Source organism: Nerophis ophidion, linkage group LG24, assembly GCF_033978795.1.
Source record: "Nerophis ophidion isolate RoL-2023_Sa linkage group LG24, RoL_Noph_v1.0, whole genome shotgun sequence".
NCBI lineage: Eukaryota > Metazoa > Chordata > Actinopteri > Syngnathiformes > Syngnathidae > Nerophis > Nerophis ophidion.
Genome location: NC_084634.1, coordinates 39759078 through 39831166, shown reverse-complemented (window position 1 = coordinate 39831166; position 72089 = coordinate 39759078). Strand labels below are relative to the sequence as shown.

General features: G+C 41.5%; 3 protein-coding genes across 5 annotated transcripts in view; 2 read left to right on the top strand and 1 right to left on the bottom strand.

Annotated features, from left to right (window-relative positions):
* Positions 1 to 12996: 12996 nt before the first annotated feature.
* Positions 12997 to 35407, bottom strand: gjb9a (gap junction protein beta 9a). Of its 2 annotated transcripts, XM_061886366.1 has the most exons (5): positions 35245 to 35407; positions 25704 to 25852; positions 25383 to 25591; positions 21104 to 21405; positions 12997 to 21032 (listed from the first exon to the last, which is right to left on the bottom strand). In XM_061886366.1, the coding sequence occupies exons 3-5, from the start codon at positions 25551 to 25553 to the stop codon at positions 20693 to 20695; spliced, it is 813 nt and encodes a 270-aa protein (XP_061742350.1). In that variant the 5' UTR covers positions 25554 to 25591; positions 25704 to 25852; positions 35245 to 35407; the 3' UTR covers positions 12997 to 20692. The 2 variants fall into 2 exon arrangements, with proteins under 2 accessions (XP_061742350.1, XP_061742349.1); XM_061886365.1 differs by lacking the exon at positions 25704 to 25852 and having other exon boundaries at positions 35245 to 35404.
* A 149-nt stretch (positions 35408 to 35556) lies between these two features.
* Positions 35557 to 56166, top strand: ptp4a2a (protein tyrosine phosphatase 4A2a). 2 transcript variants are annotated; one of them, XM_061886368.1, is made up of 9 exons: positions 35557 to 38095; positions 38565 to 38707; positions 41137 to 41250; positions 44785 to 44906; positions 45009 to 45144; positions 45250 to 45342; positions 50738 to 50868; positions 50993 to 51067; positions 55558 to 56166. In XM_061886368.1, the coding sequence occupies exons 5-9, from the start codon at positions 45049 to 45051 to the stop codon at positions 55667 to 55669; spliced, it is 507 nt and encodes a 168-aa protein (XP_061742352.1). In that variant the 5' UTR covers positions 35557 to 38095; positions 38565 to 38707; positions 41137 to 41250; positions 44785 to 44906; positions 45009 to 45048; the 3' UTR covers positions 55670 to 56166. The 2 variants fall into 2 exon arrangements, with proteins under 2 accessions (XP_061742352.1, XP_061742351.1); XM_061886367.1 differs by having other exon boundaries at positions 35558 to 38095; positions 44785 to 45144.
* A 12384-nt stretch (positions 56167 to 68550) lies between these two features.
* ppp1r13ba (protein phosphatase 1, regulatory subunit 13Ba) overlaps positions 68551 to 72089 on the top strand; it is a 101596-nt gene continuing 98057 nt past the window's right edge. The window contains exon 1 of the mRNA XM_061886344.1: positions 68551 to 68918. Within this exon, the coding sequence (XP_061742328.1) occupies positions 68910 to 68918 (9 nt within the window). The 5' untranslated portion in view covers positions 68551 to 68909. The remainder of the gene's footprint in view (positions 68919 to 72089) is intronic.

Here is a 72089-nt window from a genome sequence, read left to right as displayed (position 1 = left end):
GCATAACAGTGAAAGCTAATACCGTATTTGCGTATGATGTCACCTAGCGGCAGCATGTAGATGCTGAAGAGTACAGGGCCAAGGACCGAACCCTGGGGAACTCCACACGTTACCTTAACATAGTCCGAGGTCACACTGTTATAGGAGACGCACTGCATCCTATCAGTAAGATAAGAGTTAAACCATGACAGGGCTGAGTCTGACATACCAATTCGTATTTTGATACGCTCTAATAAAATATTATGATCGACGGTATCGAAAGCAGCGCTAAGATCGAGGAGCAGCAACATAGATGACGCATCAGAGTCCATCGTTAGCAATAGATCATTAGTCATTAACATCTGGAAAACAGTAACCATCGACATCTCATTAACAGTAACCATCCAAATCTTTTTTACAGTAACCATCCACATCTGGTTAACAGTAACCATCAACATCTGGTTAACATTAACCATCAACATCTCTATTTTACTTTGGTAATAACATCTTTTAGATGCAGAAATGCATATTTTGTAGGTGTGCATATGTTGTTCTAGCAACCCTCTGAACGCCAGCATTTAAGACAGTGCTTCTTAACCTTGTTGGAGGTACCATACCCCACCAGTTTCATTTGCGCGGTCCCTGAACCCTCTTTTGGTGAAAATGTTTGTTTATTTTCAAATTCAAGACAAAGTTATATGTTTCTTACTGGTGCACAAAATGAAGCCTGCATGAACTTGACTTTGTTCAAAGAACAAAAGCAAGACAGTGCATGAACTCCCAACAAATGACACACCTGCAAGTCAGTGTGACTTCCTCTGAGAGACCAGTTCAGATGTGCCTGGCTTCACTTTGCCAAGTGCCACTCATGTCATTTTGGCAGCAAAGTCTGTTCTTTTTCTTTGTTTTCCCCCCAGACATACAATACTAGTACACAGCTCATGAAAAACAATATTTGTTGTTTTTGTCATCGTAAGTGGGCGGCCAAAACACTGATATTAGAGAAGGATCTCATCAAATGATGGCTGTCATTTGATTATAATAATAAAAGAGAGAAGCTCTGTCATCCGGGAGGAACTCAGAGTAAAGCCGCTGGTCCTCCACGTTGAGAGGAGCCAGATGAGGTGGTTCGACTGTTACCCCAGGTGGTCCTTGGCAAAGGCCTAGTACCTGACTGCACCCTAGCCAGGGATATGGTGAAGACCTCAACGGCGGAGCAGGTGGAAGACGGTAGATGTAAGAACTACCACAAAGGCTACGATGGCGGAAAAAGGCACCCCCACATTCATGTGGGCCCAGTTATGGGGAAATAACGACCCAAGACTTACAGGCGTCGAACACATTTCCAGTGAGGGTTGGACTCCACCAAGACTGTCCTTTGTCAACCATTCTGTGCAGAACTTTTATGGACAGAATTTCTAGGCGCAGTCAAGGCGTTGAGGGGTTCCGGTTTGGTGGCTGCAGGATTAGGTCTCTGCTTTTTGCAGATGATGTGGTCCTGATGGCTTCATCTGACCGGGATCTTCAGCTCTCACTGGATCGGTTCGCAGCCGAGTGTGAAGCGACCGGAATGAGAATCAGCACCTCCAAGTCTGAGTCCATGGTTCTCGCCCGGAAAAGGGTGGAATGCCATCTCCGGGTTGGGGAGGAGACCCTGCCCCAAGTGGAGGAGTTCAAGTACCTAGGAGTCTTGTTCACGAGTGGGGGAAGAGTGGATCGTGAGATCGACAGGCGGATCGGTGTGGCGTCTTCAGTAATGCGGACGTTGTACCGATCCGTTGTGGTGAAGAAGGAGCTGAGCCGGAAGGCAAAGCTCTCCATTTACCGGTCGATCTACGTTCCCATCCTCACCTATGGTCATGAGCTTTGGGTCATGACCAAAAGGATAAGATCACGGGTACAAGCGGCCGAAATGAGTTTCCTCCTCCGTGTGGCGGGTCTCTCCCTTAGAGATAGGGTGAGAAGCTCTGCCATCCGGGAGGAACTCAAAGTAAAGCCGCTGCTCCTCCACATGGAGAGGAGCCAGATGAGGTGGTTCAGGCATCTGGTCAGGATGCCACCTGAACGCCTCCCTAGGGAGGTGTTTAGGGCACGTCCGACCGGCATGAGGTCACGGGGAAGACCCAGGACACGTTGGGAAGACTATGTCTCCTGGCTGGCCTAGGAATGACTCGGGATCCTCCGGGAAGAGCTAGACGAAGTGGCTGGGGAGAGGGAAGTCTGGGCTTCTCTGCTTAGGCGGAAGAAAATGGATGGATAGGTGGACAGTTTGCGATTAATTTCTAAGATTGCCACATTCTCAACCCATGCCATCCATTGCGATGGCCTGCCTTTGGGCTCTTTGAATGGCTGCAAACGTCTTCCGAATTGGTTGACACACCAAAGCGATTCCTGGCCCAACCAGCAGATTCCCTGCGATCACAGTTCCAAATAAATAAATATCTTCCACCTCCTCGACGGAAAGTACTAAAAGGCACAGGATCAGCCATTTTCCCCAGCAGCAAACGTGCCGTCTGGACAGGCAGGTTCCCCCCGAACCTCTGCTCCTCGTCGAGAAGATTTTGTCAATTGAGTTTAGAGTCCAGTCCATCAAATCAATGTTTAGAGATTTATATTTTGGAGAACAGCGCAAAAAAGAGAGGCTTTTAAAGTGGCAAGGAGGCAGAAACGGAGAGGGTGGGGATGTGACCGCCTTTGCCTAGAACGAGAATGTTCTGTTAAACAACTAGTGATCACATAAGCTAGTCCGTGGTGTTCTTGGTATACCTTTCGGCTTGAAAAATGTAGCTTTTTAGTAAGTTGTTGAATTGATTGATCGATTGATTGAAACTTTTATTACTAGATTGTACAGTACAGTACATATTCCGTACAATTGACCAACATGTCATAGCTTGCACACACTGTTTAGTGGGGCGGCATAGCTCGGTTGGTAGAGCGGCCTGCCAGCAACTTGAGGGTTGCAGGTTCGATTCCCGCTTCTGTCATCCTAGTCACTGCCGGTGTGTCCTTGGGCAAGACACTTTACCCACCTGCTCCCAGTGCCACCCACACTGGTTTAAATGTAACTTAGATATTGGGTTTCACTATGTAAAGCGCTTTGAGTCACTAGAGAAAAGCGCTATATAAAATATAATTCACAGGATCCTGGTAGATTCAGGCCCTGAGTTTACAAGGATGGCTGTGACACTCTCAAATGGGCTAGGAAGCATCTTTTTGTCACCCCGTCAATAAGTCCTCAGGCATTTCTTTGTTCTCACACACACACACACGCACACACACACACACACACACACACACACACACACACACACACACACACACACACACGCGCACACACACACACACACACACGCCTGAGCCACATGGCCCGTGGCACCATCTGTGTTTGAGACGTAGTTGCACAAGGACTGGTGTCACAAATGTAGGTCTTCATCTATTTAAGGCTGGTTAATTAGAGCGTTTGAATAAGGCCAATGTGGGCGATCGAGAGAGAGAAAGAGAGAGAGAGAGAATAGTGAACTCATGTGCCAGTTCTGGGACAATCATGACTGTGAGGACTGATATTATTTTGCCGTGTCCGGAGATGTTCTGCAATCATCTTAACCACGCCCCCAACCACGCCCCCACCTTCAGAAATCGAATGTCTCAAGGTGGGCAAGTATGGAAAAGGGGGAAATCTGAGTCTCGGTCGTTGTGGCTTGTGCAGCCCTTTGAGACACTTTTGATTTAGGGCAGTATAAAAAAACATTGATTGATTGATTGATTGATTGATTGATTGATTTTACGCGTATTAAACAGGGGCCAAACTTGATAGGGCATGCATTGCCTGTATGGTAAACATTCCCCGCAACGGTACACGGACCAGTTCCACATACCTCAGTGCGATGAGAAAAAAAAAAAAAAAAAACCTTCATTTTGCAGCTTGCCATTAACCTTTCAGCAACAACCATTGCAACAACTCGGCTATTTGCGATTCAACCTTGATCTCGTTATTGCTCCCGTCCACATTAGCATAGAGCAAATATGAGCACTCCTCAGTGTTTCTCTCTGCTTTTTCGGCTGGCTGCCACTCTCCTTTTCACATTGTTGTTGTGTGTGTGTGTGTGTGTGTGTGTGCGTGTGTGTGTGAGTGTGTGTGTGTGTACGAGCCTGTGGGCGGCTGCTCGCTCCTGTGTGTGCACGGCATGTGTGAAAAGAAGAGGACGAATCTCTGCAGAATGTAACACACACACACACACACACACACGTATTTCATACCTTCTTGGGACCTCCGAGTAGTGCCTACCTTGTGAGGACCAGCCTTTCTAGATATATATAGATGTGTATTTACAACATGAATAATATATACATACTATGCAAATATTTAAAAAAACTTATTGGGAAAAATGAGTTGGAATTTCTCAAGAAAAAGGTCACAATTTCACAAAAAAAACCTCAGAATTTTGGCAGTATTATAGTAAAAGTCGTCATTTTACTGGAGGCAAGTCAACATTTTACAAGAAAAACTGAACATTTGTGCAATATCATAGATAGATAGATAGATAGATAGATAGATAGATAGATAGATAGATAGATAGATAGATAGATAGATAGATAGATAGATAGATAGATAGATAGATAGATAGATAGATAGATAGATAGATAGATAGATAGAACTTTATTGATTCTGTCAGGAAAATTTTAATTATGACAATAGATGCAATTTTCCCCCCCAAAAACTTACAATTTTGGCAATTTTATTAAAAGAGTCGTAATCTCACTCAACAAAATGTCCCAATTTTACAAGAAAACTTTTAACATTTTGGTAATATTATAATAATAATCAGAATTTTACAACAGTCATAAACTTACTCCAAAAATGTCACTATTTTGCCAATATTGTGATAAAAGTTCAAATTTGATATGACAAATGTCTCCATTTTGCATTAGAGAAATATAATTTTATGTTAAAAAATTACACTTTTACAAGAAAATATTACAATGTTACAAAAACACAAAAATATGAAAAATTATTCCCAATTTTATTTAAAAAAAAAGTCAACACATTGTGAAAAAAAGGACTGCTTTTAGTTTATTTTTTTTTGTAATTGGTTATTAATCTTCATTATTTACTTCAAGTTATTACAGTATGTCTCTATATATATGTATATATAAAAAATGTTTTGGGAATTTTGGCCAAAGGGGGCGCATTACAATTTCTTACAAACACTTGTTATTTCATATGTTGACAAGATGGGAAGCACTTTTAAAAGGGACACACAGTCAATGTGAAAAATCCCTCCTTTTTGGCAGCACCACGCACACGCGCACACACACACACACACACACACACACACACACACACACACACACACACACACACACACACACACACACACACACACACACACACACGTATTTCATACCTTCCGAGCAGTGCCTACCTTGTGAGGACCAGCCTTTGTAGATATATAAAGATGTGTATTTACAACATGAATAATATATACATACTATGCAAATATTAAAAAAACTTATTGGGAAAAATGAGTTGGAATTTCTCAAGAAAAAGGTCACAATTTCACAAAAAAAACTCAGAATTTTGTCAGTATTATAGTAAAAGTCGTCATTTTACTGGACGCGAGTCAACATTTTACCAAAAAAAACTGAACATTTGTGCAATATTATGATAAAAGTTGGAAATTTTACTCAATACCAGTCACAGTTTTACAGGAAAAGCTTAAAATTTTGGCAATTTTAGGAAAAGAGTCGTATATTTACAAGAAAACTTTACAATTTTGGCAGTATTAAAATAATCAATCAATCAATCAATCAATGTTTACTTTACTTAGCAAAATTATGACAAAAGTCTTTTTTTTTATTTTTTAAGTGGCACTATTTTACAAGAACAACAAAAAATTGGGCAATATTGTGATAAGTCAGAATTTTACAAGTGGTAGTAAAATGGATGGATGGAATTTTACATTAAAAAGTTATACTTTTACAAGAAAATATTGCAATATTACGGAAACAGAAAGCATATGAGAAGTTGTTCCAAATGTTATTTTATTTAAAAATGTCGGCACATTTTGAGAAAAGATTGCTTTTAGTTACTTTTTTGTTTGTTTGTTTGTTTGTAATTGGTTGCTATTCTTCATTGTTTACTTCAGGTTATTACAGTATGTCTCTATATACATATTTATTTTCCTTTTTTTTATAAATTTTGACCACAGGGGGTCGCATTTCAATTTCTTACACACACTTGTTATTTCATATGTTGACCAGAGGGGGTGCACTTTTAAAAGCGACACTGAGTCGATTTGAAAAATCTGTCCTTTTTGGGACTACCCTCAATTTGATAGATGTCACCAGCAGGGGTGCAAGTGAGACATTGTCTATTAGATGCAATGTTATTGGGACCCTGATTTATGTCATCACTTCTTCACACCTCCTCATATGGAAGATACTTTTCCTTCTTCATGTCTCAAGAAGGGTAGAAATACAAGAATACCTGAGAGTAATGCCTCCCTCTTTAGGACCACCCTTTCTACATGTAGATATATAAAGATGTGTATTCACAACATGAATAATATATACATACTATGCACATATAAGAAAGCTTGTTGTGAAAAATGAGTTAGAATTTCCAAAGAAAAAAGTCACAACTGCACAAGAAAAAAACTTTGAATTTTGGCAGTATTCTAATAAAAGTCATCATTTTAGAAGAAAAACTGAACATTTGTGCAATTTTATGATAAAAGTTAGAAATGTTACTTAATAATAGTTGCAATTTTATAAGAAAAACTTAAAAGTTGTAATTTTACTCGACAAAAAGTGACAATTTTACAAGAAAACTTAATAATGTTGGCAATATTATAATAATTGGAATTTTACTTGGCAAAAGTCATAGTTTTACTCAAAAAATGTCACTATGTTGAAAATCTTGTGATAAAAGTCTGAATTTTATATGACAAATGTCTCCATTTTGCATTAAAGAATTATAATTTTACATTAAAAGTTATACTTTTACAAGAAAATATTGCAATATTACAGAAACAGAAAAATATATGAGAAATTGTTCCCAATTTCATCTTTTTTAAAAAGTCAACACAATGTGAAAAAAGGACTGCTTTTAGTTATTTTTTTGTTTGTAATTTGTTATTAATCTTCATTATTTACTTAGAGTTATTACAGTATGTCTCTATATACATATATATATATATTATTTTTTTTAGAAATTTTGTTCAAAGGGGGTGCAAAATTCATAGTTTTACTAAAAAAAATATCACTATTTTACACGAACAACAAAAAAATTGGCAATATTGTGATAAGTCAGAATTTGATATGACAAATGTCACCATTTTGCAATAAAACTTAATAATTTTACAAAAAAATATTGCAATAATACAGAAACAGAAAAAATTTGAAATTATTCCCAATTTAAGAAAAAAAAAGTCGACACATTTTGAGAAAAAGACTGATTTTAGTTGTTTATTTATTTTTTGAATTTTTTGTTTGTAATTGTTTTTTAATCTTCATTATTTACTTCAAGTTATTACAGTATGTCTCTACATACATATGTATTTAATGTTTTAATTCATTTTGACCAAAAGGGGCGCATTTCAATTTCTTACACACACATGTTATTTCATATGTTGGCCAAAGGGGGAGCACTTCAATTGTTTACACACACTATTAAAACCAACACACTCAATTTGAAAAATCCATTCTTTTTGGGACCACCCTCATTTTGATAGATGTCACCAGCAAATGAGATCTCTATTTTTAGTTTTTTCTAATGTCCTTAAGGCCGATGACTTCTTTAGCTGTCGTCTTGTTTTATCATATATTTATGCCATTGCACCTGTCAATGTTTACTTCTGTATGCACATTCAATCAACAACAAATCCTGACTTTGGAGCAATGTTCACGCACTCTAGTATTTGGCTCTCCATAATATGCAGTTGTTTTCCGTATAGGGACCATGATTTATGTCATCACTTGTTCACCGGTCCTCACATGGACGGAACTTTTCCTTGTTGGTGTCTCAAGAAGGGTAGAAATACAAGCGCACACACACACACACACACACACACACACACACACACACACACACACACACACACACACACACACACACACACACAAATGAGACATTCTCTATTAGATGCAATGGTTTTCCGTATTGGGACCATGATTTATGTCATCACTTGTTCGCCGGTCCTCACATAAACGGAACTTTTCCTTGTTGATGTCTCAAAAAGGGTAGCAATACAAGCACACACAGACACACACACACACACACAAATGAGACATTCTCTATTAGATGCAATGGTTTTCCATATTGGGACCATGATTTATGTCATCACATAAACGGAACTTTTCCTTGTTGGTGTCTCAAAAAAGGGTAGACATACAAGCACACACACACACACACACACACACACACACACACAGACACACACACACACACATACACACACACAAATTAGACATTCTCTCTTAGATGCAATGGTTTTCCATATTGGGACCATGATTTATGTCCTAACTTGTTCACCGGTCCTCACATGGACGAAACTTTTCCTTGTTGATGTCTCAAGAAGGGTAGAAATACAAGAACACACACGCACACACACGCACACATACACACACACACACACACACACACACGATATTCAAGGTTGTTTTTTTTCTTTTGATACATACTGATGCTCGCTTGAGCTCTGGGTAAAAAAAAAATGTTGAATCATCATCAGTTATTATGTCAGTAGAATATTTACCAGCTTTTCACTTGGGCAAACCTAAAAACCCCCAAAATTGGGATGAAGAGCAGACTTTCTGTTCTTGTCCACATCATTTTGCAGAATCATGTAGGCACAATGAACATGATATCGCCCAATCCCGTAAGGAGAGCGGGGGGGAGAGGCACCAAAGACAGGGAGGATAGTGATGAAGAGTATGAGACTGTCCGTTATGTAAGACAATCACAAAATATCATACATGGTGAAGACCTGAGAGAGACTGCCGAGCTATTTTAGACCCGGGCTCCAGCTCCCAGAAAGAGGCAATGTGGGCTGCTTAACGCCGGCTCTGTGGATTTGTGTGTAAATGGTGCGTTCACCCACTCCCTGCAGGAACCTAGCATGGCAGACTGCTACTTTGAAGGCAGGTTACGTAACCATGACTGAGACAGCATCTGTGGGTATCCTGTTCAGAGCTCTCTACTCCCCCCAAAAATGGATGGTAAAGAATGATCTAACAGTATTTGCGTGTCATTTCAAATAGACGGGAGGAAAGAGGGTTGCAAATACAATAGAACATAACTTTCGAAGGTGCCTGAAGTCTATTTGTGGGTGATGGTTGGAAACAATGTCCCTTTCTTCGGTTATGCAAGGGTGGCCGATGCAAACCATCCTGACATAGGGCACTGGCCGTGAGTAAGGGGTTTTGGGGGGAGAATTGTGAACAAGGAATTGAGAATCAGAATCCATCCATCCATCTTCTTCCGCTTATCCGAGGTCGGGTCGCGGGGGAAGCAGCCTAAGCAGAGAAGCCCAGACCACTTCATCCAGCTCTTCCCGGGGGATCCCGAGGCGTTCCCAGTCCAGCCGGCAGACATAGTCTTCCCAACGTGATAAGATTCGCGTTGGGAATTCATGATAAGACTCATATAGGACTTTTAAATTCATTTTGATAGTAGGCTAATATCGCTAATATAGACACTTACATCATGTGTTGCCTTCGTCATCCATCCATTTTCTACCGCTTATTCCCTTTGGAGTTGCGGGAGACGCTGGTGCCTATCTCTGCTACAATCGGGCGGAAGGCGGTGTACACCCTGGACATCGCAGGGCCAACACAGATAGACAGACAACATTCACATACTAGGGACCATTTAGTGTTGCCAATCAACCTATCCCCAGGTGCATGTCTTTGGAGGTGGGAGGGGCCTATCTCCAGGTGCATGTCTTTGGAGGTGGGAGGGGCCTATCCCCAGATGCATGTCTTTAGAGGTGGGAGGGGCCTATCCCCAGGTGCATGTCTTTGGAGGTGGGAGGGGCCTATCCCCAGGTGCATGTCTTTAGAGGTGGGAGGGGCTTATCCCCAGGTGCATGTCTTTGGAGGTGGGAGGGGCCTATCCCCAGATGCATGTCTTTAGAGGTGGGAGGGGCCTATCCCCAGGTGCATGTCTTTAGAGGTGGGAGGGGCTTATCCCCAGGTGCATGTCTTTGGAGGTGGGAGGGGCCTTTCCCCAGGTGCATGTCTTTGGAGGTGGGAGGGGCTTATCCCCAGGTGCATATCTTTAGAGGTGGGAGGGGCCTATCCCCAGGTGCATGTCTTTAGAGGTGGGAGGGGCTTATCCCCAGGTGCATGTCTTTGGAGGTGGGAGGGGCCTTTCCCCAGGTGCATGTCTTTGGAGGTGGGAGGGGCTTATCCCCAGGTGCATATCTTTAGAGGTGGGAGGGGCCTATCCCCAGGTGCATGTCTTTGGAGGTGGGAGGAAACCGGAGTACCTGGAGGGAACCCACGCAGTCACGGGGAGGACATGCAAACTCCACACAGAAAGATCCCGAGCCCGGGATTGAACCCAGGACTACTCAGGACCTTCATATTGTGAGGCAGACGCACTAACCCCTCTTCCACCGGGCTGCCTACCTTCATCATAACACTTAAATATGTTTTTTCATTTTTTGCAGCTGCAGACAGAATTGGTCCAATATGGCTGTTTCAACATATTGGGCGGCCAACCCCCACACAAGGGAAATTGTTCCATTTATTTTTATTTTTAAAAACGTATACGTAACAATACCAACAAAGTCGGTACGTCGCATGACACGCTTGACTTTTCCCCGTCATTCTGTCATTATTTTCTGTGTGGTGCTCTTGGTTTGCTTTTCAGTCTATTTGTGGACACCATGAGAGAGACCGTTAATCAGGGGATGTTTTTAGACCGGCCATGTGGGCCACCTTCAGACGCCCCGCCTGCTCGGATCATTTCACAGATTGTCTCCCGGCTCGTCACCCGGGGTATGGCTGGCCGTGTCATGGTCAAGAATGCCATTTAGGACTCCATCGCCCTCCCCACTGGGCTGAAGTAGAGCTATGTTCTGGCCCTGACCCACTTTTCCCTCTACCTCGGGGCTATGATTCATAAGTTTCATGACACCGCCTGTGGCATCCATTTTTGCTGCCGAATAAATGGAGATCTTTTCCACATCTCCCTGCTTTTTAATCCTTACCCTGAGGGAAGGGGAGCAGTGAGCAGCAGCGGTGGCCACGCCCAGGAATCATTTTGGGGGATTTAACCCCCAATTCCAACCCTTGATGCTGAGTGCCAAGCAGGGAGGTAATGGCTCCCATTTTTATAGTCTTTCGTATGACTGGGCCAGGGTTTGAACTCACAACCTACCCATCTCAGGGTGTACACTCTAACCACTAGGCCACTGAGCAGGTACATATGTACAGACATAGGTCCCATTTACTCTCTGTAAAGCACCAGTTCCATTGTTAGCAAAACAGGCCCAGAGGATAATACTACCACCATCATGCTTGACGGTAGGTTTGGTGTTCCTGGGATTAAAGGCCTCACCTTTCCTCCTTCAAACATATTGCTGGGTATTGTGGCCAAACAGCTCCATTTTTGTTTCATCTGACTACAGAACTTTACTCCAGAAGGTCTTATCTTTGTCCATGTGATACTCAAACAACCATGCTTGACGGTAGACATGGTGTTCCTGGGATTAAAGGCCTCACCTTTCCTCCTTCAAACATATTGCAGGGTATTGTGGCCAAACAGCTCCATTTTTGTTTCATCTGAACACAGAACTATACCCAGCAATGTGTTTGGAGGAGAAAATGTGAGGCCTTTAATCCCAGGAACACCATCCCTACCGTCAAGCAGGGTGGTGGTAGTGTTAACGATACGATGCAAAGACTTCGGTCAATTCAACATCCTCATCCATTCGTTGCGCTTTCCCTGACACATGCAACGTGACAAATTGGAGGGCTACACTATCCACATTCGCCGCCAGATGGCAGTAGAGTATTGAATATCTTAACATGTGTTTGGTGGCAATTCCATCATGTAGGGTGGGCCTTTCCATCATTTTCAGCAGACTGCACTTGTCAGAATAATTGTATATGTTATCACACGACTTGTCTTCCCATGAGTTCAGGCTGCCCTGCGAGAAGACAAAAGCTGTCTTCGTTCTTATCAAGCAAAAGTAAACCTCCACTGTGCGCGATGGGATGCGACGTGGGTGTGTCGGCTTCTCTGATTTATTGGACAGCCACAGGAGGACATTGTCATGACCCGAAGTCCACAAATGAGAGAGGGGGGCAAACCTGACACCGCTCCAGGCACCTTTTCTTTGAACGGTTTATGAACCCCATACCCTTAGGAGCAGTCGCATAATGTAATGTTTTTTATGTTGATTAAATTAATGTTAAGTTCATTTAATATTTGTATGTACATTTTTATATGTATATTTTTATATTATTATTATTTTTATTATTATTATTTATTTATTTATTTATGATTTATTTATTTATTATTATTATATATTTATATGTATTTTTTTTATGTTTTTTATTTAAACATTAACTTAATTAACATCTATCTATGTAATGTCCTGTAATCAGAAAATACCCCAAATAAATGAAGAGCGCGTTGGGACTGCCTTCAGAACGTGGTGGGAGGCTGGAGCTGAGTGTGCAGCCCCAGACCTTTCTCCTCATGAGCTAAATTGAATCCTGTCTCTGTTCTATTCCTTTGCTTCTTGTCTCGTCTTTTTAAATGCCATCGGTGTTTGAACCTGACGCACTGCAAAATGGTTCCTCTCTGCCGAGATTTACCCAGAAATGGGGCCATAAGAACCCCTTCCCTGATGTACACAACCACATGTACATGTAGCGCATTGCATTCTGGGACTTTGATTATCAGCAGTGTAGATGATAAACTATCTTTTTGTCATATTTTACAATCCACATACAAATTTTACGATTTGTGTCAAAAGATAACAACTCACAAGCTAAACCGTCTTCTTGTTTTGGTATATCTTTAATTTGAAAAAATAGAAATTGTACTGTACATTTCAAAATCAATGATTAAAAAAAAAAAAACATGTTTACCGTGATGTATTGAAGAGACCTAAGTCATCACTTCACGGTTACTTAATCCTGGCTTGGATGTCGTGAAAAAACTAAAAAAATACTATTTACAGGTTGTGTCTATGTTTATAAATAAGTACAAGGAATGCAGCATTGTACAAACAACAACATCAGTGTGGACACACAGAAGCAAAGAACAAATAGTATCAAATGAAAGTTTGATGATCCAACCAAAATAATCAGAAGTGTTCATATCCGGTCGGGTTATGTCATCCAGTTAATCAAAACACAGTAAAAAAAAATTAAGTATACAAGTTTTTCACCCTCCCAAATATGATTTGTAACATAAATTTGTAGACATAATTGTGTGACTAATCTATAGACCGTCCTCGGTGGATTCAGACTCTAAAATGACCAAATTTCAATGTCAAATCAACATCAAAACAACAATGATTAAACATTGTCAAAAAGCATGTTGTTTCAACGTTGTATTTGTGTTGTGCAATATCGGTTGTGAAATGACCACATTTCAATATCAAATCAACGTCAGAACCAAATATCGATTAAACGTTGTATTTGTGTTGTAGATTCAGACTCTGTCAAGTAATAAAGTAAGTGGCTATCATTTTTCCCAGAAAATAAATAACTGACAAGTAGGTCAAAGTGGAGATCCCGGACTAATAAACATGTGATGCCTGTTATGTCTCCCTGGAATATAATTGGACTTAATTAAATGTCCAATCAAGTCTGTTTGATTGCTCCCAGGTCAGGTCGTAATCTAAAGTGGTCTGATACGTAGTCTGATATATGTCCTGAGCACTGGAACTGTACAACAACATCACAACACACACACATCTACACAATGTCAACCAGGGGTGTCCAAAGTCATATTGCCCCTCAATATGTTCCGAAAACCCAGTAGATTGAAATCAATTGAAGTCGGTCCTGTTCATGACTCACCAACTCATCAAGTCCTGGTCCACCATCCTCAAAAACCCATTTTGGCAGGCGGAAATGCGAGTAGAGAACAATTAATGACTTACAAAGGAAGTCAGGAACCAGAACAGCACACAAAGCATCAGACCAGGAAGCCCGGAAGGAGGGACCCAGGTAGAACTAAGTAGAACCCATCAAAGGAGGAACAGGTGTGCTGACAGGACATGGAACAAGAAGTAAAGGTGCTGCAAAACACTCAGACCAAACAGGAAACACCGACAAAACAAGAGCACCAGGACAGGAAGTGATTGTAAACACAGGAAAACCCAAACATAACCAAGTCTGACACAAAAAATATGTAATTTGTACAATTTTTACCGTATATTGGTAATTTTAAGCATTACCGGAACTTCTTTCCTTTCGCATTTATTTCCATTTCCATATCGACGCCCTTCCGACCCCCGGCAACAAAAGCGTGTTCCTGCCTCCGTAAACAAAAGCAAGCGTGTGTCCTAATTACGGCAGACTTGGGTAACGAACAACAAAGGCGACGATTTTTGGACAAATGAAAATTCACAACATAATCTTTTTGAAGCTGAATATACGGAGGATGAACTGCTGCTTCCAGAAGCTAGCATGAAGGAAGGGTGAAACAGAGGATTGTGAGCAATTGGCAAAATTCTGTACGTAAATGCGAGTAGAGAACAATTAATGACTTACAAAGGAAGTCAGGAACCACAAAGCATCAAAAGAGAAAACTCCGGAAGGAGGGACCCAGGTGGAACTAAGTAGAACTCATCAAAGGAGGTACAGGTGTGCTGACAGGACATGGAACAGGAAGTAAAGGTGCTGCAAAACACTCAGACCAAACAGGAAACACCGACAAAACAAGAGCACCAGGACAGGAAGTGATTGTAAACACAGGAAAACCCAAACATAACCAAGTCTGACAAAAAAAATATGTAATTTGTACAATTTTTACTGTATATTGGTACTTTTAAGCATTACCGGAACTTCTTTCCTTTCGCATTTATTTCCATTTCCATATCGACGCCCATCCGACCACCGGCAACAAATGCGTGTTCCTGCCTCCGTAAATAATAGCAAGCGTGTGTCCTAATCACGGGAGACTTTGTAACAAACAACAAAGGCGACGATTTTTGGACAAGTGAAGATTCACAACATTATCTTTTTGAAGCTGAATATACGGAGGATGAACTGCTGCTTCTAGAAGGCAGCACAAAGGAAGGGTGAAACGTTGGAGGATTGTGAGCAATTGGCAAAATTTCCCCCCCCCCAAAAAAGTGCATCTCCCTTTAAAATATTAGTGCAAAGGGACCTCAGGTGAAAAAGTATTGGACACCCCTAACATAAAGCACATTTCAGCAGCAAGGGATCGTTCCAGTTTTCGTGACATGACTATGGCGACTATTCCGTCCCTGAATTAGCACCTCTGCCTTATTCTGCGAGTCCTCGGCAAGAAGTGCGAGCTGACACCACACACGTCCACATGACGCCTTCTCCGCCTGCTGAGGCGGCATTTCAAGGGTTCACCTTGGAAGGAAGGACAGTGACACAACACACCCTTGACTTCAGCACACAAACACACATCCGTAGAAATCATCTGCATAGCATAGCTGTGTCAGCTTCATTTTCCCGGGTGGTTGACACGAGCCGGGGCCGTCTTTGGGAGAAGTCTAGCGCCCTCTGGTGGATGCATCTACACAACAGGCCAAATGTAAGAAGTACCTTTAACCAGAAGCGAATTGAGCTACACAGAATCACCTATTCTATGTACAGTACTCTAAAGATAGGTACAGAAGTGGAATCCGGACAGTGACACCATTTTTAGGATTTTGCCTTTACACACCACAATGGATTTGAAATAAAACAATCTATGTGTGATTATTTGTAGACTTCGAGCTTTAATTACAGTATTTCCCCCTCTATTACCGGTACCGGTACCAAAATGTATTTTGATCTTGGGTTCCATTAACCATATGTTTGTTATTGCAATTTAATCCTTAAATGAAATAAAACCGGTACTTTTTAGATGTGGTATTGTACCGAATATGATTCATTAGTATCAAGGTACTATACCAGTACCGGTATACCGTACAAGCCCAATACGTACATATCCATCTTCCATCCGAGTCACTTGTATAAAAGTCAATCCATGTGTAGGTCGGCCAGATTGGGAGCCAGACTTTGGGTCAGTCTACCACAGACTAGTTCCAGATGTTGTTTAATGAATGAGGAAATGACTAACAAGTTCTCAGTGTTTCATGCTGAGAGTCACTAGAAAAACGTTTTTAAATGACTCCTATCCATTATTAATATCATGATTGGGTTTTTCCTTGAGCCGTGGAACTGTGGACCAGCTCTATACTCTCTGCAGGGTCCTTGAGGGTGCATGGGACTTGGTCCGACCAGTCTACATGTGCTTTGGGGACTTGGAGAATGCATTTGATCGTGTGGGGAGTGCTCAGAAAGTCTGGGGTATAGGACTGTCTGATTGTGGCGGTCCACTCCCTGTATGATCAGTGTCAGAACTCGGCAGTAAGTCAGACCTGTTTCCAGAGAGAGTTGGACTCCGCCAAGGCTGCCCTTTGTCACCCATTCTGTTCATGACTTTTATGGACAGAATTTTCGAGGCGCAGTCAGGGCATTGAGGGGATCCGGTTTGGTGGCTGCAGGATTAGGTCTCTGCTTTTTGCCGATGACATGGTCCTGATGGCTTCATCTGGCCAGGATCTTCAGCTCTCACTGGATCGGTTCGCAGCCGAGTGGGAAGCGACTGGGATGGGAATAAGCACCTCCAAGTCCGAGTCCATGGTTCTCGCCCGGAAAAGGGTGGAGTGCCATCTGCCCCAAGTGGAGGAGTTCAAGTACCTCGGAGTCTTGTTCACTAGTGAGGGAAGAGTGGATGGTGAGATCGACAAGCGGATTGGTGCGGCGTCTTCAGTAATGCAAACGCTGTATCGATCCGTTGTGGTAAAGAAGGAGCTGAGCCGGAAGGCAAAGCTCTCGATTAACCGGTCGATCTACGTTCCCATCCTCACCTATGGTCATGAGCTTTGGGTCATGACCGAAAGGACAAGATCACAGGTACAAGCGGCCCAAAATTAGTTTCCCCCGCCGGGTGTTGGGTCTCTCCCTTAGAGATAGGGTGAGAAGCTCTGTCATCCGGGAGGAACTCAAAGTAAAGCCGCTGCTCCTCCACATGGAGAGGAGCCAGATGAGGTGGTTCGGGCATCTGGTCAGGATGCCACCCGAACGCTTCCCTAGGGAGGTGTTTCGGGCACGTCCGTTTGGTAGGAGGCCACAGAGAAGACCCAGGACACGTTGGGAAGACTATTTCTCCCGGATGGCCTGGGAATGCTTCGGGATCCCCCGGCAAGAGCTGGACCAAGTGGCTGGGGCGAGGAAAGTATGGCCTAAGCAGCCCGACCTTGTATAAGCGGAAGAAGATGGATGGATGGATGGATGGTTTTTCCTTGAGGGGTTCGACTCAGACTTAGAAAAACTCTTATTGAGCCACAAGGGAAATTGTTTAAAGTTTGTTTAGGTTTATAATTGGGGCAGCATAGCTCGGTTGGTAGAGTGGCCGTGCCAGCAACTTGAAGGTTGCCGGTTTGATTCCCGCTTCCGCCATCCTAGTCAGTGCTGTTGTGTCCTTGACCCAGCTGCTCCCAGTGCCACCCCCTTGCTTTAAATGGAACTTAGATATTGGCTTTCACTATGTAAAGCGCTTTGAGTCACCAGAGAAAAAGCGCTATATAAATATAAATCACTTCACTTCACTTATAATTAGTATGATCAATTCTAAGACAAAAACAACATTACCGATAGTATAGATCATGGGTGTCAAACTCTGGCCCGCGGGCCAAATTTGGCCCGTAGTGTGATTTCATTTGGCTCTTGAGGCAATATCAAATTAAGATTCGAGCTGGCCCGCCGGTGTTATACAGCAACGATGTCTCTGTAACACTGCATTCACCGCTGATACTCGTACTTGCCACCCTCACGATTTTCCCGGGAGACTCCCAAAGTTCAGTGCCCCTCCCGAAATCTCCCGGGGCAACCATTCTTCCGAATTTCTCCCGATTTCCACCCTTTAGCGTCCTCTACAGCCTGTCGTCACGTCGGCTTTTCCGCCATACAAACAACGTGCCGGTCCAGTCACAAAATATATGCTGCTTTAACACACACAAGTGAATGCACGGCATACTTGATCAACAGCCATACAGGTCACACTGAGGGTGGCCGTATAAACAACTTTAACACTTTTACAAATATGCGCCACACTGTGAAGCCACACCAAACAAGAAGGACAAACACATTTCGGGAGAACATCCACACCGTAGCACAACATAAACTCAACAGAAGAAATACCCAGAACCCGATGCAGCACTAACTCTTCCGGGACGCTACAATATACACCCCCGCTACCACCAAACCCCACTCCGCCAATTTTTATTTACATTTTATTTGATATGCCATTGATATTTTTTACTCATTATTATAATTTGAAACTCGATTTTGTATGTGACTATAAAGTTATATCAGCCTTGCTTGTTTAATATTCAATGCAAAACTTGTTTGGGTCCCTATTAAAATGTTAATTTGTTCAACGTTGGGCCCGCGGCTTTGTTCAGTTTTAAATTTTGGCCCACTCTGTATTTGAGTTTGACACCCCCTGGTCTGAATGTTTGGAAATACATCCTTCCATTGTAGTGGTGTGTAAACGTAAAACTGGAATATGAATTGCTGCACTGTGTTAGCCTTCAAATGTGAACAAAATCATAAAAGTGTTCATGAAGTTGAAACTCCTCCATCGAAAGGCTTTTTTTAAAATGACAAACACGATTGTTGAGTGGCTTCAGATGAACCTGTTCAGTCCGGCATCACTCGGATTGTCTGACTTGCATCAACGTAAGCGGTTGTTGACTTATCAGCCATTGCTTCGGCATTTCCTTGGGCCTTTCACCAGAGACATAAGGAACATGGGCGATTTTAAAACCGTTTTTGAACCTGCCGCGGATTGTTGACATTTGTGCATCATTTAAATCTTCACTGATTATGACAAGACTGCTTTTTCCGGAACACATAAATTGACTGGTTCACTATAAAAGTGGGTGACATTGTTATCACCAGGAAGGATGAGATCACCTACCTAGGTTCCATTCTAGAGGATAATCTTTCCTGTGATAAAATGGCAACCAAGGTGATCAAAAAGGTCAACCAAAGAACGAGATTCCTCTACAGAATCTCCTCTCTGGTCAACAAAAGCACCTTGAGGATTCTAGCGGGAACTCTCATTCAACCCTTCTTCGATTACGCTTGCACCTCCTGGTACCCCAGCACCTCCAAAACCCTCAAATCTAGACTCCAAACATCCCAGAATAAGCTAGTCCGGTTACTTTTAGACCTCCACCCCAGATCACACCTCAATCCAACCCACTTCTCCAAAGTGGGCTGGCTCAGGATGGAGGACAGAGTCAAACAACTTGCACTGAGCCTAGTCTATTAAATCCGCGACACCTCCCTGATACAGAAGTACATGTCAAACTACTTCCTTAACGTAAATGACCGCCATAACCACAACACCAGGGGGAGCTCCACAAACCACATCAAACCCAGATTCCGATCTAACAAAGGTCTTAACTCATTCTCTTTCTAAGCCACATCAATGTGGAATGCACTCCCAACAGGTATAAAAGTAAGTGCATCTCTATATTCCTTCAAAACCGCTCTAAAACAACACCTCCAGGCAACTTCAACACTTTACTAATACCCTCCTCCATTCACATCCCATCTCCCCGGATTATAAACAACTCAAATGCACTTCTAATGTATATACTTGTTCTTATGCTATGTGAACTCACTATGTTCTCTGCTGGCTGTACATATCCTACTAAATAAGACCTACACTGTTTCAATGTCCACATTTCTCTGTTGATGCAATTGTTGATGACTGAAGTTCTGATATCAACCAAAGCTCCCCACCCACCCCCCAGATTGTAAATAATGTAAATAATTCAATGTACATACTATGATGATTAACTTGTGTGATGGCTCTATTATGTTGATAGTATATATTTGTAACATGAATTGATTAACGTGGACCCCGACTTAAACAAGTTGAAAAACTTATTGGGGTGTTTCCATTTAGTGGTCAATTGTACGGAATATGTACTGTACTGTGCAATCTACTAATAAAAGTATCAATCAATCAATCAATCAATGGTTTTCTATTGAAATGATGTCATGTTTAATGCCAACAAAAGCGGTTGACAACTATTTCTACGTCGACTTAAACGGGCACACGGTGAACCTGGACTCGATGACTATGGACTTAGAGGGCAGGTCGCCGCAAATGAGGTGGACTTAAACAGGCTCCAGTGTGTATGATATGTTCTCAATCATTCATTCGGTTAGGGGATTGTCGTTCTTATGTCAGCCACACAAGCACCAGTAACAGAACCATAGAGGTCCTGCATCCGTTCAGCCAAAGTGCCATGTTTGATTTGTCAAAGGAATAACGCTGAGTGCTGGTGTGCAAATAGTTCCAACAGTCCTCGTTGTTGGGACTATCAAAGTCCTCTGCTGGATGGCTTTCTTTGAAAGAGAAACAAAACAAAGCAAAGGCTATTCCTCTTCTTGTTCTTTGTCAGTCAACTTTGTCGGTCTACAACGTGGTCGTCGCTCCGACTTCTTTGGCTTTCTCTCTCTTGTTCAAACTGAGTCGGCTGTCGCGTGTCGGATCCCTCTTCCTGTACTGCGACCGGGGCGGGGCCATGTTGGTCAGCTCGTGCTGGTCGGCGAAAAGCACTCTTTGGTTCTCGTGGCGTACCTTGAGATGTTTGGCGATGCGCTTGCCGATGAGGTAAACCATCTCGCAAATGCACATGCAGATGCACAGGGCGCTGGAGACCACCATGAACACCATGAAGATCTTCTTCTCGGTTGGCCGGCTAATGAAGCAGTCCACGGTGTTGGGGCACGGGGCCAGTGAACACTTGGATAGTCTGAGAACAAAGAGAGATGGGGTTGAACCAAAACAAATCATTGAAACAAGTATCTTTCAAACTGAATTTACTTTGGCAGGTCATATCCGTGGTAGATCCGATACAGGATGTAGAGGAATGATACGTCGAAGCCGGCTTTGAAGACCAAACTAGCCAGGTAGGTCCACCACAGCCCTCCTCTCTTCTTGCCCGGGTTGGCGTACAAGTGGGAACCATGGTGCAGCTCCACGTATTTCTTATCCTTTCCCTCTCGGAATTTGACGTGGGCCATCACCATCAGCGAAGGGCAGGTGACAAAAATCAGCTGCAGCGCCCACAGGCGGATGTGGGAGATGGGAAAGATGTGGTCGTAGCAGACGTTGGTGCAGCCCGGCTGGAGGAAAACCGAGAACAAAACGGGAAGATGACTCAATAAATCAGCCAAGTGAGTCAAGACAAATTCAACAAAGGGAATGGACAAAGAAGTCATCAATAGAAGACAATGTGGCCATTTACCATTTTAGTCACATTTTACTTGGGGATGGTCCAAATATCTTTACTAGACTAGTATCAGTATCGGATTGATGCTACTGTCTTTAGATCAATTATCAATATATAGATATATACTGGCTCACCTGCACTGGCTTCCTGTGCACTTAAGATGTGACTTTCAGGTTCTACTACTTACGTGTAAAATACTACACGGTCTAGCTCCATCCTATCTTGCCGAATATATTTTACCATATGTCCCGGCAAGAAATCTGCGTTCAAAGAACTCCGGCTTATTAGTGATTCCCAAAGCCCCCCCAAAAAAGTCTGCGGCTATAGAGCGTTTTCTATTGTACATTCCAGTACTCTGGAATGTTCTACAGGTAACAGTTAGAGATGCTACCTCAGTAGAAGCATTTAAGTCCCATCTTAAAACTCATTTGTATACTCTAGCCTTTAAGTAGACCCCCTTTTAGACCAGTTGATCTGCCGTTTATTTTCTCTTCTGCTCTGCCCCCCTCTCCCTAGTGGAAGGGGGCGAAGGGCACAAGTCCAGTGGCCATGGATGAAGTGCTGGCTGTCCAGAGTTGGGACCCGGGGTGGACCGCTTTCCTGTGCATCGATTGGGGACATCTCTGCGCTGCTGACCTGGCTTCGCTCGGGATGGTCTCCTGCAGGCCCCACTATGGACTGGAATCTCACTATTATGTTAGATCCACTATGGACTGTACTGTCACTACTATGTTAGATCCACTATAAACAGGACTCTCACACTATTACGTTAGATCCACTATGGACTGGACTCTGACGATATTATGTTAGATCCACTATGGACTGTACTGTCACTACTATGTTAGATCCACTATAAACAGGACTCTCACACTATTACGTTAGATCCACTATGGACTGGACTCTGACGATATTATGTTAGATCCACTATGGACTGTACTGTCACTACTATGTTAGATCCACTATAAACAGGACTCTCACACTATTACGTTAGATCCACTATGGACTGGACTCTGACGATATTATGTTAGATCCACTATGGACTTGACTCACACTACTATGTTAGATCCACTATGGACTGGACTCACACTATTATGTTAGATCCACTATGGACTGGACTCTCACACTATTATGTTAGATCCACTATGGACTGGACTCTCACACTATTATGTTCGATCCACTATGGACTGGACTCTCTCTATTATGTTAGATCCACTATGGACTGTACTGTCACTACTATGTTAGATCCACTATAAACAGGACTCTCACACTATTACGTTAGATCCACTATGGACTGGACTCTGACGATATTATGTTAGATCCACTATGGACTGTACTGTCACTACTATGTTAGATCCACTATAAACAGGACTCTCACACTATTACGTTAGATCCACTATGGACTGGACTCTGACGATATTATGTTAGATCCACTATGGACTGTACTGTCACTACTATGTTAGATCCACTATAAACAGGACTCTCACACTATTACGTTAGATCCACTATGGACTGGACTCTGACGATATTATGTTAGATCCACTATGGACTTGACTCACACTACTATGTTAGATCCACTATGGACTGGACTCACACTATTATGTTAGATCCACTATGGACTGGACTCTCACTATTATGTTAGATCCACAATGGACTGGACTCTCACACTATTATGTTAGATCCACTATGGACTGGACTCTCACTATTATGTTAGATCCACTATGGACTGGACTCTTTCAATATTATGTTAACGTGGACCCCGACTTAAACAAGTTGAAAAACTTATTGGGGTGTTACCATTTAGTGGTCAATTATACGGAATATGTACTGTACTGTGCAATCTACTAATAAAAGTATCAATCAATCAATCAATCCACTATGGACTGGACTCTCACACTATTATGTTAGATCCACTATGGACTGGACTCTCACTATTATGTTAGATCCACTATGGACTGGACTATCACTATTATTTTAGATCCACTATGGACTGGACTCTCACACTATTATGTTAGATCCACTATGGACTGGACTCTCACTATTATGTTAGATCCACTATGGACTGGACTATCACTATTATTTTAGATCCACTATGGACTGGACTCTCACACTATTATGTTAGATCCACTATGGACTGGACTCTCACTATTATGTTAGATCAACTATGGACTGGACTCTCACACTATTATGTTAGATCCACTATGGACTGGACTCTCACACTATCATGTTAGGGGGGCGGTTTAGCTCGGTTGGTAGAGTGGCCGTGCCAGCAACTTGAGGGTTGCAGGTTCGAATCCCGCTTTCTCCATCCTAGTCACTGCCGTTGTGTCCTTGGGCAAGACACTTTACCCACCTGCTCCCAGTGCCACCCACACTGGTTTATATGTAAAAAAAAATTTAAATATTGGGGTTCACTATGTAAAGCGCTTTGAGTCACTAGAGAAAAAGCGCTATATAAATATAATTCACTTCACTTCAGATCCACTATGGACTGGACTCTCACACTATTATGTTAGATCCACTATGGACTGGCCTCTTACTATTATGTTAGATCCACTATGGACTGGACTCTCACTATTATGTCAGATCCACTATGGACTGGACCCTTACTATTATGTCAGATCCACTATGGACTGGACCCTTACTATTATGTAAGATCCACTATGGACTGGACTCTCACACTATTATGTTAGATCCACTATGGACTGGACTCTCACACTATTATGTTAGATCCACTATGGACTGGACTCTCACTATTATGTTAGATCCACTATGGACTGGACTCTCACACTATTATGTTAGATCCACTATGGACTGGACTCTCACTATTATGTTAGATCCACTATGGACTGGACTCTCACACTATTATGTTAGATCCACTATGGACTGGACTTTCACTATTATGTTAGATCCACTATGGACTGGGCTGTTACTATTATGTTAGATCCACTATGGTCTGGACTCTCACTATTATGTCAGATCCACTATGGACTGGACTCTTACTATTATGTTAGATCCACTATGGAATGGACTCTCACACTATTATGTTAGATCCACTATGGACTGGACTCTCACACTATTATGTTAGATCCACTATGGACTGGACTCTCACTATTATATTAGATCCACTATGGACTGGACTCTCACTATTATGTTAGATCCACTTTGGACTGGACTCTCACTATTATGTTAGATCCAATATGGACCGGACTCTCACACTATTATGTTAGATCCACTATGGACTGGACTTTCACTATTATGTTAGATCCACTATGGACTGGAGTCACAATATTATGTTAGATCCACTATGGACTGGGCTGTTACTATTATGTTAGATCCACTATGGACTGGAGTCACACTATTATGTTAGATCCACTATGGACTGGACTCTTACTATTATGTTAGATCCACTATGGACTGGACTCTCACACTATTATGTTAGATCCACTATGGACTGGACTTTTACAATATCATGCTAGACCCACTTGACGTCCACAGTTTCCGGTCTCCCCTCGAGGGGTTGGGTCACCCACATCTGCGGTCCTCTCCAAGGTTTCTCATAGTCATTCTCATTGACATCCCACTAGGTTGTCAGTTTTTCCTTGCCCTTATGTGGCTGCTGAAACGCGGATGTCGTTGTGGCTTGTGCAGCCCTTTGAGACACTTGTGATTTAGGGCTATATAAATAAAGATGGATTGATTGACTTAAGTGGGTCAAGTATCTTGAATATAAGTTGAAAAGGATTTGCAAATCATTGTATTGTGTTTTTATTCACCATTTCCACGACTGACAACCTCACTGCTTTAGACTTTTGTGTTCTAAACAAGTGTGTTTGTAAGTCCGATCCCCAGTACAGACTTGGGTTTTCTCACCTGCCGTGTGTTGCACACAAAGTCTTTGTTCTCATCGCCCCAAACTCTCTGGGCCGCCACCACAAACACCAGCACCCGGAAGACAAAGACCATGGACAGCCAGATCCTCCCAAAGGCCGTGGAGTACTTGTTGACTCCACTCAGCAGACTCTCAAATCCAGACCAGTTCATCCCTGCGCTGCACTCACCTGGTGACTAAAGGTGCAGCCCTGGAGGAGAGAGGGAGGAACATGTTTGAATCAGAAAGGGAGTCTGGTTGAATCCCGGGCAGGTCAGGACATGGTGACCCTGATGTGAGATGCCAGTGGGGATTAGTCACACCATTCTAAGACCAGCAGGAAGCAGACAAGTCCTGCATGCTCGCACTTGTACTGAGTGATATCCTTCACAGCAACTCCAAAACAAATCATGGAACACTCACACACAACACAACTCTAACCCAGTGCTGTGCAAACTTTTTGATGCATTGCCTGTAAAATACATACAAACATACAGACATGTGAACTGAATTATATTTATATAGCGCTTTTTCTCTAGTGACTCAAAGCGCTTTACGTAGTGAAACCCAATATCTAAGTTACATTTAAAGCAGTGTGGGTGGCACTGGGAGCAGGTGGGTAAAGTGTCTTGCTCAAGGACATAACGGCAGTGACTAGGATGGCAGAAGCAGGGATCGACCCTGGAACCCTCGAGTTTCTGGCACAGCCACTCTACCCACCGAGCTATACCGCCCGATGTATATATATATATATATATATATATATATATATATATATATATATATATATATATATATATATATATATACATTTATATACTTTACTTTTATGCTTACACTTTACTTTACTAATATTATTATATATACTCTATTATATATATATATATATATATATATATATATATATATATATATATATATATATATATATATACATACATATACATACATATACATATGTGTATATATATATATACTGTATATACTTATATTTAATTTATATGAACACTATATGTATTTACATATATACACACTTTATATATATGTATATAAATATATAAACATTGCCAATGTTATATATATGTACAGTGTACTTTTTGTAAAAATATATGTGTGTATGTTTACACTTTACTGTACTATGTGTACTGTATATATGTGTATATATGTATATATACACTTTACTTTACAATACTAATATACTTAAGTTTACTTGTATATATATACACTTTATTTATAGGCAATGATTATACATAAATATATGTATGTATGTATGTGTATATGTATATATATATATATATATATATAAACATTGCCAATGATATATATATATATATATATATATATATATATATATATATATATATATATATATGTATATATATATATATATATGTATATATATATATATATATATATATATATATACATATATATATATATATATATATATATATATATATATATATATATATATATATTGCGATGAGGTGGGTACTTGTCCAGGGTGTACTCCGCCTTCCGCCCGACTGTAGCTGAGATAGCCACCAGCGACCCCTTCGATCCCGAAGGGAATAAGCGGTAGAAAAATGGATGGATACAGTCAGATGTTTAGAATTAAATTGAACTCTTGCTGTTTGGCAGCTCAATATTGTGTATCAAAGAACCCAGACCTATTTCCATAATAATGATGGAGTGAGACATACATTTTAAATATTGCTAATTAATGATGAAAATGATGTTATCTGTCATTCCAACGGGCGCAATAAAAGTGTGTTTTTTTAAGGTTGAGTACCGCAAATGTACTTTGGATTTTATTCAAACTCTGACTTTTATAAAGTGTTTTTTTTTGTGCTATGTTTGAAGCTAAACCCCTGATAATGATACTTATTTACTTACCACCAACAGAATTGTTCTCATTGCCTACAAATCGACACATTTTATGGAACTCTCACAGGACCGCACTGTTACCAAAATAAAAGCACAGCACGGAGTCGCCCGTGTTCTGAGGCGTTCGAGGTGAACGTGCACCGACGTGCGCACTCCTTTGTCTTCGCCCCCGTTTTCCATTGCGTCACATGACCGCCGCACGCCATCCACTTGCAACACCGCCTCTCTCACAGGACTCAAGTCCTGAATGTATTCCTCTGACTGGTGAATTCACTTTTTTTCCTTTCTTTTTCGATCATTCCCAAATTACGTGGGCACTTTTGATAACCTCAGGGGAACCATTGATAGTATAGCACCACGAAAGTTAAAAAGGGGCCCCTAAGAGACGTACCCTGTGGTTTACCCAAGAAACTCCAGCTCTTAAATGATCATGTTCAGTACAGTATCGTCGCTAACCCAAGTTATGCGTTCCAGGCGGGCGGGCAAAAGCTGTCTCGATCTTACAACTCAAAAGGCTTGTAAAACTCCACTGTGTAGGATGGGAAGCAACATGAAGGTGGCGGTTTCTTTGATGTATTGTAATCCACAGGAAGACTTTGTCTTGACCCGTGATCTACAAAGCGGAGAGGAGGCAGGGCCTGACCTGCCATGAATTGATGAACGTGGACCCCGACTTAAACGAGTTGAAAAACTTACTCGGGTGGTCAATTGTACGGAATATGTATTGTACTGTGCAATCTACTAATAAAAGTTTCAATCAATCAATCGATCAATCGATCAATCAATCAAAACTCCCCTCCAGGCACCTTTTCTTTGAACTGTTTTGTGACCAAAGGCAGCGGCTGTTTACGACCCCCTTCCTTTAGAACAGGGGTAGGGAACCTACGGTTCTAGAGCCAGATGTGGCTCTTTTGATGACTGCATCTGGCTCTCAGATAAATCTTAGCTGACGTTGCTTAACAAGATAAGTAATGAATAATTCCGCTGTTAATCACGATGTTAAAAATAACGTTTAAAATATAAAACATTCTCATGCATTTTAATCCATCCATCTGTTTTTTACAGCACCTGTTCAAGAAATAACAATGTTAGAGTATAATTGGAGAAGGCATTGGACCGTGTCCCTCGGGAAGTCCTGTGGGGAGTGCTCAGAGAGTATGGGGTATCGGACTGTCTTATTGTGGCGGTCCACTCCCTGTATGATCAGTGTCAGAGCTTGGTCCGCATTGCCGGCAGTAAGTCGAACACATTTCCAGTGAGGGTTGGACTCCACCAAGGCTGTCCTTTGTCACCCATTCTGTTCATAACTTTTATGGACAGAATTTCTAGGCGCAGTCAAGGCGTTGAGGGGTTCCGGTTTGGTGACCGCAGGATTAGGTCTCTGCTTTTTGCAGATGATGTGGTCCTGATGGCTTCATCTGGCCGGGATCGTCAGCTCTCACTGGATCGGTTCGCAGCCGAGTGTGAAGCGACCGGAATGAGAATCAGCACCTCCAAGTCCGAGTCCATGGTTCTCGCCCGGAAAAGGGTGGAATGCCATCTCCGGGGTGGGGAGGAGACCCTGCCCCAAGTGGAGGAGTTCAAGTACCTCGGAGTCTTGTTCACGAGTGAGGGAAGAGTGGATCGTGAGATCGACAGGCGGATCGGTGCGGCGTCTTCAGTAATGCGGACGTTGTACCGATCTGTTGTGGTGAAGAAGGAGCTGAGCCGGAAGGCAAAGCTCTCAATTTACCGGTCGATCTACGTTCCCATCCTCACCTATGGTCATGAGCTTTGGGTCATGACCGAAAGGATAAGATCACGGGTACAAGCGGCCCAAAAGAGTTTCCTCCGCCGGGTGGTGGGTCTCTCCCTTAGAGATAGGGTGAGAAGCTCCGCCATCCGGGAGGAACTCAAAGTAAAGCCGCTGCTCCTCCACATGGAGAGGAGCCAGATGAGGTGGTTCGGGCATCTGGTCAGGATGCCACCCGAACGCCTCCCTACGGATGTGTTTAGGGCACGTCCAACCGGTAGGAGGCCATGGGGAAGACCCAGGACACGTTGGGAAGACTATGTCTCCCGGCTGGCCTGGGAACGCCTCGGGATCCCCCGGGAAGAGCTGGACGAAGTGGCTGGGGAGAGGGAAGTCTGGGTTTCCCTGCTTAGGTTGTTGCCCCCGCGACCCGACCTCGGATAAGCGGAAGATGATGGATGGATGGATGGATGGAGTATAATTATTATTATACTCTAAATATGTTGGTTTACTTTAAAAATGCAGGCATTTAGTTGTATTCAGTGTTTAAAAAATATGATATGGCTCTCATGGAAATACATTTTAAAATATTTGGCTTTCATGGCTCTCTCAGCCAAAAAGGTTCCCGACCCCGGCTTTAGGAACAGCTGTTGCCATGTAATTGGGGGAAAGTCCAAATAAAAGAAGAGGCGTACAATCTTTCGGGAGTCTGCACAAAAGTACAGCCCAGATGTTTCTCCTCAATTGAGCTAAATTCAATTTTGTCCCTGTTTGATTCCTTGCTTCTTTGTCTGTTTAATAGATGTCATCAGTGTTCGAACCTGACACATTAGAAAGGAGATTAAATTGGGTTTTATTAACACGGATATGAATGTACATACGACGGATATTGCCCTCCAAAATAATCTCTCTCTTTTTAATGAAATAACATTAGAGGAACTCCTACGGCAGGGGTAGGGAACCTATGGCTCGCGAGCCAGATGTGGCTCTTTTGATGGCTGCATCTGGCTCTCAGATACATCTGAGCTGACATTGCTTAACAGATAAGTAATGAATAATTCCACTTGTAATCACATTAATAAAAGTAACGTTCATTATATAAAACATTCTCATGCTTTTTTATGTGTAAGAAGTTGCGTTAATGGTAAGAAGTTATTTATTTATTTATTATTGGTTAGTTTGGGCCTTGCCCTCCTGGGGGTTCTTCAGACCACCAAGCACTGACATGAGAGCCTGTTTCAGGGTTACGATATTGTTTTATTTTTCAATAAGTCTCTCAGTTGCTTTCAAGCAATTGTATTTTTCTCTCTTGTTCTCGCTCGTGCTCTGGCTCCAACCCCAACCCTGTCTCTCCTCCTGGCTGCTGCTTGCAGTATAACAGAGCGACATGTGATTAGATAACAAGGCCCAGGTAGGCCATCTACACACCTGTGGCTGATTTCGAGGCCAGTCCTGGCAACACCCCGCTTCGCTGCAGGCCTGCAGGCCACGACCCCTCCACAGTTAGCTTCATAATAATGTTAATACAAAGAATAAGAGACTTATTATACTCTAGAAATGTTGGTCTTACTTAAAAATGCACGCGTTTAGTTGTGTTCAGTGTTAAAAAAATATTATATGGCTCTCACAGAAATACATTTAAAATATCAGCCAAAAAGGTTCCCGACCTCTGTGCTACGGCGTGTAAATGGGATAAAACAAACATGTTTACTTGGCCCACTTCCTGGGAAACTTATCAAGGAACTGTTTGTAATACCAGGACCATCAGTGCTAAATATTATAAACTTTAAATTTAGGGCTGTTTAAGTAAGCATTGATTGATTGATTGATGATATCACTTGGAAGACATGGAAGGCGTACGGTGCTAGCACGTTAGCGCGCTAAAATCCACTGACTAGACCAGGGATTCTTAACCTGGGTTCGATCGAACCCTAGGGGTTTGGTGAGTCGGCCTCAGGGGTTCGGCGGAGGTCAAAACACACCTCACTCATCGTGTAAATACAAACTTCTCCCTATTGGCATGATACGGATGCGGCAACAGCTGACTGATTTTCAGGTGTGTCATTTATTGTAAGTTTATGCCCTGTGTACTCTCACCAGGTGTTGAGGACTGCAGCATGAGAGGTTTATTGGCGACGCTTGATGACCTCATCAAACGGCCGCGAGCACAGAAAAATAACAAGAGTGTGTTGTTGCCGGTGCTGGAGCCGTGGCTAACAAGCCAGCTCGCTCGGTGACTGACTATCAACACCATGTCTATTAAGGGTGTGGGGGAAAAAATCGATTCGAATAGGAATCGAATATGTTGTGCGATTCAGAATTATTTTTTTAATCAATGCAACAAACCACTACACAGCAATACCATAACAATGCAATCCAATTCCAAAACCAAACCTGACCCAGCAACACTCAGTGTTGATTTTGTTGTTCGAACAAGGTGATGTTCATGCACGCTTCATTTTGTACACCAGTAAAAAAAAACATGTTAACACTTTAGTATGGGGAACATATTCACCATGAATTAGTTGCTTATTAACATGCAAATTAGTAACATATTGGCTTTTAACTAGTCATTAAGTACTTATTGATGCCTTATTCGGCATGGCCTTGTTGTAACTCTAACCCTAACCAAGTAACTCTAGAACACGTTCCCCTAGTGTCCAAATAACTGTCATTTAAGTCCGTGTTACTTAGAATATGTTCCCCATACTAAAATGTTACCAAAAACGTATAACTTTGTCTTGAATTTGAAGAAGAAAAAAAACAACATTCTATTTTTCACTAAAAAAGGGTTTGGTACCTCCAAAAAGGTTAAGAACTAGACTAGACTAGACTAGACTAGACCTTCCCAGCAAGCACAGGTGGATAAAGTGAAGTGCGAGCGTGAAATGGTTTGTGACTCATAAGTTCAATAGAAACGATATTTGACATATCATTATGTTATTATGATTAATATTATGGACCTGCACAGTGAATGTGTTTACACCTACAAATACTGCATTTATTTATCCACTCACATGCTAGCTTGCTAACGTTAGCATGCTCGTTTGGAATTTTTAAACCCCAAAATCATGATTTGGGAGATTTGAGGCCATCTTGGAAGTATGCTAACGCCGCTGGTATTCGCATGCTAGCTTTTAAACTAATTGTGTATGTTTGAAGTTAAAAATAATTAATTTTGATTGATAGTTGGCGCCATCTTGGAAGTATGCTAACGCCGCTTGTATTCGCATGCTAGCTTTTAAACTAATTGTGTATGTTTGAAGTTAAAAATAATTAATTTTGATTGATAGTTGGCGCCATCTTGGAAGTATGCTAACGCCGCTTGTATTCGCATGCTAGCTTTTTAACTAAATTTGTATGTTTGAAGTTAAAAATAATTAATTTTGATTGATAGTTGGCGCTATCTTGGAAGTATGCTAACGCCGCTTGTATTCGCATGCTAGCTTTTAAACTAAATTTGTATGTTTGAAGTTAAAAATAATTAATTTTGATTGATAGTTGGCGCCATCTTGGAAGTATGCTAACACCACTTGTACTCGCATGCTAGCTTTTTAACTAATTGTGTATGTTTGAAGCTGAAAATAATTATTTTTGATAGTTGGCGCCATCTTGGAAGTATGCTAACGCCGCTTGTATTCGCATGCTAGCTTTTTAACTAAATTTGTATGTTTGAAGCTAAAAATCATTAATTTTGATTGATAGTTGGCGCCATCTTGGAAGTATGCTAACACCACTAGTACTCGCATGCTAGCTTTTTAACTAATTGTGTATGTTTGAAGTTAAAAATCATTAATTTTGATAGTTGGCGTCATCTTGGAAGTATGCTAACGCCGCTGGTATTCGCATGCTAGCTTTTTAACTAAATTTGTATGTTTGAAGCTAAAAATCATTCATTATGATTCTTGGCGCCATCTTGGAAGTATGCTAACGCCGCTTGTATTCGCATGCTAGGATTTTACTAATTGTGTATGTTTGAAGCTAAAACTAATACATTTTGATAGTTGGCGCCATCTTGGAAGTATGCTAACGCCGCTTGTATTCGCATGTTAGCTTTTTAAGTAATTGTGTATGTTTGAAGCTAAAAATAAAAAAAAATGATTATTGGCGCTTTCTTGGAAGTAATTTAACATCTCTTACATTAGCATGCTGACGTTTTATGCTAGCTTTTAAGTAATTTTGTATGTTTCAACATAAAAATCATGATTTTGTATATGTATAAAAAAAGCAAAAAAAATGTATGTAATAAGGAAAAACTTCTAACTCATCATTAATTAAAACTAACATAATCACCTATAATATAAAGCTGACACATTATCACTTTTTAGTATTTTTCTAAATAAAAATATACACAATGGACTGGACTCACACTATTATGTTAGATCCACTATGGACTGGACTCACACTATTATGTTAGATCCACTATGGACTGGACTCTCACTATTATGTTAGATCCACTATAGACTGGACTCTCACTATTATGTTAGATCCACTATGGACTGGACTCACACTATTATGTTAGATCCACTATGGACTGGACTCTCACTATTATGTTAGATCCACTATGGACTGGACTCTCACACTATTATGTTAGATCCACTATGGACTGGACTCTCACACTATTATGTTAGATCCACTATGGACTGGACTCACACTATTATGTTAGACCCACTCTGGACTGGACTCTCACTATTATGTTAGATCCACTATGGACTGGACTCTCACACTATTATGTTAGATCCACTATGGACTGGACTCTCACTATTATGTTAGATCCACTATGGAATGGACTCTCACTATTATGTTAGATCCACTATGGACTGGACTCTCACTATTATGTTAGATCCACTATGGACTGGACTCACACTATTATGTTAGACCCACTCTGGACTGGACTCTCACTATTATGTTAGATCCACTATGGACTGGACTCTCACACTATTATGTTAGATCCACTATGGACTGGACTCTCACTATTATGTTAGATCCACTATGGACTGGACGCTCACTATTATGTTAGATCCACTATGGACTGACTCTCACTATTATGTTAGATCCACTATGGACTGGACTCTCACTATTATGTTGGATCCACTATGGACTGACTTTCACTATTATGTTAGATCCACTATGGACTGGACTCTCACTATTATGTTAGATCCACCATGGACTGACTTTCACTATTATGTTGGATCCACTATGGACTGGACTCTCACTATTATGTTGGATCCACTATGGACTGGACTCTCACTATTATGTTAGATCCACTATGGACTGGACTCTCACTATTATGTTAGATCCACTATGGACTGGACGCTCACTATTATGTTAGATCCACTATGGACTGACTCTCACTATTATGTTAGATCCACTATGGACTGGACTCTCACTATTATGTTGGATCCACTATGGACTGACTTTCACTATTATGTTAGATCCACTATGGACTGGACGCTCACTATTATGTTAGATCCACTATGGACTGACTCTCACTATTATGTTAGATCCACTATGGACTGGACTCTCACTATTATGTTGGATCCACTATGGACTGACTTTCACTATTATGTTAGATCCACTATGGACTGGACTGTCACTATTATGTTAGATCCACCATGGACTGACTTTCACTATTATGTTAGATCCACTATGGACTGGACTCTCACTATTATGTTGGATCCACTATGGACTGGACTCTCACTATTATGTTTGATCCACTATGGACTGGACTCTCACTATTATGTTAGATCCACTATGGACTGGACTCTCACTATTATGTTAGATCCACTATGGACTGGACTCTCACTATTATGCTAGATCCACTCGACGTCCATAGCACAGGTCACCCGAGGGTTGGTCCCCACAACTGTCGTTCCCTACAAGTTTTCTCATTGTCCCATTGGGTTGAGTTTTTCCTTGCCCTGCTGTGGCACAGATGTCCAGTACATGTATTCATCATTTAAACACACACAAACATTGGCCCCCCAGTCACTTTTTTCCTCTCAATGTGGCCCCCGAGTCCAAACATTTTCCCAGCTCTGCCTCAGACCACGCTTGTTGGGACATCCAGCACCAGGTACCTTCACCAGGTGAGGAACCCGTTGACAAAACAACAACAAAATAGTTATAGTAGTCATCACCAAGAACTAGAGAGTATCACAGATGGCTTTAATAGCATCCTAAAAGTGAAATGTAATGTTTACCCCGCCGGCTCCGTACTTAAGGTGAGTATAAAACACCCTTACCTGCTGCTCCAACCGTCCTAAGACCGCCGGACTTCCAAGAACCGGCACAGGAAGGATCAGTTTCCGAGGTCTTGAAGAACAACTCAGAACATCGGCTGGTGAACTAACTCGCTCTTTTCCGCCTTCCAGGATTTGTCTCTGCTCACTCAGACTTTCCTTGGGGATCCTGCCAAACCAGATTCCTACGTCATCACACACACACACGCCCACACACACACACACACACACACACACACACACACACACACACACACACATACACACTTCAGAGGGCCACACCCTTTTTGTCCCACACAGTAAGTAAACTTACTCATTGGAATGTGAGAGGTTTTTGTGCAATTTATCTTACCGAGTGCTGTTTTGTTGACATGAACTTTATTTCTATGATACGGTACGGCGTGGTATGGTATGGTGTTCTATGGTATTGGTAGGGTATGTTATGGTGTGGTAGGGTAAGGTAGGGTAGGGTATGGTGTGGTATGGTATGCTATGGTGTTCTATGGTGTGGTATGATATGGTATGGTAGGGTAGGGTGTGATATGGTATGGTATGATAGGTATAGAGTAGGGCAGGGTGTGAAATAGTTTTGTTGACATGAACTTTATTTCTATGGTATGGTATAGTATAGTATGGTGTTCTATGGTATGGTGTGGCAGGGTAGGGTATGGTCGGGTATGGTATGGTGTGGTATGGTATGCTACGGTGTGGTATGATATGGTATGGTAGGGTATGGTGTTCTATGGTGTGGTATGGTATGGTAGGCTAGGGTGTGATATGGTATGGTATGGTAGGTATAGGGTAGGTATAGGGTAGGGTAGGGTAGGGTGTGGAAGGGTTTTGTTGACATTAACTTTATTTCTATGGTATGGTACAGTGTGGTATGGTGTGGTAGGGTATGGTATGCTATGGTGTTCTGTGGTGTGGTATGATATGGTATGGTAGGGTAGGGTATGGTTTTCTATGGTGTGGTATGGTATGGTATGGTATGGTATGGTATGGTATGGTATGGTATGGTATGGTATGCTATGGTATGGTATGGTATGGTATGGTGTGATACGGTATGGTATGTTAGGTATAGGGTAGGGTAGGGTCTGAAAGAGTTTTGTTGACATGAACTTTATTTCTATGGTATGGTACAGTATAGTATGGTGTTCTATGGTATGGTGTGGTAGGGTAGGGTATGGTATGGTGTGGTATGGTATGCTATGGTGTTCTATGGTGTGGTATGATATGGTATGGTAGGGTATGGTGTTCTATGGTGTGGTATGGTATGGTAGGCTAGGGTGTGATATGGTATGGTATGGTAGGTATAAGGTAGGGTAGGGTAGGGTGTGGAAGGGTTTTGTTGACATGAACTTTATTTCTATGGTATGGTACAGTGTGGTATGGTGTGGTAGGGTACGGTAGGGTAGGGTAGGGTATGGTGTGGTATGGTATGGTATGCTATGGTGTTCTATGGTGTGGTATGATATGGTATGGTAGGGTAGGGTATGGTTTTCTATGGTGTGGTATGGTATGGTATGGTATGGTATGGTATGGTATGCTATGGTATGGTATGGTATGGTGTGATACGGTATGGTATGTTAGGTATAGGGTAGGGTAGGGTCTGAAAGAGTTTTGTTGACATGAACTTTATTTCTATGGTATGGTACAGTATAGTATGGTGTTCTATGGTATGGTGTGGTAGAGTAGGGTATGGTAGGGTATGGTATGGTGTGGTATGGTATGCTGTGGTGTTTTATGGTGTGGTATGATATGGTATGGTAGGGTATGGTGTTTTATGGTGTGGTATGGTATGGTAGGCTAGGGTGTGATATGGTATGGTATGGTAGGTATAGGGGTGGGTAGGGTAAGGTGTTGAAGGGTTTTGTTGACATTAACTTTATTTTTATGGTATGGTACAGTGTTGTATGGTGTGGTAGTGTAGGGTATGATGTGGTATGATAGGGTAGGGTGTGGTATGGTGTGGCATGGTATGCTATGGTTTTCTATGGTGTGGTATGATACGATATGTTAGGGTATGGTATGGTGTTCTATGGTGTGGTATGGTATGGTAGGCTAGGGTAGGATATGGTGTAATATTGTAGGCTAGGGTATGATGTGGTATAGAATGGTAGGGTAGGGTGTGGAAGGGTTTTGTTGACATGAACTTTATTTCTATGGTATGGTACAGTGTGGTATGGTGTGGTAGGGGTAGGGTATGGTGTGGTATGATAGGGTAGGGTATGGTCTGGTATGCTATGGTTTTCTATGCTGTGGTATGATATGGTATGTTCGGGTATGGTATGGTGTTCTACGGTGTGGTATAGTATGGTAGGCTAGGGTGTGATACGGTATGGTATGTTAGGTATAGGGTAGGGTAGGGTGTTGAAGGGTTTTGTTGACATGAACGTTATTTTAATGGTATGAAACAGTACAGTATGGTGTTCTATGGTGTTCTATGGTATGGTAGGGTATGATTATTCAGTGTGTGGCCCTCATTGGAAAACGTTTGGACTTAAAGTCACATCCAACAATTGCGACAACGACTTCTTACTGTCAATATCGGCTACTGAGTTTCAGTTTTTAATATTTTCCGCTGGTGGTGTGCCTCTGGGTTTTTTAAATGAAAAAAAAAATTGCCTTGTTTCCAAAAACACGTTGAAAAACATTGCTTTAAAGCAGTTTTCCAGCTTGAGTCACACGCCACAACACTAGGTGGCGGTAGTGCGCGTTACAAGGTTGCTCACCAACCGCCATTGAACCAAAGAAGATGAAAACAAAGGAAGAAGAAGCAGGTTACGTCATCATGTCTCCTCACGCCGAATAAAGTGTTTTATCACAGCCACTGCGATATTTGACAACTAGCACGGTGCGTATGTTTTATATCTTTTATCTACATCTATGTGACGTCCAACTACTGTGTCGTATTGTACACCTTTTATCAGCAGCTGTCTGGTTAGGAATATATCTTCAATAACATGTCCGGGACAAACGGTAGGAAATGGATGGCTGGAACATGTACGGCGAACGACTAACTGCAACATAATTACATATATATATATACATATATACATTTATATATATATATATGCACGCCATTGGTTAACCTGTCCACCACACGGGTTGCATTCAATGTCACGCTCGTCGTCGGAATTCAGAAAGAATCTGTTTGACCCCCCAATAAATATATCGATCGTCACTCTTCACCGATTCGAAGCGATGACGTCATTTTGGTGTGCCGGTGATATCCCCCTGAAACGGTGGTTTGCATGTCGCGTCACGATGTAAGCAGGATGTAAGTAAGATACAAGTAGTGTTTGTTTGTTTGTGCACCGCAGCTCAGCGTCCAGCTCGCGGGCCTTGTCAGAGCCGAGAGCCGAACCAGGATCAGCGGCGACGTCATCAATGGTGTGTCCACCTCCAGGAGAGGTCACCTTGTCCTGCGTGTGCTCCATGATCCATCACCTCAGCCCACGTCACGGTGAGTACAGACACAGCTGACGTGATCTTGGTTTGGTTCTATTATTCATTTGGTTCTATTATTGGACCGCACGGTGCACACCTTTCATGGTGCGTTCAGGTGTGTCATCCGCTTCAAACAGGGGTCGGCGACCCAAAATGTTGACAGTCATATTGGGCCAAAAATATAAAAAACTAATCTGTATGGAATCGCAAAAAATGAAAAACCGTATATAATGTTATAATGAAGACAACAGTAAGTGTTTATATTGGTTATATTAGTCAACTATCAAAATGATTTCAAAAGTGTTATAATGAAGGCAAGACATGACGTCCATCCATCCATTTTCTACCGCTTAATCCCTTTTTGTGGTCGCGGGGGGCGCTGGCGCCTATCTCCGCTACAATCGGGCGGAAGGCAGGGTACACCCTGGACAAGTCGCCACCTCATCGCAGGGCCAACACAGATAGACAGACAACATTCACACTCACATTCACACACTAGGGCCAATTTAGTGTTGCCAATCAACCTATCCCCAGGTGCATGTCTTTGGAAGTGGGAGGAAGCCGGAGTACCTGGAGGGAACCCACGCATTCACGGGGAGAACATGCAAACTCCACATAGAAAGATCCCGAGCCTGGATTTGAACCCAGGACTGCAGGAACTTCATATTGTGAGGCAGACGCACTAACCCCTCTGCCACCGTGAAGCCCGAGAGACATGACGTAAGTGTCTATATTAGCTGTATTAGCCTACTATCAAAATTACTTTAAAAGTCTTATATAAGTGTTATAAGGAAGACAACACATGATGTAAGTGTCTATATTAGCCTACTATCAAAATGACTTTAAAAGTCTTATATAAGTGTTATAATGAAGGCAACACATGATATAAGTATCTATATTAACTTACTATCAAAATGACTTTAAACGTCTTGTATAAGTGTTATAATGAAGACAACACATGATGAAAGTGTCTATATTAGCCTACTATCAAAACGACTTTAAAAATCTTATATAAGTGTTATAATGAAGGCAACACATGATGTAAGTGTCTATATTAGCCTACTATCAAAATGACTTTAAAAGTTGTATATAAGTCTTATAATGAAGACAACACATGATGTAAGTGTCTATATTAGCCTACTATCAAAATGACTTTAAAAGTCTTAAATAAGTGTTATAATTAAGGCAACACATGATATAAGTATCTATATTAACTTACTATCAAAATGACTTTAAACGTCTTATATAAGTGTTATAATGAAGGCAACACATGATGAAAGTGTCTATATTAGCCTACTATCAAAACGATTTTAAAAGTCTTATATAAGTGTTATAATGAAGGCAACACATGATGTAAGTGTCTTTATTAGCTATATTAGCCTACTATCAAAATGACTTTAAAAGTTGTACATAAGTGTTTAAACTTGTGTTTAAATCACTCACAATTTTTCCCTTCATCTACTTCTTTCTATTGCTGCTTTTGTACTATAAATATGTTACATGAGACTAAAAAAAATAAACGGAAAGGTGAAATCCGGCGATCTGATTGGCTGTCAACCGTGGTTTAAATATTGAGCACGGCTACTATTCTAAAGCCTCATCACAGCGCAGGCTATCACTCCGCCTCAGGCACACATGACTGGTATGAATGGAAGTTGTTGTCATGTATCCATGACAACGGACTGTTGCAGTCCGTAGAAAGAGACAGCTGATGTTTTTACGATGTTAAAAAACGGACTAAAGTAGTTGAATTCACATGTTTAAGGTTAACTTTCACCTCCGGGGAGGGTTAACAATGGTAGAGGGGACTGAGCATTGACTTTCACCTGAGGAAAAGACGAGATGCAGTGCTAATTTGGAGCTAACGTCTGTATAGGTGGGACTGTTTTTTCCACAGTGAGGAGTGACAGCGGGGAGAGCCAATCACACGTAAGTTGGCATGAACGCGGCAACCAATCATGGAGCGATATTTAGGTTAGAGGCGGGACTTCTGGCGGAGACCGACATTTAACCCTTTCTGTGCCATAATCATTGACTAAACATTACGGGCAGTGCTTGTATTGATAGTGACTACACAGTAGCGGCTGGATATTGGAAGGGACGTGTCCCTAGCGTCCCTACCCAATTCTACGCCCTTGCAAACCACACACACACACGGGCCCAAACACTCCGTGACCATACACCTCTCTCCCATCGCTCTGTGCTGAAGGCATCACTCTCTTTCCTCCTCGTACTTCTTCAGTACTTTATTTTTTAAACAGTGTTTTAAATTGAATCTTGCTAGAACACGTTTTTAACTCGTCCCCTAAGTTCCACAAACTGACTCCTATGATCTGTTAACATGGACATGATGGCATACATACAAAGTCCGGCATGCAGTTGGGTGTGTGGAGGGATCAATAAATGGTCGTCATCATGGACAATGACCTATTTCTCTCCTCGCAGGCTGCACATGTATGGCGTTTGCAAGGCGTGAAGGGGAGTTCTGTCCGGCCCAGCACCTGCTGCTTATTGTGGACAAGTGAAGCAGATACTTGAGAGGCAACTACACCCACACAGGTGTGTCCACACACATGAGATAATGCAGTAACAGTACAACCTTGATGTATTTTACCGACTGGCTGCCAGCATGTTCACATTTCAAAACTAACTTTAACCACCATTGATGATTAATAAGTAATCATATAACCTGGAGTAACTGGACAGCCATCTTATTGGACACAAGCACAGACAGGAAGTGCACTTGGGGAAATGTATGGAGTCTACCGCCTGAATAGCAAATATCAAACCCTGAAGTCAATAGAATCATTGGTAGACCTCAGCTTTAGTGTTGCCCTGTGGAGACTCCACAACTTTCCACTAGGACAGTGGTAGGTATGGGGGTACTTGAAGGTATGCCAAGGGGTACGTGAGATTTTTCAAAGCTGTGTTGGATCCGCTTTGGACTGGACTCTTGCGACTGTGTTGGATCCATTATGGATTGAACTTTCACAGTATCATGTTAGACCCGCTCGACATCCATTGCTTTCCTCCTCTCTAAGGTTCTCATAGTCATCATTGTCACCGACGTCCCACTGGGTGTGAGTTTTCTTTGCCCGTATGTGGGCCTACCGAGGATGTGGTAGTGGTTTGTGCAGCCCTTTGAGACACTAGTGATTTAGGGCTATATAAGTAAACATTGATTGATTGATTGATCCATCCATTGGGGTGGCGGGGGGGCGCTGGCGCCTATCTCAGCTACAATCGGGCGGAAGGCGGGGTACACCCTGGACAAGTCGCCACCTCATCGCAGGGCCAACACAGATAGACAGACAACATTCACCCTCACATTCACACACTAGGGACCATTTAGTGTTGCCAATCAACCTATCCCCAGGTGCATGTCTTTGGAGGTGGGAGGGGCCTATCCCCAGGTGCATGTCTTTGGAGGTGGAAGGGGCCTATCCCCAGGTGCATGTCTTTGGAGGTGGGAGGGGCCTATCCCCAGGTGCATGTCTTTGGAAGTGGGAAGAAGCCTGAGTACCCACGCATTGCAAACTCCACAAGGAAAGATCCCGATCCTGGATTTGAACCCAGGACTGCAGGACCTTCGTATTGTGAGGCAGATGCACTAACCCCTCTTCCACCGTGAAGCCCTGAGATTTTTCACAAATATTCTAAAAATAGCAACAATACAAAAATCCTTTATAAATATATTCAAAATATGAATGTAAGTTCATAAACTGTGAAAAGAAATGCAACAATGCAATATTCAGTGTTGACAGCTAGATTTTTTTGTGGACATGTTCCATAAATATTGATGTTAAAGATTTATTTTTTTGTGAAGAAATGTTTAGAATGAAGTTGATGAATCCAGATGGATCTCTATTACAATCCCCGAAGAGGGCACTTTAAGTTGATGATTACTTCTATGTGTAGAAATCTTTATTTATAATTGAATCACTTCTTTATTTTTCAACAAGTTTTTAGTTATTTTTATATCTTTTTTTCCAAATAGTTGAAGAAAGACCACTACAAATGAGCAATATTTTGCACTGTTATACAATTTAATAAATCGGAAAGTGATGACATAGTGCTGTATTTTACTTCTTTATCTCTTTTTTTCAACCAAAAATGCTTTGCTCTGATTAGGGCAGGGGTCGGGAACCTTTTTGGCTGAGAGAGCCATGAAAGCCAAATATTTAAAAATGTATTTCCGTAAGAGACATATCATATTTTTTGACACTGAATACAACTAAATGCGTGCATTTTTAAGTAAGACCAACATTTTTAGAGTATAATAAGTCTCTTATTCTTTTTCATAACATTGTTATTCTGAAGCTAACCAATAATAAATCACATGTCATGTCTGTTGATCATGTTTTTGTTTGGCCATGTGCTGTTTGTCTTTTGGACTCTTTATAAGTTCCTGTTTTTTTCCATTCCCTTGTCTGGTTTCGTTGGTTACTCATTTTGTCCACCTGTCTCTGGTGGACAAAATGCCCGCTCACCTGCTTCCCGAGCACTAACCAGAGGCAGTATTTAAGCTTGTCTTTGCCAGTCAGTCGCCCTGGCGTCAGTGTGATCTTTTCTTGCTCTGTGCTGACTTGTTTCATGCCTTGCCATAGTTTCGTGCTTCATGCCATGCAAAGTAAGTTTTGTTTGATTTATGTTCATAGTCTCTTTATGCGTTAGCTTTCTTCCTTAGCCCAAGTTGTGCCTCCGCTGTGAGCGATTTTTGTTTGTATCTTTTTTAAGTTTAAATTAAGTCATGTTTTTACCTAAATGCCATGTCCCGAGTTGTCTGTCTGCCTTCCTGGGAGAACGACCCCGCAGCAAGCTGCGACCCCCCCCATCGTGACATAAAATACTTCTTACCATTAACGCGACTTCTTTAACAGGTGCGGTAGGAAACGGACGGATAGATTTAAATGCTTGAGAATGTTTTGTATTTTGAACGTTATTTTTAGCACTGTGAATGTCAGCGGAATTATTCATAATTATCGTGTTAAGCAATGTCAGCTAAGATTTATCTGAGAGCCAGATGCAGTCATCAAAAGAGCCACATCTGGCTCTAGAGCCATAGCTTCCCTACTCCTGGATTAGGGGGTACTTGAATTTAATGTTCACAGGGGGTACATCACTGAAAAAAATTTGAGAACCACTGTTGTAGACCACAAGGAAGTCTTTCACATTTAGAAAAATATCATAATATGACTCCTTTAATGAGCCTTATAATCCGGTGCGCCCTATGGTCCAAAATATGGTACATGTTTAGGAAGTTCTGTGAGGATGCAAAATGTTTCATCGCAAATCAATATTACCTGGAAATTAGATTAGATTAGATAGTACTTTATTTATTCCGTCAGGAGGGTTCCTTCAGGAAAATTTTAATTTTCAGCACAATCCCATTCAAGATCAGACAAACATTTCCGGGAGACAGAACAGAATCGCTGACGGGTCTGCCGGCTTCCAGCGCCCCTTACAAAAAAGATGAGATACAGGGGGGGGGGATACAAGATTAAAATAAAATAAAAAATCGGTCTTAGCCTGGGCCCTGGAGAGGGGGTGCAGACTGAGGCCAAGGGAAAAAAAACAAGTCATAGCCAAAGAACATATCCCTCTTACATGTGTGTAAGAGGGAAACATCAAAGAACACAGAGGACATTAAAGACATTAAAGCAGCAGATACAACTAGACACTTCTAAATACATTTATGAATAAAAAGTAAATGAAACATATCCACTGTGGTGGCCTCTGCGGTGTTCCACGCCATCGTCCGCTGGGGTGGAGGGAGCATGGCCAGAGACAGGAGCAGACCCAACAAAGCAACCTAGACAGCCGACTCCACTCTCGGCCAGTGTCCAGTCCGCATGGATGAGCGAGGATACGTCCAAGGTGACTGAGGTGTCCGACACCTGCTCACCCAGCCTAGACACCGCGAAGCCTCTCCGTCCCAGCGCTCAGTGCTAGCTCCGCAGCCCTGTCCCCTCATTCGCATCTCCTCCAGTCCCTCCAAACCGACTCTGGTGTGGCAGAGACCCAAATGTCAGTCTTGAAAATGATGTCTTCCCCTTATTTACGTAGTACATCTCTGACTCTCTGCCTTTGCAGGCTTTCACTGCCATCCTGTCACACCCATATGAAGAAAGGACAACTTGCAACCTGGCACCCGTTTGGGGGAGCAGAGGAGGCTTTGCTTTTTATTTGCAGAGTCTGCTTCCTCATTTCTGCATGTATCCTCTCTTCTTTCCACTCAAAAGTCCCCTCCTCTAATTGACTTCATTGAATAGACTCATCTTTTTTTATTTATTTTTTTATTTTGTAAAAAAAAACAGTACCTTTTTGTAAAAGCAACACGCTGCCGCGGTCGTCACTATGAATCGACCGGCTGCTGTGGAAATTTCCTACGACTGTTTAAGGTTCCTAATCACCCACAACCCCACCGATGCACAACTTGGAAGGTTCATCGAGGTACGGCACTTCTTTCATTGGACTTTTCTCTTTCCAAGCCCGTCCATGATTGTACCTGTTTGGTTGCTTTGAAGTCAGAGTGATTGATTATGTGTTGATGTGAAGGAGCTGAAGGCATATGGAGCCAACACTCTTGTGAGAGTATGCGCTGCTACGTATGACAAGGCACCAGTGGAACAAGAGGGCATTCAAGTCCTGGTGAGTATTTTTTTTATTTTTTTACAAAAATTATGAATGCAAAATTCTACTGAGAAGTCTGCTTGATGATTGATTTTTTTTTTGAGGGTAAGGGGGATAACAACTGGGCACATGCCCCCGAGACCGGCCAGTGTATATATCGTATTTCCTTGAATTGCCGCCGGGTATATAGTATGCGCCTGCCTAGAATTACTGCCGGGTCAAACTCGTTTTGCAAAATAATTAGCGCATAGTTAGCATTTCCGCCGGCTCAGGATTAACGCCAGGTCAAACACGTTTCGCAAAATATTATTTTTATTAGCGCATGTCTAGAATTTCCGCCGGGTCAAACTCGTCACGTCACGAGTGACACTTCACCTGTCATCATTTTTTAAAATGGAGGAGGCTGATTTCAATCATTTGAAATTGCATAAAGGGAAGAAGATTAAGAGCTATTCAGTAGGATTTAAGGTCCAAGCTATTGAATATGCTAAAAAGAACAGTAAGCAGCTATGTTTTATCAATATACCGTAGCTGCGTGTGTCAAATATGAGTCATTAAATGACTCCCGCCTCCTGGTGGTAGAGGGCGCTAGTGATCCTTCTTGCGACAACTCGGCTGCAGAAGAAGTGACAACAAGCAGCAAGAGTGAGCAGCGATCGTTTATGTTTTCCTCTCGCTTGCACTTTTAACATGGAGGATTACATCCATCCATTCATTTGCTACCGCTTATTCCCTTTTGGGGTCGCGGGGGGTGCTGGCGTCTATCTCAGCTACAATCGGGCAGAAGGCGGGGTACACCCTGGACAAGTCGCCATCTCATCGCAGGGCCAACACAGACAGACAACATTCACACACTAGGGCCAATTTAGTGTTGCCAATCAACCTAATTAGTGCGTCTGGAGGATTACATATCTAAAATAAATCAGTTTTCTAAACTGGACTTTCAATCGAAGCAGGAGGTAATAAAGGAACATGTCCAGAGAGACTTTTAAAACTGAAGAAAGATAAGGAAGACTTCTAGAAACAAGTTATCGATGCTTTTGATCAGAAGGAGCTGCGCATGGACTTCATTTATATCATTTTACTATTTTGCTGTAAAAAGAGTCAGTAAATGAATGTATATATTTGGGGGTGCTCTGGCGTGGAAAAGGGGTAGGTTTAAATAAGATTTGCTTCTTCCTACTCCTTTTTGGACATGATGTGAGGTGATATGAAATTGTCTGATGTATTGTGTTGTAAATGTGCTCATGTTCAAAATAAACTAAGAAAGAAAGGTAAGACCATGATAACATTTTTTTTTATTAAATGTGCTTTTCATGATGGCATCCTTACATCACACTCAAATTTATAAGCGCAAGCCTAAATTTACCGCATGCCTTTGGTAAGCGCCCGAGTGAGAAGAGGTTTTAAATTAATTAGCACCCTGGCAGCAATTCAAGGAAATATGGTATGCATGCTTAATCAATCCAATCCACTTTATTTGTATAGATCATTTAAACAACATAAATGTTTCCAAAGTGCTGCACAACAATATTCAAATATCCTTAGCCCCACCAATGACTGAATGCAAGATAAAACCAATATGAAAATAATAAAATAAATAAATAAATATGATTGGTTTAAAGCATGGGTGTCAAACTCTGGCCCGCGGGCCAAATCTGGCCCGCCGTGTAGTTTAATTTGGCCCTTGAGGCGATATTAGTTAAGCATTAGAGCTTGCCCGCCGGTGTTATACAGCGTCGGTGCCGCTGTAACACTGCATTCACCGCTAATACTCATACTTGCCAACCCTCCTAATTTTCCCGGTAGACTCCCGAAGTTCAGTGCTCCTCTTCAAAATTGCCCGGGGCAACCATTCTCCCGAATTTCTACCGATTTCCACCTGGACAAGTATATTGGGGGCGTGCATTTAAGGCACTGCCTTTAGCGTTCTCTACAACCTGTCGTCACGTCCGCTTTTCCTCCATACTAACAGCGGGTCACATAATATTTGTGGCTTTTACACACACACACACACGCACAAGTGAATGCAATGCATACTTAGTCAACAGCCATTCAGGTCACACTGAGGGTGGCCGTATAAACAACTTTAGCACTGTTACAAATATGCGCCACACTGTGAACCCACACCAAACAAGAATGGCAAACACATTTCGGGTGAACATCCGCACCGTAACAAAACAGAACAAATACCCAGAACCCTTTGCAGCATTAACTCTTCCAGGAAACTTCCAGCAAACTGACCAATAATTAATGTTTTATTCATGCATTTTCTCTTGCTACTTCAAGGCTTGAATGTTTGGTTCATTTATTATTGTTATTTTATTTTCAAATGTATTACTAGCCTGTGGAAAAAATCTGATATTTACCTCAGAAGATTGCAAATACAAAAAAAGGCATACCATTTTTATTTAAATTTTATTTGATATGCCATTGATATTTTTTTAATTATTATCATTATTATTGTTTGAAACTGGATTTTGCATGTCACTAAAGTTATATAAGTCTTGCTTGTTCAATCTTTAATGCAAAACTTGTTGGGGTCCCTATTAAAAGGTTCATTTGTTCATCCTTGGTCCGCGGCTTTGTTCAGTTTAAAATTTTGGCCCACTCTGTATTTGAGTTTGACACCCCTGGTTTAAAGGGTAAAACCAATCAAAACAATAAATAGAAATCAAAATTACAACAACAAAAAACACAGAGGACCACACAACTCACGTAGTGTTAAAAGCCAAAGAATAAAAGTGGGTCTTAAGACGAGACTTAAAACAGTCCACTGTGGGAGCAGTTCGAACATGGAGGGGCAGAGTGTTCCAGAGCTTAGAGCCGACCACAGAGAAGGCCCTGCCTCCCCTGGTTTTAGGTCTGGTCTTGGGCACCACGAGCTGGAACTGGCTCTCGGACCTCAGAGCGCACGAAGGAGTGTAAATTTGGATGAGGTCCGAGATATAATGAGGTGCCAGTCCATGTAAAGCTTTAAAAACAAACAGCAATGTTTGAAAATCAATTCTAAAATGAACAGGGAGCCAGTGCAGACTCTGAAGAATTGGGGTTATATGCTGGTGTTTCCTGGCCCCTGTTAAAAGTCTTGCTGCCGCGTTCTGGACTAACTGCAACCGGGAGATAGCTTTTTGGCTAATGCCAGCATAAAGTGCATGGCAGTAGTCCAGGCCACTTGAAATAAAAGCATGCACGACTTGTTCAAAAAGGTTAAAAGATAAAAACGGTTTTACCTTTGCTAAAAGGCGAGGATAACAAAAACACGATTTTAAAACGCTATTGATTTATAAGCGGTAGAAGATGGATGGATGACTTGGTAAGGACCAGATGAGTCGCCCGCTGGCCTGTTCTAAAAAATAGTTTAAATAGCAGCACTTACCAGTGAGCTGCCTCTATTTTTTAAATGTTGTTTATTTACTAACAAGCTGGTCTCGCTTTGCTTGACATTTTTAATTCTGAATGAGACAAAACTCAAATAGAATTTGAAAATTCAAGAAAATATTTAGACTTAGTCTTCACTTGTTTAAATAAATTCATAATTTTTTTTTACTTTGCCTCTTATAACTTTCAGAAAGACAATTTTAGAGAAAAAAGACAACCTTAAAAATGATTTTAGGATTTTTAATCACATATACCTTTTTACCTTTTAAATTCCTTCCTTTTCTTTCCTGACAATTTAAATCAATGTTCAAGTAAATTATTTTTTTTATTGTATAGAATAATAAATACATTTTAATTTAATTCTGCATTTTAACTTCTGTTTTTTTCGACAAAGAATATTTGTGAAATATTTCTTCAAACTTATTATGATTTAAAATTCAAAGAAATTATTCTGGGAAATCTAGCAAATCTTTAGAATCAAATTTAAATCTTATTTCAAAGTCTTTTGAATTTCTTTTAAAACATTTTGTTCTGGAAAATCTAGAAGAAATAATGATTTGTCTTTGTTAGAAATATAGCTTGGTCCAATTTGTTATATATTCTAACAAAGTGCAGATTGGATTTTAACCTATTTAAAACATGTCATCAAAAATCTAAAATTAATCTTAATCAGGAAAAATTACTAATGATGTTCCGTATATTCTTTTTTAAATTTTTTCAAAAAGCTTCGAATTAGCTAGTATTTTTCTTCTTTTTTTCGATTGAATCTTGAATTTTAAAGAGTCGAAAGTGAAGATAAACTATTTTTCAAAATTTAATTAAATTTTTTTTCCCGTTTTTCCTCTTCTAAACCGTTCAATAAGTGTTTTTTTCATCATTTATTCTCTACAAAAACCTTCCGTAAAAGGAAAAAAGAATGTACGACGGAATAACAGACAGAAATACCCAGTTTATATATATATAATATTTATTGAAGGTAAATTGAGCAAATTTCTGGCAATTTATGTAAGTGTGTATCAAACTGGTAGCCCTTGGCATTAATCAGTACCCAAGAAGTATCTCTTGGTTTCAAAAAGGTTGGTGACCCGTGTTCTATAGTGATGCCAAGGCTGGTGACTTTGGGACGCACATCATTTTGCAATGGTCCCAAGTCAGTGAGGGCCGGACCAAAAACTAAAATTTCATTTTTTTCCTTATTCATTATTAAAATAATTGGGCTAACCAGAGTTTAGAAGGGGTGTAGGGGGGGCCGTGGCCTTTTGAAATGGGCATATAAATTTGGCAGTCTGCATAAAAGTGATAATACACTCCATGCCTCTTAAACATCTCTTCAAGAGGGAGGAGATCTAGAGCGAACAGGATGGGGCCTAGAATAGATCCCTGGGGGACACCGCAGTAAAGCGGGGCAGAAAAAGAGGTGGCGTCCCCCAGCCTGACAGAGGAGGACCTTTCTGACAGGTAGGATCTGAACCACTGTAATGCAGTCCCCCGGAGACCCACACCGTCTCTCAGGTGCTCTAACAGAATTGTGTGGGCGACTGTGTCAAAGGCAGCTGTAAGACGTAAAAGCACAAGTCATTAAAAACCTTTAAAAGTGCAGATTCAGTACTGTGCAAAGCTTTGTATCCAGACTGAAATGGATCTAAAGTGCTATTTAAGTGCCTTGGTGCCCTAAAATTAGAGCACTTCTTTATTAATGCAACACTTAAAAAGTTCAAATTCGAGGCCATGCAAGAAATTAGAAATATCAAAGTGAAAATGGGTTGCAAGAGCTTACCAAGTGTGTTTGGGTGAGATGCTCACACAGTCCATGAACATTCATTTTAGATGTGTTTTGTGACATCTCAGTTCCCAGAAATCAAAAAATATAAAAACATTTATTACGTAGTACGTCTCAAAAACTTCCAATCATCCATCTATACTTTTTCTGCATGTTATTAGCCCTAATCAAAATATATTTTTAAAGGTAATTTAAAAAGAAATGGATATTTCCATTAACCAGTCGTAAAGCAAAATGCCTTCCTTTCTCCAGGATATGCCATTTGATGATGGCTCCGCCCCCCCAGAGCAGCTGGTGGATGATTGGCTGAGCTTGTTGCAGGCCAAGTTTCGAGATGAGCCTGGCGGCTGTGTGGCCGTGCATTGTGTTGCAGGTCTGGGAAGGTATGTCATGTGTGGCTGAAGTACAGTTAGTGCTTCAGTCTTCTAAACACTGGAGCATGTTGAGCATCAATTGTATTGCAGTTAAATAGGTGGACTCCGGTATTGATTCAAGATGTTCCCTCAGAGCTCCTGTGCTCGTTGCCCTGGCGCTAATTGAGTGTGGGATGGAGTACGAAGATGCTGTTCACTTCATAAGACTGTGAGTGATGGCATCTGATGTCACTTTTGCTCTTTTTCTCATCTCTGAATGACAATGATAATGACCGTATTTCCTTGAATTGCCGCCGGGTATATAGTATGCGCCTGCCTAGAATTACTGCCGGTTCAAACTCCTTTCGCAAAATAATTATCGCTTGCTAAGCATTACCGCCGGCTCAGGATTAACGCCTGGTCAAACTCGTTTCACCAAAAAATTAGCATATGCCTAGAATATCCACCGGGTCAAACTCGTCACGTCACGAGCGACACTTCACCTGTCATCATTTTCAAAATGGAGGAGGCTTATTTCAATCATTTGAAATCGCATAAAGGGAAGAAGATTAAGAGCTATTTAGTAGGATTTAGGGTCCTAGCTATTGAATATGCTAAAAAGAACAGTGAGCAGCTATATTTTATTAATATACCGTAGCTGCGTGTGTCAAATATGAGTCATTAAATAACTCCCGCCTCCTGGTGGTAGAGGGCGCTAGTGATCCTTCTTGCGACTACTCGGCTGCAGAAGAAGTGACAACAAGCAGCGATCGTTTATTTTTTCCTCTCGCTTGCACTTTTAACATGGAGGATTACATATATAAAATAAAACAGTTTTCTAAACTGGACTTTCAATCGAAGCAGGAGGTAATAAAGGAAGATCTCCATCGAGACGGAGACTTTTAAAACTGAAGAAAGATAAGGAAGACTTCTATAAACAAGTTATCGATGCTTTTGATCAGAAGGAGCTGCGCATGGACTTCATTTATAAGTAAAGGTAAGACCATAATAACGTTGTTTTTTTTTATTAAATGTGCTTTTCATGATGGTATGCTTACATCACAGTCAAATTTTTAAGCGCAGGCCTAAATTTACCGCATGCCTTTGGTAAGCACCGGAGTGAGAAGAGGTTTTAAAATAATTAGCGCATGCTTGCCTTTACCGCATGCCTTTGGTAAACGCCGGAGTGAGAAGAGGTTTTAAATCAATTAGCGCCCCAGCAGCAATTCAAGGAAATACGCATGTGCATGAAAGGGGAACTGCACTTTTTTTGTTGGACTTTTGCCTATCAGTCACAATCTGTAAATAAGACATGTTTTTTTTATGCATTCTACATAGTAAATAAATGTAGTCAAAAGTCTGCTGACAATGTAGCCTGTAAGAGTTGCTCTATTCTGCCTATAAAGCCCTAAAACATCCTAACACCTCTATTAAGGTTTTATATACATGCTGGAAGTGTGTTTATATAATGTAGTAACATTTAATATTTACCTATTTGGTTCATTTTTAGCATATGCAGTGCATGTATTTTAAAAAACGCATCACAGTAGCTTTTTTTTTCTTTTTCAACAACATCACTGATTGTTTCTCACTGCAGACTTCATGAGAGCCTACAAACATAAAAACATTCACTTACTGTACAATGTCTGCTGGCATTTGGATGCCGACTGCTAGGATGTTCATATAAAAATAAAATAATAATAGATTAGATTTTATATCGCACTTTTCTATTATTGGATACTCAAAGCGCTAACAGAGAAGTGGGAACCCATCCTTTATTCACACCTGGTGGTGGTGGTAAGCTACATTTGTAGCCACAGCTGCCCTGGGGTAGACCGACGGAATTGAGGCTGCCAGTTTGCGCCTACGGCCCCTCCGACCACCACCTGTTATTCATTCATCATTCATTCACCAGTGCAAGGGTGAAGTGTCCTGCCCAAGGACACAACGGCAGCAATTTGGATGTCAAGAGGCGGGGAGCAAACCTGCAACCCTCAGGTTGCTGGTACGGCCGCTCTACCCACTACGTCATACCGCCCCAAATATATACATATCCATCCATCCTCTTCCAATTATCTGAGGTCGGGTCGCGGGGGCAGCAGCCTAAGCAGGGAAGCCCAGACTTCCCTCTCCCAAGCCACTTGGTCCAGCTCCTCCCGGGGGATCCCGAGGCGTTCACAGGCCAGCCCGGAGACATAGTCTTCCCAACGGGTCCTGGGTCTTCCCCGTGGCCTCCTACCGGTCAGGGTTGAGTCCGAGTGGCATCCTGACCAGATGCCCGAACCACCTCATCTGGTTCCTCTCCATGTGGAGGAGCAGCGGCTTTACTTTGAGTTCCTCCCGGATGGCAGAGCTTCTCACCCTATCTCTAAGGGAGAGACCCACCACCCGGCGGAGGAAGTACCCGTGATCTTGTCCTTTAGGTCATAACCCAAAGGTCACGACCATAGGTGAGGATGGGAACGTACAAACCCCGTTTCCATATGAGCAGGGAAATTGTGTTAGATGTAAATATAAACAGAATACATCCATCCATCCATTTCCTACCGCTTATTCCCTTTTGGGGGCGCTGGCGCCTATCTCAGCTACAATCGGGCGGAAGGCGGGGTACACCCTGGACAAGTCGCCACTTCATCACAGGGCCAACACAGATAGACAGACAATGATTAGCAAATCCTTTTCAACCCATATTCAGTTGAATATGCTACAAAGACAACATATTTGATGTTCACACTCATAAACTTTTTTTTTTTTTTGCAAATAATAATTAACTTACAATTTCATGGCTGCAACACGTGCCAAAGTAGTTGGGAAAGGGCATGTTCACCACTGTGTTACATCACCTTTTCTTTAAAGGCCTACTGAAATGAGATGTTCTTATTTAAACGGGGATAGCAGGTCCATTCTATGTGTCATACTTGATCATTTCGCGATATTTCCATATTTTCGCTGAAAGGATTTAGTAGAGAACAACGACGATAAAGTTCACAACTTTTGGTTGTGTTTTTGTTGCTAAAGGCATATACACTATACATACATGCTCTGAATAATGCATATATTCACATGCATTATTTGCATGTGAATAATATAAATACAGTCTATTGCACAGCATTATTCACATGTCATTAACATAAATACGGTCTATTATACAGCATTATTCACATGTCATTAACATAAATACAGTCTATTAAACAGCATTATTCACATGTGAATAATATAAATATGGTCTATTATACAGCATTATTCACGTGTGAATAACATAAATACAGTCTATTATACAGCATTATTCACATGTGAATAATATAAGTACAGTCTATTATACAGCATTATTCACACGTGAATAACATAAATACAGTCTATTAGACATCATTATTCACATGTGAATAACATAAATACGGTCTATTATGCAGCATTATTCACGTGTGAATAACATACATACAGTCTATTAGACAGCATAATTCACATGTGAATAATATAAATACAGTCTATTATACAGCATTATTCACATGTGAATAACATAAATACAGTCTATTATACAGCATTATTCACAATTGAATAATATAAATACAGTATTATACAGCATTATTCACATGTGAATAACATAAATACAGTCTATTATAGAGCATTTTTCACATGTGAATAACATAAATACAGTCTATTATACAGCATTATTCACATGTGAATAATATAAATACAGTCTATTATACAGCATTATTCACATGTGAATAACATAAATACAGTCTATTATACAGCATTATTCACAATTGAATAATATAAATACAGTCTATTATACAGCATTATTCACATGTGAATAACATAAATACAGTCTATTATACAGCATTATTCACAATTGAATAATATAAATACAGTCTATTATAGAGCATTTTTCACATGTGAATAACATAAATACAGTCTATTATACAGCATTATTCACATGTGAATAATATAAATACATTATACATTTACAGTACATGTACAGTCAAAAGGAACATATGCATTATACAGTCTGATATCTACAATATATGCAAAGCAGTCCGGACGTTGACGTCTTAGCTTTGCAATATGAGTGTTACTGTCAGTTTGTTGGTGACCAACCCCAAGATGCAGAGAAGGAGGCAGGCATTGCGTAAGAAAACATGATTTAATTCAACACTAATACAAGAACAAACCAGAAGGGTACCAACAAATTGCGCGCACAAGGCGCATAAGAAACTTGACTAAAAACAAAAACACTTACTGTGACACGACGAAACTATGGCATGAGCAGAGTGGACAGAAGTAGACAAGGCTACAAGCGAGAGGTAGTGGTGACATCGACACGACAATAATCCAGCACTGACTGGAGGACAAAGCAGGTGAAAATAGGAGTGGGCTGATTGACACCAGGTGTGGCCAGGTGCCAATGAGCCGCAGCTGAGGGGAAACAGCGACCAGGGAGAGAAATAGGAAACCGATAAAATGAGAGCCCTGACAGGAAACAATGACATAGACCAAACTGTCAGGGACAAGCCTGACAGTTCCGTCAAAATATTGTGATGTCTAATAAGATATCCTATTAATAAAGAACACATTTTATTTCCAGAAAACTAATATCCATTTTGGACACTCTAGTTCACACCATCTGCTGACAATTTTTTAATAAATCCTTTACATTTTCATTATATTGTGTGTTTGAAGCATGCTAAGAGTAATGTTTATTCATGATTTGTTGTCTTCCAGGAAGCGTCGTGGAGCTTTTAACTCAAAGCAGCTGCTTTTCCTGGAAAACTACAAACCCAGACTGTGCTTGCGCTCCAAAGATGCAAACGGTCAGAGCTGCACTCTCCAGTAGGAATAGACACGTAGCAAGCAGACTTCCATCAAAGCATGTTGGAAAGGTACTGGGTGCTAAACAGGATGTCGCTAACGAGACTGGTTTAGAACATCTCCACACATCCTGGGGAAGGTTTCTGACATGTCCCCAATTTAATCACAAACACAGGTTTGGTGTGTATGGTTCTGATAAAGTTAAGGGAAAGCACACGTTCCAGAAAATATAACCAGCTAAATTGCGTTCTTAGTTTTGGCTTGAATTGTAAATTTGGCGTTTCACTCTGCACTTGTCAGAACTTTGATACATTTGACAGTTTTGATGTTTTTTTATCTAATTGGCAGCAGAACTGTGCCCATAGTTGCCGACAACTAACTCATGCATGACACATTTACAGTAGGTTGTAACCGGCCAGTCACAGACGGGACAAGTTTGGCATCTACCTGCTAAAGCAACTATTGTATGCATCCTCCTTGTGGTGGTGGCAAATACGGAGAATAAAGAGGATTTAGACATTGGCTCATGTTGATATTTAATGATGATTCAACAGTCCGTCAGTGAGAGGGAGAGAGATTTAAAGAAATAATTTTTTGATGTTAAAAGATGTAATCATAGTAGTCTCGACTACATACGTTCTTGAGAGAGAGAGTCTGGTGTGGATGTACTTGACTGGCCTGCACAGAGTCCTGACTTAAACCCGACAAGAGGGACAGACAGACATCATGTGTCCAGGGATGTACAATATGGATTTTTAAAAAAGAAAAAAGATTTTTTGATGCTAAAAAATATTGATGTAATCATATTAGAGAGAGAGAGATTTTCTGATGCAAAAGGGTGTAATCATAGTCTCGACTACATACGCTCTTGAGAGAGAGAGTGAGTGTCTGGTGTGGATGAACTTGACTGGCCTGCACAGAGTCCTGACTTAAACCCGATAAGAGAGACAGACATCATGTGTCCACGGACGAGAGAGAGAGAGAAAAAAAGATTTTCTGATGCAAAAAGATGTAATCATAGTCTCAACTACATACGCTCTTAAGAGAGAGTCTGGTGTGGATGAACTTGACTGGCCTGCACACAGTCCTGACTTAAACCCGATAAGAGAGACAGACATGTGTCCACGGACGAGAGAGAGAGAGAAAAAAAGATTTTCTGATGCAAAAAGATGTAATCATAGTCTCAACTGCATACACTCTTAAGAGAGAAAGAGAGAGTCTGGTGTGAATGAACTTGACTGGCCTGCACAGAGTCCTGACTTAAACCCGATAAGAGAGACAGACATCATGTGTCCAGGGAGGAGAGAGAGAGAGATAAAAAAAAGATTTCTTGATGCTAAAAGATGTAATCATAGTCTCAACTACATACGCTCTTAAGAGAGAGAGAGTCTGGTGTGGATGAACTTGACTGGCCTGCACAGAGTCCTGACTTAAACCCGATAAGAGAGACAGACATCATGTGTCCAGGAACGAGAGAGAGAGACAAAGATTTTTTGATGCAAAAAGATGTAATCATAGTCTCAATTACACACACTCTTAAGAGAGAGAGAGTCTGGTATGGATGAACGTGACTGGCCTGCACAGAGTCCTGACTTAAACCCGATAAGAGAGACAGACATCATGTGTCCAGGGAGGAGAGAGAGAGAGATAAAAAAAAAAGATTTCTTGATGCTAAAAGATGTAATCATAGTCTCAACTACATACGCTCTTAAGAGAGAGAGAGTCTGGTGTGGATGAACTTGACTGGCCTGCACAGAGTCCTGACTTAAACCCGATAAGAGAGACAGACATCATGTGTCGAGGAACGAGAGAGAGAGACAAAGATTTTTTGATGCAAAAAGATGTAATCATAGTCTCAATTACACACACTCTTAAGAGAGAGAGAGTCTGGTATGGATGAACGTGACTGGCCTGCACAGAGTCCTGACTTAAACCCGATAAGAGAGACAGACATCATGTGTCCAGGGAGGAGAGAGAGAGAGATAAAAAAAAAAGATTTCTTGATGCTAAAAGATGTAATCATAGTCTCAACTACATACGCTCTTAAGAGAGAGAGGGTCTGGTGTGGATGAACTTGACTGGCCTGCACAGAGTCCTGACTTAAACCCGATAAGAGAGACAGACATCATGTGTCCAGGAACGAGAGAGAGAGACAAAGATTTTTTGATGCAAAAAGATGTAATCATAGTCTCAATTACACACACTCTTAAGAGAGAGAGAGTCTGGTATGGATGAACGTGACTGGCCTGCACAGAGTCCTGACTTAAACCCGATAAGAGACAGACATCATGTGTCCAGGGTCGAGAGAGAGAGAAAGAAAAATATTTTCTGATGCAAAAAGATGTAATCATAGTCTCAACTACATACGCTCTTAAGAGAGAGAGAGTCTGGTTGGGATGAACTTGACTGGCCTGCACAGAGTCCTGACTTAAACCCGATAAGAGACAGACATCATGTGTCCAGGGACGAGAGAGAGAGAGAGAAAAAGATTTTCTGATGCAAAAAGATGTAATCATAGTCTCAACTACATACGCTCTTAAGAGAGAGAGAGTGTCTGGTGTGGATGAACTTGACTGGCCTGCACAGAGTCCTGACTTAAACCCGATAAGAGAGACAGACATCATGTGTCCAGGGACAAGAGAGAGAGAGATTTTCTGATGCAAAAAATGTAATCATAGTCTCAACAACATACGCTCCTAAAAGGGAGAGAGTCTGGTGTGAATGAACTTGACTGGCCTGCACAGAGTCCTGACTTAAACCCGATAAGAGAGACAGACATCATGTGTCCAGGGACGAGAGAGAGAGAGATTAAAAAAAAGATTTTCTGATGCTAAAAGATATAATCATAGTCTCGACTACATACGTTCTTGAGAGAGTCTGGTGTGGATGAACTTGACTGGCCTGCACAGAGTCCTGACTTAAACCCGATAAGAGAGACAGACATCATGTGTCCAGGGACGAACGAGAGAGAGAGAGATTAAAAAATATATATTTTCTGATGCAAAAAGATGTAATCATAGTCTCAACTACATACGCTCTTAAGAGAGAGAGAGTCTGGTGTGAATGAACTTGACTGGCCTGCACAGAGTCCTGACTTAAACCCAATAAGAGAGACAGACAGACAGACATCATGTGTCCAGGGACGTATAATATGGATTTTTAAAAAAAGGAAAAAAGATTTTCTGATGCTAAAAAATACTGATGTAATCATAGTATCAGCTACATACGCTTTTGAGAGAAAGTCTGGTGGGGATGAACTTGACTGGCCTGCACAGAGTCCTGACTTAAACCCAATTGAACACCTTTGGGATGAAATAGAACGGGGACTGAGAGCCAGGCCTTCTTGTGTGACCTCACCAATGCACTTTTGGAAGAATGGTGGAAAAAATTCCTATCAACACACTCTGCAACCTTGTGGACAGCCTTCCCAGAAGAGTTGAAGGTGTAGCAGCTGCAAAAGGTGGACCCACACAAGGCAGTCTTTGTGTCACAATGTGTCGACTTTTTTCCTATAAAATTGGGAACAATTTCTCATATTCTGTCGGCTTCTTTAATATTGCAATGTTTTCTCGTGAAATTATTACTTTATGTAAAATTCGGACTTTTTAATGCAAAATGGAGACATTTGTCCTATAAAATTCAGAATTTTTATCAAAATATTGCCCATTTTTGTTCTTTTAAAATGGTGAAATGTTTCGAGTAAAATTATGACAAGTAAAATTTCGATTTTTTTGTTTATTGGCAAAATGTTAGTTTTCTTATAATGTAACTTGTTGAATAAAATTGACTCTTTTCTTAAAATTGCCAAAATTTTGAGCTTTTCTTGTAAAATTGTGACAGTTATTGAGTAAAATTTCCAACTTTTATCATAATATTGCACAAATGTTCAGTTTTCCCTGTAAAATTTTGACTTTCCTTGAGTAAAATTGGGACTTCTTTGATAATTCTGCCAAAATTCTAAGTTTTTTCTTGTGAAATTCCAACTTATTGCCATCGTGCGGGTTCCATGCACCACCAAGGAAGGACATTCTCGTGCAGGTTTGACTCTTGTTTATTTTTTCACAAAAAGAAAGTATTTTGCGCCGTCGTCGCTCCCACTCCTCGTTCCTCCGTCTCGCTCTTCAGCCGCCCCCGTCTTGCTCTCTGTCTCTTTCGCTCCTCATCCACTGCTGCGGGCTCTCCAACTCCTTCTTCCCCCATTTTTCCTCCTTCTCCCCTTTTATACATTGAGAGGAGATACATTGTGTCCAGGTGCGTGATATCGCCTGCGGCGTCGCTCCCGGCACGCCACGCCTCGCTGCTCGCTCGCATTCTCCGCCTCCTTGCCGCCTCTCCACAACGCGTTCTTGTATTTGTATAGTATGTATATATTATTAATGTTGTAAATATATCTTTATACAACTAGAACGTATGGGTGGTCCTAAAGAGGTAGGACCGTGACACACGTGCATTAATTTTTTCCGATACAAAAAAAAGATAAATAAAATAAGGTATTAGTTCAAAGCAAGGGTGTCCAAACACTGACCGCATGTAAAATAAGAAAATATACAGCCTACACAGATTTGTCTACATGTCATATTAAATTAACAGATATATAATCAATAACATGATTGGATATTAAGACTGTTTGAGAGTTGTTTACTTCCGTGACGACCTCCTTAAAGTTGTGTCATCAATCAGAAACATCACGCAGCTAAAATACACCAAGCTTTGGGTAAGTCTGAATAAATAGTTTTGCATTTTTCCCATCATGCATTGCAATGTATTTAGATTTGTCATCATACTTGCACGTTTTTCTTTTCCTCCATCATACTCATCAGTGAGCAGGTTGTGTTGTGCCTGACCGTGTGTGTTGCAAAGGTTGTTTGGATTGGGTCCTACAAGTACATGCTGTGACACATACAGTGTAAATGTATCATTCATGGTGACTTGAATTTCTCATGTTGTCCACAAGCGGACATATGATAGTAATCTTCTTTTGTCGTTGTGTAGACTTTCTGAATAAATGTGATGATGTGCATCAGTCGAATAGGTGGAACTGAGTTTTAAAATGCTTTAAATGTGGTTAATTCTGTACATCTGAAGCATTATCTACAACAAAACGTATGAATTTGGACTCGTTTTAATCACACAGGATTAAATACTTAAACATATATAAATTTATTGGTTTACAGAGGGGAGATGAGATGTATTTTATTATATACTGACAGAGATGTATATCTACATATATCCATATTTAAGAGTTATTTATTTTCTATAGTCATATTTGAAATAGCTAGTGCTCCATCTTGTACTCTTTTTATCTTTTCTTTGTCTCATGACCAATGGTACACTGTGGACTACCTTGAGCTTGGAATGCAGGAGTAGCAATACTCCTTTTTCCTATCTCTTCCTGTCTCCAGCTGAGGAAAACAATAGATATGTGTATTCGCTCTGAAGGGTGGGGGCTATTGGCATATTGAAAAAGAAAACACTTCCGTATTGTTTTCAAATCAACTAGGCGATGCGAATTGAATGTGTTGATATTTAGGTTGGTCTCTCCAAAGCTTTGGAATAAATTGCAAAATACCTACTCTGTTCTGGGTGATCATTTAAAATCATCTTATGTGTCATCAAAAGAACTTGGGATTGACCAGCAACTTCAATTCCCTCGGAGGAATATCTAGTCCGAACGCAACTATATATATATATATATATATATATATAAAGGCCTCCGTCAGTCGTAACGACTATGGATACTGCGCCAGTCCAGAGGTCAAGTTTAAACTCAGCGACAACGCCTGCTGTGGCTGATGAGTCCGATGTGGGAGAGGCAAACACGGCCGCATTTACTGCAGATGTAGCTGGAAGGCGCAACTGCAGGAGTGCTTGTCTTCCGCTTGGTTCTTTTTTCATTGGCTGTGGCATGGATCTTTTCCTCGCCAGTCTTCAGCTGTTTGTGAAGGACACTGCGCCATTTGCTGCGGTCAGCCGCTACATCTTCCCAATGTTCAGTGTTTATGTCCAGGGCTTTCATGTCCCGCTTGCAGATATCTTTGAAGCGCAGTTTCGGCCGGCCAACAGATCTCTTGCCAGAGGCAAGTTCGCCATACAGGATGTCCTTTGGGATACGTCCATCCTCCATACGGAACACGTGGCCGAGCCAACGCAGCCTGCGTTGTCTGAGCAGCGTGAACATGGTAGGAAGACCAGCGCGTTGGAGGACTTGGGCATTCGTCACCTTGTCACTCCAATGGATGCCGAGGATGCGGCGAAGGCAGCGCATGTGGAAGGTGTTCAGTTTGCGCTCCTGTTTGGAGTATGTTGTCCATGTTTCGCTGCCGTAGAGAAGAGTGCTGACAATGCAGGCGTTGTACACTGCCATCTTGGTAGGAGTTGTCAGCTTCCGGTTCTCCCAGACGCGGGTTGTGAGGCGCCCTAGGGTTGTGGCAGCTTTGCCGATACGTTTGTTGATCTCACTATCAAGGGACAGATTGTCACTGATGGTGGATCCCAGGTAAGTAAATTGGTGTACTATTTTGAGTTGGTGCTTATCAATTGTGATGGCTGGTGGAGTGTCCACTTCCTGACTCAGCACATTGGTCTTGTTTAGGCTGATGGAAAGCCCAAAGTCTTTGCAGGCCTGGGAGAATCTGTCCATAAGGCACTGGAGTTCTGGTTCAGTGTGCGAAATGATGGCGGCATCATCCGCAAAGAGCAGGTCCCGGATGGTTGTCTCACGGACTTTGGTCCTTGCTTTAAGACGGGCTAGGTTGAAAAGTCGGCCGTCAGATCTTGTACGTAGATAAACCCCTTCTGTTGCAGTCCCAAAAGCATGTTTGATGAGCAGGGCAAAGAAGATACCGAAAAGGGTAGGAGCAAGGACGCAACCTTGTTTGACTCCGCTCTTAATGTGAAATGGGTTGGATATGCTACCCTCATACTGGATGGTTGCCTTCATGTCGTCATGGAAAGATCTAATGAGACTATGGAGCTTTGGAGGGCATCCAATCTTGGGTAGGATGCTGAAGAGCCCTTCTCTGCTAACCAGGTCGAAAGCCTTGGTCAGGTCAATGAAGGATATGTACAGGGGCTTCTGTTGTTCCCTGCATTTCTCCTGAAGTTGGCGTAGGGAGAATATCATGTCCACTGTAGAGCGCTTGGCGCGAAAGCCGCATTGAGATTCCGGGTAAACGCGCTCAGCAAGAGTCTGAAGGCGCACAAGCACGACACGGGCATAGAGTTTTCCTACTATATTCAAGAGGGAGATGCCCCTGTAATTGTTACAGTCGCTCCTGTCGCCCTTATTTTTGTAAAGGGTGACAATCTTGGCATCTCTCATGTCCTGCGGCACGGCTCCCTCTTTCCAGCACTGGCAGAGGACATCATGCAAAGGCTGCAGGAGGGTGTCTTTACAGCGCTTGATGAGATCTGGGGGGATGCCATCAGTACCAGGTGCTTTGCCAATCGCTAAGCTGTCGATCGCTTTGTGAAGTTCAGCAAGTGTTGGTTCAGCATCTAATTCCTCAATGATGGGCAGCTGTTCAATGGCATCAAGGGCTGAGGCGACTACAGTGTTCTCTCTGGAGTAGAGTTCTGAATAGTGCTCTACCCATCTGTCCAACTGCTTGCCCTTGTCAGTGATAACTTCCCCGCTGGTGGTCTTTAGGGGGGCTGTTTTGCTCTGTGTTGGGCCCAGAGCAGCCTTTATGCCCTCGTACATCCCTCTGATGTTACCTGAGGTAGCTGCAGACTGGATGGATTCACTGAGTTGTTGCCAGTATTCATTGGCACAATGTCTTGCAGTCTGTTGCACTTTGCTTCTTGTAATTCTCAGTGCTTGCAGGGACTTCTCATTCGGGGAGCGTTTGTATTCAGTAAGGGCAGCACGCTTTGCTTCAATGACAGGGGTCATCTCGCTGGACTTGGCAACAAACCAGTCGTTGTTTATGAAGATCTTCCTCCCAAATGTTGCAAGGGCTGTTTTCTGAATAGCCTCCCTGAGGTGGCCCCATTTCTCGGAGGCAGAGTAGTGCTGGTGTTCTTCAGACAGGATGTTGTTGAGGGACTTGGCAAACTCTTCTACTTTCTCTGGAAGATGCATGCTGGTGGAATCAATGCGGGGTTTGCCTTTCTGTTTGGAGTTTTGAAAAATTTTTGGTTGTAGCTTGATCTTGCAACAGACAAGTGAATGGTCGGTGTCGCAGTCTGCGCTGTGGTAACTACGAGTAACGAGCACAAACTTGAGGTTGGCTTTTCGGATCAGGATCATGTCTAGCTGATGCCAATGCTTTGAGCGGGGATGGCGCCATGTCACCTTGTGCTGTGGTTTCATCTGAAAGTAGGAGTTGGTCACGCAAAGGTTATGGTAGGAACACAACTCCAGTAGCCGTTGCCCGTTCTCATTGACTTTGCCAACTCCGAAGTGTCCAAGACAGGAAGGCCATGAGTCATGGTCAGCTCCCACTCTCGCATTGAAATCACCGAGGATGAGGAGATGTTCCTTCGGGGGGATGTTCTTGATGACGTCATTCAAGTTGGCATAAAATGTGTCCTTAACTTCTGCTGTAGACGTTAGAGTGGGGGCATAGGCACAGACTAGGGTCACTGGGACATCAGAGGTGTGGAGATGGAGTGTCATCAGGCGTTCCGATCCTTTGTCACCTGGTTCAACCATCTTTAACAAGGTGTTCCTGACAGCGAATCCAACTCCATGCTCTCTGCGGTCTCCGGCACTCTTTCCTTGCCAGAAGAAGGTAAAGTCTTTCTCCTTGAGGGTTCCCGAGTCGGCTAGGCGGGTCTCTTGTAATGCAGCTATGTCTACCTGGAGTCTCAGTAGCTCATTGTTAATGACAGCCGTTTTTCTTGCATCACTGATGTGTTGGAGATCATTTGAGTGTCCGGGTGTCATAGTCCGGACATTCCAGCTTCCCAGTTTTAGGACTGGGCACCTGTTTTTCATACTTTGTTTCTTGCTTGGTGCAGGTCTTACAGTCTGCTTGTCGGTTTTACCTAATCCCCATGCACCCAATGAGGAAGGCAGACTGTGGCGGGACAGCACCTAATTGGCTGGGGGCTGCCCAGCTTAAGGCGGGCAGTAGCTGTCCAATGAAATTCAAGGATCTCTCCCACCGTCGGAAGCAACCCCTGGCGCTATGCTCTACGCCAATCGAGCATTGTAGCTTATAACCGGTAGACTGTTGCTTCCCGTTTGTTGTTTCCACGCTATGACACGAGGCTGGAGTGACCTCTCCAGGGCGCAAGCCAGGGCAGAGTAGTATGGAGGTCAAGCTGTTGCCCATGCAGCAGGACCCCCCTCTTCACACTGATGATGGATCCAAAGGAGCAGCAAGAGCTGGTACAATTTGGCACCAACAGTGTCGCATATATATATATATATATATATATATATATATATAAAATCAAACAATAATAATAACAACTACGGAAATGGAGTGTGAACTAATAATATCCAGAAGGGGTGTATGGTGGAGAACTATGTGTATGAATAATTAGTTGTTAAGTGTTACCAAATGTTGAAACGAGGAGAAGGAACAAGGCTGTCCATCGGGCAGGCAGAAGATCCAGTGCGAGACAGAGGCGTCAGAGTCCGCGTCCGGGTGAGGATCGAGGAAGGCAGTCCAAAACAACGGGAGAGAACAAAGGGGAATCTCAAGAAGGCAGGTATACAAAAAGGTAAGCTAAGTTCCTGGCTGGATCCTTGGGTCCAATGGTCCTTTATACAGCTACGTCTCATCAGGTCCAGGTGTGTTGATTGCTGACCGCCCACAGCCTTGCTGGCATGTGGGCGTGGCGTAACAAGCAGGGCGCAAAAATGAGGCCGCATTGGAATGCGCCTTGGCCGTGACATAAACACATGACAGTCTTCATATCAGCTAAAACTACCAATCTGTTTCACTGGATTCAGAATAAAACCAAATTCCATCTTACCCAACAATCTTAGTGTTTGAATATTGTTACTTCAAGACTTATTCCTGGTTATAAATTCTAATTATACTGTGAAGAAAGTATTGTGGTATGCTTTGCCTAAAATGGGAATGCATCATAATCAGGGGCGGCTGGTGAATTTGGTTTTAGGCGGGGCTGAAAGTTTGTAAACCCAACCCCTGTAGGGGGGGGGGGTCATCCTCCCCCAGAAGATTCATTTGTGATTTTTCACATACAGATGAAACATTCTGGTGCATTCTGACAAAATAATGAAGAGAAAATAGAACATTTCCTAGGTTTGCAGAGAACTATATACAATAATACTCTATAGCCACTGACTATCTGATTGTCTAGTTAGCTAACATCATTTATTTCAACTTTGTTATTCAAGTATGACATTTTTAAATGTAATTAATTTCATTGACAAGCAGTTCTATTATGGTCATACTCTTGTTTGCTAGCGGCTACCATTTCAGTACTATTGAAGATCTTTGCTCCTTCTGTGCTAATATTCTTTTCACAAAATAAAACCAATAGTACGTTAATGTTAAATCTTACTTGTAAAAATCAATCCCCCCGATTCCTATTTTCTAACTGTCAACTGTCAGTTTAGCATCTTTGTTTTCTACCTGTCAACTGTCACTTTAGCATCTTTGTATTCTACCTCTCAACTGTCAGTTTAGCATCTTTGTTTTCTTCCTGTCAACTGTCAGGTTAGCATCTTTGTTTTCTACCTGTCAACTGTCAGGTTAGCATCTTTGTTGTCTACCTGTCAACTGTCAGTTTAGCATCTTTGTTTTCTACCTGTCAACTGTCAGGTTAGCATCTTTGTTTTCTACCTATCAGCTGTCAGGTTAGCATTTTTGTTTTCTACCTGTCAGCTGCCAGTTTAGCATCTTTGTTTTCTACCTGTCAACTGTCAGTTTAGCATCTTTGTTTTCTACCTGTCAACTGTCAGGTTAGCATCTTTGTTTTCTGCCTGTCAACTGTCACTTTAGCATCTTTGTTTTCTACCTGTCAACTGTCACTTTAGCATCTTTGTTTTCTACCTGTCAACTGTCACTTTAGCATCTTTGTTTTCTACCTGTCAACTGTCACTTTAGCATCTTTGTGTTCTACCTGTCAACTGTCACTTTAGCATCTTTGTGTTCTACCTGTCAACTGTCACTTTAGCATCTTTGTTTTCTACCTGTCAACTGTCAGTTTAATATCTTTGTTTTCAACCTGTCAACTGTCAGGTTAGCATCTTTGTTTTCTACCTGTCAACTGTCACTTTAGCATCTTTGTTTTCTACCTGTCAACTGTCAGTTTAGCATCTTTGTTTTCCACCTGTCAACTGTCAGTTTAGCATCTTTGTTTTCTACATGTCAACTGTCAGTTTAGCATATTTCTTTTCTATCTCTCAACTGTCAGTTTAGCATCTTTGTGTTCTACCTGTCAACTGTCAGTTTAGCATCTTTGTTTTCTACCTGTCAACTGTCAGCTTAGCATTTTTGTTTTCTACCTGTCAACTGTCAATTTAGCATCTTTGTTTTCTACCTGTCAACTGTCACTTTAGCATCTTTGTTTTCCACCTGTCAACTGTCAGTTTAGCATCTTTGTTTTCTACGTGTCAACTGTCAGTTTAGCATATTTATTTTCTATCTCTCAACTGTCAGTTTAGCATCTTTGTTTTCTACCTGTCAACTGTCAGTTTAGCATCTTTGTTTTCTACCTGTCAACTGTCAGCTTAGCATTTTTGTTTTCTACCTGTCAACTGTCAATTTAGCATCTTTGTTTTCTACCTGTCAACTGTCAATTTAGCATCTTTTGTTTTCTACCTGTCAACTGTCAATTTAGCATCTTTTGTTTTCTACCTGTCAACTGTCAATTTAGCATCTTTGTTTTCTACCTGTCAACTGTCACTTTAGCATCTTTGTTTTCTACCTGTCAACTGTCACTTTAGCATCTTTGTTTTCTACCTGTCAGCTGCCAGTTTAGCATCTTTGTTTTCTACCTGCCAACTGTCACTTTAGGCTGCTTGCCAGCTCATCACCACTCCAAGATGGCGGCCCAATTTCTCGCGTCACAGCAGCCAATGCTGTGTCTACTTAGAACATGTCTATGCTTTCATTACCACAATAACATGTACACATTATCAAAAGCATTTATTTATTGGTGTATAAATGTCCCAAGTATATTACCTACAACATCTTTGACGATCAAGACATGAACGTAACAATCCACATTTTGTATACTTTCACTAATCAGCCTAAGTGACATAGTGTCCAAACACAACACACAGCTCCGCAGAGAGCTTTGGCGACACCCGGTGGACACATTTAGAACAACATTTTTTTTCATACTTCATACTGAGCTAACTTATCTCGCTGGCCAGTTAAAATATGTCCAGTTCCAAATAAATATAAATATAATGGAGCGTTGGACGGGATTATAATAGTCTGGAGTTGGAAATATCGAGAAAAGATGTCACTGTATGAAAATAGTCGTGTGTGAGGATCGTATTAACTTTGAACAAACCGAGTTAAACGAACGAAAGGCGTATTTATTCATCAAGCATACAATTCACGCTAAAAGTGGTGATATAAACAACTGTTTCAAACATGTTCCGTATAGTAAAAACACACTAAAACAAAAAAACGACAAATATTATTCGGGAGAACATAAACACACCAGAACTAAATCCCAGAATTCCGTGCGGCTTGGCACCCCCCCTTTCCGGTACGCTACAAACCGGGATATTTGACAAAATAAGAGCGGGAGGGAGCTTGATAGACTCCAGCGGAAGGGACAAGCGGTATTTAAAAAAATGGATGGAGGGATGAAAAGTACCCTCAGTGTCGACATTCCCGATATTTGTGTCCACATGAGTAGGGGAGGGGGAAGGGTTCCGGCTTCATTCCGCCAGCAGGGGCCGCCCTCGCGCCTCATGTCGTGACTCCGAAAAATAGCTTCTTTTTTTTAAAATTCTGCTTTTTTTTTTTTTTTTTTTTGTCTAGAATAAGCCGTGTTTTATTATTGTTCGTGACGTGACGTGACAGATGTCACCAGGGTGAGCGGGGACGATGACCCACTTCACGGACCGGAAGTCCGCCAAATGCTCAAATTAATGTTATTTGCTTCCATCTTGTTGCCCCCCCCCTTCCACTCCCCCCACTCCCACATCCACGCGAGTTTCACCGCAGCGGAGGTGAAGGACGGAAAGGGGGAGGGATCGAGAGGGAAGTGAGCAGCGGGACTTTTCCCCTTTTTCCACGCGTGTGATGTCCGTGGGAGCAGAGAAGAGAGGAGAAGAGACTTCCAAAGTTATTTCCTAACGGGACGGACGAGCAGCCGGAATGTTGCCGGTGAGTTGTTCTCCTGATGCACAGCGAATGAGTGGCCGTGGTTTGTGTGTCGTGTGATGGCAGCTTGAGGATGTTTTGCGGTACCAAACATGTCGTTGTAAAACACTCGCAGTATAGTTTGAAGGACAGTTTCTGTTTAAAAGTGTGAGACTAGCAGACTTCTGTGTGAAAGACACATGCATCATATATCACAGGGGTGTCCAGGGATCTGCCTGTTTAATAGTTTCAGAGAAAATTTGAAGAAAAATGCAGAAATTAAAAAACAAAAGTTGAAATATGACGGCCTTTTTCACAGGAACTTTTTCAGAAACGTTCCCGTCTTACTTCGGTATGTCAAGTACGCCTTCTTTTTAGTCAGGTTCCTGAGGAACTTCTTTTTTAGGAACTTATTTTTTGTCAGGTTCCTGAGGAACATGTTTTTAGTCAGGTTCCTGAGGGACTTCTTTTTAGGAACTTATTTTTAGTCAGGTTCCTGAGGGACTTTTCTTTAGGAACTTCTTTTTAGTCAAGTTCCAGAGGGACTCTTTTAAGGGTCTTTTTTGAGTGGTTCCTGACGGACTTCTTTTTAGTCAGGTTCTTGAGGAACTTCTTTTTAGGAACTTCTTTTTAGTCAGGTTCCTGAGGGACTTTTTTTAAGTCAGGTTCCTGAGGGACTCTTTTTAGGGTATTCTTTTTAGTCAGGTTCCTGAGGGACTTCTTTTTAGGAACTTATTTTTAGTCAGGTTCCTGAGGGACTTCTCTTTAGGAACTTCTTTTTAGTCAAGTTCCCGAGGGACTCTTTTTAGGGTCTTTTTTGAGTGGTTCCTGAGGGACTTCTTTTTAGTCAGGAACTTCTTTTTAGGAACTTCTTTTTAGTCAGGTTCCTGAGGGACTTGTTTTTAGTCAGGTTCCTGAGGGACTTCTCTTTAGGAACTTATTTTTAGTGAGGTTCCTGAGGGACTTGTTTTAGTCAGGTTCCTGAGGGACTTCTCTTTAGGAACTTATTTTTAGTGAGGTTCCTGAGGGACTTGTTTTAGTCAGGTTCCTGAGGGACTTCTCTTTAGGAACTTATTTTTAGTCAGGTTCCCGAGGGACTCTTTTTAGGGTCTTTTTTTGAGTGGTTACTGAGGGACTTCTTTTTAGTCAGGTTCCTGAGGAACTTCTTTTTAGGAACTTCTTTTTAGTCATGTTCCTGAGGAACTTCTTTTTAGTCAGGTTCCTGAGGGACATCTTTTGAGTCATGTTCCTGAGGGCCTTTTTTTTAGTCAGGTTCCTGGGGGACTTCTTTTTAGTCACGTTCTTGAGAGACTTATTTTGAGTCAGGTTCCTGAGGGACATCTTTTTAGGAACTTCTTTTTAGTCATGTTCCTGAGGAACTTCTTTTTAGTCAGGTTCCTGAGGGACATCTTTTGAGTCATGTTCCTGAGGGCCTTTTTTTTAGTCAGGTTCCTGGGGGACTTCTTTTTAGTCACGTTCTTGAGAGACTTATTTTGAGTCAGGTTCCTGAGGGACATCTTTTTAGGAACTTCTTTTTAGTCAGGTTCCTGAGGGCCTTTTTTTGTCAGGTTCCTGAGGGACATCTTTTGAGTCAGGTTCCTGAGGGACATGTTTTTAGGAACTTCTTTTTAGTCAGGTTCCTGAGGGCCTTTTTTTTAGTCAGGTTCCTGGGGGACTTCTTTTTAGTCACGTTCTTGAGAGACTTATTTTGAGTCAGGATCCTGAGGGACTTCTTTTTAGTCAGGTTCCTGAGGGCCTCTTTTGAGTCAGGTTCCTGAGGGACTTTGGAAGCTGATTGTTTGAACACAGAAACGAGCGTCATTGGCGACTTGTTTGTTTATTTCTTGTTTTCTTGTGTGTTTCTATTGGAAGATATTTGTCAACATAGAGGAAGAAGAAGGCAAGGCACTTTTGGACGTTCTGGATCCATCTTGTCGTAAGATCTTTCAACTAGTGTACAGTAAGGTTGTTTATGGACGCATATTATTTTCAGCCGTTTGTGGGCCAGATAAAATGAAGTGGCCCCCGGGCCTTGAGTTTAACACCTGTGTTCTAGAGTCCGTATTAGTAGATGTAAGCAGAGGTCACAAGACAGGAAGTATATCAAACCAGGGGGCGTGGCCACAAGATAGAGTTCAAAATGGGAAACGTTTGCTGAGTTCTTTGCACGCATGTTCTAGAATTGTACTTTTCAATGGTAATAATTGTACTTTTCAATGGTAATAATTGTACTTTTCAATGGTAATAATTGTACTTTTCAATGGTAATAATTGTACTTTTCAATGGTAATAATTGTACTTTTCAATGGTAATAATTGTACTTTTCAATGGTAATAATAGTACTTTTCAATGGTAATAATTGTACTTTTCAATGGTAATAATTGTACTTTTCAATGGTAATAATTGTACTTTTCAATGGTAATAATTGTACTTTTCAATGGTAATAATTGTACTTTTCAATGGTAATAATTGTACTTTTCAATGGTAATAATTGTACTTTTCAATGGTAATAATTGTACTTTTCAATGGTAATAATAGTACTTTTCAATGGTAATAATTGTACTTTTCAATGGTAATAATTGTACTTTTCAATGGTAATAATTGTACTTTTCAATGGTAATAATTGTACTTTTCAATGGTAATAATTGTACTTTTCAATGGTAATAATTGTACTTTTCAATGGTAATAATTGTGGTAAATGATGGAGTCACTAGATGAGGAAGGAATGATTTATTTTGGAATGGTTTGAATAGCTTGAAAAATGTGGGAATTGTGGAAGTTTGAAAAATGGACAATTAATTTTGAATTGGGAAAATGCAAAAAAAAATAATAATAATAAATAAGGGAAATCCGGGAATTTATTTTAGAATTTTTGAAGATTAGCACACAATTCCTGAACAGGCTGAATATTTTGAAGCTGGAACAGTTTAAATAAGATGAAAATTGTGGAAGTTGAGGAACTTTGAAAAATGACCCATTGGAAAATTCGAAAAAAAACAGGAATTTTTTTGAAAAAGGTAAAAAAAAAAAAAAAAAAAACTTGGATGAGTTGAAATGGTTGGTGTTGATTTTTTTTTTTTCAAATCAGTTGAGAAATGTTGAATTAGTAAGATGTTGAATTGAGAAATAGTATTATGGAATTCCTGGAGTTTCGGGAAAAATGATCATTTTTACAGTTCAAAAAACAACTTTGTTT

What these genes read in the sequence shown, in the direction of transcription:
- gjb9a (XM_061886366.1), bottom strand. Translation starts at nt 25,553, where the DNA reads ATGAACTGGTCTGGATTTGAGAGTCTGCTGAGTGGAGTCAACAAGTAC. An exon ending in TTGTGTGCAACACACGGCAG is followed by an intron (nt 21,406 to 25,382) that starts GTGAGAAAACCC and finishes GTTTTCCTCCAG; the next exon opens with CCGGGCTGCACCAACGTCTG. An exon ending in CACGGATATGACCTGCCAAA is followed by an intron (nt 21,033 to 21,103) that starts GTAAATTCAGTT and finishes CTTTGTTCTCAG; the next exon opens with ACTATCCAAGTGTTCACTGG.
- ptp4a2a (XM_061886368.1), top strand. Translation starts at nt 45,049, where the DNA reads ATGAATCGACCGGCTGCTGTGGAAATTTCCTACGACTGTTTAAGGTTC. An exon ending in AACTTGGAAGGTTCATCGAG is followed by an intron (nt 45,145 to 45,249) that starts GTACGGCACTTC and finishes GTTGATGTGAAG; the next exon opens with GAGCTGAAGGCATATGGAGC. An exon ending in AAGAGGGCATTCAAGTCCTG is followed by an intron (nt 45,343 to 50,737) that starts GTGAGTATTTTT and finishes TCCTTTCTCCAG; the next exon opens with GATATGCCATTTGATGATGG.